The sequence below is a fragment of the Phodopus roborovskii genome, unplaced genomic scaffold, assembly GCF_943737965.1.
Source record: "Phodopus roborovskii unplaced genomic scaffold, PHOROB, whole genome shotgun sequence".
Lineage (NCBI taxonomy): Eukaryota > Metazoa > Chordata > Mammalia > Rodentia > Cricetidae > Phodopus > Phodopus roborovskii.
In genome coordinates, this window is record NW_026126410.1 from 12,943,010 (window position 1) to 13,015,098 (window position 72,089).

Below are 72,089 nucleotides of genomic sequence, written 5' to 3' on the forward strand. Positions count from 1 at the left end.
AGGAGACAAGGAGGAAAGAGGAAGTAGGAGGGAGGAGTCAGATGGAGAGTCTGGAGAGAGCAGGATACCAGTCAGTTCTCTGGTAAGACCATGTGGAAATATTAGATTAACAGAAATGGGCTAATAATTAAGACAGAGATAGCCTATAAGAAACTAGTACCTGGCCAACAGCATTATATCTAATACAGAGTCTCTGTGCGTTAATTGGGGCTGGAGCGGTGGTGGGACAAGACCAGTGGCAGGCAGAAAAACTTTACTCCTTACAATATCTTCTCTCTGCATCAAAATCCCTGAAAGGATATTCTCTAGATGGTAATATAACCAGAATACAGTCTACTTTTGGACCCACATAGTCCACATGTGCTTCTAGTATCCTCTTTTCTACCCATTCTAATTCCTTTTCAGCTTCAGCTGATAGTATTCATGGGCTATTCACGTCCTTGTCCCGTTTTAGGGCCATTTTCAAGTTTTTCAAATCATGCCCTTCTACTCAAATAATGGTTTGCAGTTGAGAAATATCTCCTAGTAATTTTTTAGGATCATTAAGAGCCTGGTAGCGATCTCTCCTAATCTGTACTTTTTGTGGTCTAATTTTCTGTAGACCTATTTTATATCCTAAGTAGTTGATAGAATCTCCTTTTTGTATTTTTTTGGGTGCAATTTGTAGTCCCCAGTGAGGTAAAATTTCCTTTACTTTCTCAAACATTTTTTCTAATATTTCTACTTTAGAATCAGCTAACAATATATCATCCATGTAATGATAGATTATAGATTGTGGAAACTGTTTATGAATTATTTCCAGTGGTTTTTGTACAAAATATTGGCACAGGGTGGGGCTATTTAGCATTCCCTGTGGCAAAACCTTCCATTGATATCTCTTCACCAGCTGAGAATTAGGTACCATGAATGCAAATTTCTCTTTATCTTTTTCTTGTAAAGGTATAGTGAAGAAGCAATCCCTTAAATCAATAACTATAATAGGGCATTCTTTAGGTATCAAAGAAGGCAAGGGCATTTCAGGCTGTAGAGAGCCCATTGGCTGGATAACTTTGTTAATGGCTCTCAGGTAAACATTCTCCATTTACCAGATTTCTTTTTGATAACAAATACAGAATTCCAAGGACTGGTTGATTCCTCAATATGTTCATCATTTAGTTATTCCTGAACCAGGTTTTCTAAAGCTTCTAACTTCTCAGCGGTCATAGGCCATTGTCCTACCCAGACAGGTTCATCTGTTAGCCATTTTAAGGGTAGGGCTTTTGGTTCCTCTGTTTGTTCGGCACTTGTATTCTGCTTTTGTACAGCCTGGATATTTGGTGTCTGTCTTCTGTATAGTACTTTATAGTATTTTTTCCACATTCATGAGGTTGTTTATGGTTCCTATCTAATACTGGAGGAATGTTAATCTGTGTATTCCATTGCTGTAATAGATTACGACCCCATAAATTTATCACTACATCAGCCACATATGGTCTCAACCTTCCTCTCTGTCCTTTTGGTCCTACACATTCAATCCATCTCATGCTCTGTTTTACCTGAGGCAGGGTTCCAATCCCTAAGAATTGAACATTTACCTCTTGCAGAGGCCATCTTCGAGGCCAAGATTTATTAGTTAGGATAGTTATGACAGCCCCTGTGTCAACAATGCCTTCAAACAGCCTGGTATCCATCTTAACTATCAATCTAGGCCTTTAACTGTTTTATATGTTTTTTTATTTCCTTCTGTCATGTTTGATTCAAAATCCGTCACTAGTTTGTCATCCAGAGCGGAATGAGTTTTTACAATAGGCACAGGTTTTCTAATTGTCCTGTGGGAGATTGTTCTCCACTGTGACTGGGAATGTTTGGACCAAGTTTGATGTGGGGGCCTTCAAGAGCCCCCCCCAAGGAGTTTCCCAATTGTAAAGGATTTCCTTGCTTGTCTCTGGTCGATTTACACTCATTTGTCCATTGTTGGCCTTTGCCACACCTTCTACATAACACAGAAGGCTGAGGCCTTCTGATCAATTCATTCCTGAGAGTGTTATTTCTAGAGATGCTTTGCCTACAATTTCTTTTTAGATGTCCTATCTTACTACAGTTAAAACACCTGACATTTTGATATCTTTTCAAACCTTTGGAGATGGCTTCTCCTACCCAAGCTTCTATGTCACCATAGTTAAGACCTCTGTTATCTTGATGTCTTCTCAGACCTTTAGATATGGCTTCTCCTACCCAAGCTTCAGGACCCAAGGGTGCTGATCTGATTTTTAAGGGCCAAAGCACTTGTTTGCATTGTAGATTCACATTCTCATAAGCTAATGATTCTATGAGTATTCGCCTAGAATCTGTGTCTGCTACCTTTACTTGTACTGCCCTAGACAACCTTTCTAGAAACACATTAAAGTGTTCTCTTGGTCCTTGCCTTATCTTGGTATAGTATTCTATCCTCTCCCCTAGTTCATGAACCTTATCCCAAGCATTCAGAGTTGCTGTACTGCATAGAGACAAGATATGTTCATCATAGGCAGCTTGGGGTTCTGGGTCAGCATAAAGACCCTCACCAAGAATTTTATCTTGGGGAGCTTTATAACCTATCTTTAATCCCTGAAGTTCAAGAGCTTTTGCTTCCTCTCTGCATAAAGCCCTCCATTCTAATTGAGAGGAGTTTTCAAGGACACCTGATATTAATTGACCCCGTCCTTAGGGGTTACCTTGTTGTTCCTTGCCCATGATTCTACTAATTGCTTTACATATGGTGAGTGCATGCCATAAGAGACTACTGCTTCCTTTATACTTTTTAATTATTTCATACATATTGTTTCCCACTGATATGCAAAGACGCCTTTTGGGTGTTTTTTTCGTTGCTGGTTTTTCATTAACAGATGCAGGGAAAGCTCCCCTGACCCTAAATAGTGTAGAAAATTTTAAGTCTTTTTCATGCCCTGTTACCTGTAGTTCTTCTGATGTATCAGATTAAAGGTCTTCTAAGGCCTGAAATCTATTCTCCATTGCTTCTTTGAGTGTCTGAATTTCCTGAGTCATGTAACTGTCTAGAGCCTTTATCGAATCAGTCAGTTTCTTACTTTCTCCAACTACGAATGATTCCATGTTTTTAATATTCTCATCCTTAGATATTATCTGAATGGCATGTAAACTACCTTCCAGAAACAATATTCTATCAGCTAGCTTGCTATTATCCTCAGACATGGAAGAGATTCTATCTGCTAGTCTTTCCATCTGATGTTGCAGTTTTTTAACCTTATTAGTAGCTTCATCCGGCCAGGAATGAGCTGTTTCTGCTAGCGTGTTAATGCATTGCATTGTTTCTGTTTTGGTTATTGAGGCATTGGACATGGAACAGATTCTGTTTTCTACTTGGTAATTTTTATGTTCCGTGTTTTGTATTCTACCTGTCAGCTCTCTGTTGCCATCTTCAATATTTTGAATCTTTGTTACCATATCTCTTATGGTTTGTACAAGTTTCTTATTGTTTGCTCTAATCTCAAAACATTTCTTTAAGAATATCATATCAGTGATGAAACCCATTGCTATTATGAAAAAAATGTATATATTGGTCCAGCCATAATTTTCTTCTGCTAAAATTCCCTCTATATATGAAGTAAAAGAATTCCTAAAGTCCTGTATTGTAAAATTATCCACCATAGGGAGGGAACAATTGATCTCCGATATTATGTCAGCTTAAATTGCAAAGGATTTTACAATTACCTTAGGTGTAAATCTTCTGTCCTGGAACTTTGATGCTTTAATTGTAGATGTCAACTTGTGGTAGTTATGCCTGGAGGTGTACCACAAAATAGCGTCTGTCAGCAGATGATCCTTCTATTCCTGGTCCCTGTAGAACAGCCCTTAACAAACTAAGGCAAGTGAAATTTTGTTAAATAAAGGAGTGAAATGAGCCTTGTGCAAATTGCTGGGACTGTGGGGCTAACAGATGTCACCTGCAACTGGCTCTGCCAGGCCACAGGAACACACAAACAGGGCAGGCCCAGAGTCTGGGCCTTGTGCAGGAACACATGAGCCAGGTGGAGCTGCAGGGCTCTGTGCAAATGCAATGTGAGGGAATGGGCAGGAGATTAGCAGGGGTCTCCCGTAAGAAACTAGTAACTGGCTTTATATCAAATACAGAATCTCTGTGTGTTATTTGGGGCTGGGGTGGTGGTGGGATCAGGTCAGCTGAGGGAGGTGGGGGGAACGGACAATGACAACCTACTCTTAACATAATGACATCCAACACAGACTGAAGAAATTCCACTTAAAACTTAACAAAGGCTTAAAAATTGGTTTTAGAAACAAAAGAACAGAGATAAGCAAGGCTTCTGGGTAGCAGCATTTTTCTCAGTTGGGCTCTGCTTTGCTAGAGACAAGCAGAGACTTGTGTGGCTCCTTTAAGGGAAGATTCCTGACTCAGCATAAGAGGCAAAAAAAAAAAAAAAAAACCTGAAAGGTGTTTAAAGAGCTCTGTTAACAACTGAATGGTGTGTATGAGAGCTGGCAATGGCAATGACCACATCTCCAAGCCCGCTACAGGCAACATGCTGCTGCATGGCAGCGTAGACCAAGGCAGTAAGCACAGCTCAGTTCTGGTGGTAAAAGTACATGCTGCCATCTTGGATAGCCCACGGCTAATACATTTGTGACTTTCCCTTTAGCAATGTTATTGTTTACCAGATAAAAGACTCCTGGCCAAAAAAAGATAAAGATTGACAGTAAAGACAGATTCACATTAAGAAAACCCGTTAAAGGTTTACAGTGTGTTTTAAAATATGTGTAGGCTTGGGAGAGAAAAAGAATGAAATGGTTTTAAAAAGACAGAGAGTAGCTGGGTGTGGTGGCACACGCCTTTAATTCCAGCACTCAGGAGACAGAGGCAAGCAGATCTCTGTGATTTCAAAGGAAACCTGGTATACAGAGTTAATTCCAGAACAGATAAAAGTTACACAGAGAAACCCTGTCTCAAAAGTGAAAAAATAGTAGAACAAATAGAGTAATTAAAAAAACCACATAAGGATGAAAAGCACATAGAGATTCTGGATACTGTACAGTATTATATTGTCTTTTTATCGTTTGACTGCTGAGGAAATAACACCTGTTAAAAGGAATGCTGCTGGATTAATTCAATTTATATATTTTAAAAATGCTTTGACTCCAAAATTTAGGTCTAAGGACAGGTTACTGGGGAAAAGGATTTCTAGATTTGTTTCCACAGAAAATGAAAAGCTGTGGATTCCTTCCAGACTAAGGTGGTTTGATCAAACCAGATCCCTTGAAACAGCGTCCCTGTTGATCCAACATTCAAAACAGTGAGACAAGACAGCCTTACAGACTATAGCCTGGATTTCTGTGTCTTCTTAGGATCCCCATGACAGTACCCCCTACCAGTAGAAAATAGTTTGGAAAGAATGACACCCAAATTCCCAAATGTCTCTAAATGTTTGTTTTCATCTATCTGGGGTTGGTTATAAATGGTTAATGATCACAACCAATATCTATAAAGGTAAAAAAAAGGATTGTAGTATAGATATGAATACTTTATTTTAGAATGGATTTCCATTTTTTGATACAAACTTAAGGACATTTTTGTGATATGTATATTTCTCCTCTTGTTTAGCTATTGTGTTTATATAGCTCATTTAAAATGTATAATTTAGTACAGATTTTAGATAATTACCTATAATAGTCAAAACTTTAGTTAGGTTTTACCTATTTTAGTCAAAATTTATAATGTTAGTTAGATTTTCTAGATATATAGAGATGTATTTGAGATGGATAGGAATCCTTCAAACCTTTCAAAGACCTACAGAAAATGGCATTTAAAATGGTTTAACAGTGAGATATAACTCCTCTTGTCAACACCACATGCGTCAGAAAGGAAGAAACTCTTTATGAAGTTTATTTCCAATATGGCAAGACTAGCCATTTGGCAAGATACTGCTCTTGTCTAGACTGTTTGACTTTATGCTGAATAATCTGGACATGCAGGACCCACAGGAAAGTGACTGCTGATACAAGATGGACATTGATACAGGGTTCCTGCTTCATGGAAGAGTCTGCTAGACAGTCTGCAGGGCACAGAAAAACATGACTGACAAACTGCCAATATAGGTGGACAGTTTAAAGTTTCCTGCTTTGCTCAGGAGTCTGCCAGACACACTATGGCCTACGGGCTGAAGATGGAACATTACAGAAGAACTTCGGGCGACTGACCAGGCAGTGAGTTGTCTCTAGAGTTTATATATTTTCCTTCTGTGGTCTTTGATGGAGTTGAAGACATATAGTTATGCTTATAGTTTTCCTTAGTTAGGATTAAAGATAAGTTAAATGTAGGACTTTAGATTCACAAAGATAGGATAGATGATAGAATATTTTCTTTAAATCTTGCTAAGTGTTAATGGACTAAATATTGTTAACTGTGGTTCTTAGTTGATAACTTTTGTTATATATTTTACTATGTTAAGGTTAAAACCCTTCTTTTTATTTAGACAGAAAAGAGGAGATGATGGGAGATGTCATTCTGTAAATATGTTTCTCGTATTGGTTAATGAATAAAGCACTGTTGGCCAATAGGAAAGCAAGATAGGCAGGACTAGGAGACGAGGAGAGAGGAAGTAGTGGGAGGAGTTCCAAGATAGAGGACGGAGAGAGAAGAACACCAGCCCCTCTCTCTGGTAATATAAGGCCACGTGGAAGTACTTAGATTAATAGAAATGAGTTAATATTTAAGGCAGAGCTAGCCAATAAGCAATGATAATAATTTATATCTAATATAGAGTCTCTGTGTGTTATTTGGTGCTAGCTCAACGCTGGAACGCAGTGGGGGAAAATCCAGTCATAACACACTGCAGTGAAGAAAATTAAAGAAAAAAGTTTAAGGTCAGATGCTGTGGTGGTCTGAAAGAAAATGGCCTCCATAGGCTCATAAGGAGTGGCACTATTAAGAGGTATGGCCTTGTTGGAGTAGCTTTATTAGAGGAAGTGTCTCTGGGGTTGGGCTTTGAGGTCTCAGAAGTTAGGTCAAGTGATTCACACTTTCTTCCTGCTGCCTTCAAATCCAAATGTAGAACTCTAAGCTACTTCTCTAGTACCATGCTTTCTGCCATGGCAAACATAGATAATAGACTAAGCCTATGAACCTATAAGCCAGCCCCAATGAAATTATTTCCTTTGTAAGAATAGCAATAGAAATGCTAAACAAAGTGGACATGGAAATGGAGACAAGATACAAGGCACAGATGAAGTATCCAGGAGGAAGCCACTGCAGGAAGGTCAGAGTGTGCCAGTCTGAAACCACACCTGAATGCTTGTATTGGACAGGTAAATTGGGTGACAGAGGAACAAAAGAAGTGACAAGCATGTGAAAGTGTCAATTTGCACAACAGGTGATTTAGATTGGCTATAACGCTGGATTGTTGAGGAGTTTTCTGTCTTGCCAGGTCCTGCTGCCACTTTAGCACCAAATAAACACACAGGCACTTATATTGATTATAATCCCATTGGATTATAGGCTAGGGCTTCTTATTGACTAGCTCTATTTCTATTAATGTATGTATTTCCACACCATCTTATCTTACTGAGAATGCCTGGTGTATCCTTTCTTCCAGGTCCTTACATGGCAACTCTTTTCATGGGCTTTCTCTGCCTCCCTTTCCCAGAATTCTCCTTCTCTCCTTATCCCACCTTTCTTCCTGCCTCATTGGCCAACAGTGTTTTATCCATCAACAAATAAGAGAAACATATACACAGAAGGACATCACCCATCGCTAGATATTAGGAACAGGGTCTGGAAACTCACCTCAGAAGCAAGGCACATATTATAATTTGCTGAAAAAGAAAACTCTAAAGAGGCATGAAAGGTATATTGGAGGACAGAGAGGAAACTTGTTTAAGAGATCATTGTACTATGGTTAGTGGTGACTAGTGATGATGAGGAAGACCGAAGAGGCTGGTGTAGATGAAGACACTGGGTGAGTTATTCGGAGATGCCTACAGGCAGCCAGATAGTGTCTAGGACTAGTAGGATGACAGAAGAAAATCAGGTGACTAGATCTAGAAATTTCTAGATTTGTGATGTATATGACCAAGCAGAATTAATTACCAGTAACCTCACTAGAAAATACTAGAAGAATTGCAAAAGAGCAATCACAGCCCATGAATTCTGTCAGGACATACTGGGTTTGTTTCCTGAGGCATACAAGTTTGATAGATTACATATAAAGGTCTGAACTTAGGGAGATATACAGAAAAATACTGTTAGGGACAAAGATGATATAAAGTATTGACATATATGCACAAACAAAACAGGTGACTGAGGCATCTGAAAAGATTTCAGCAATTGGGTATGGTCAGCTAACCCAGGCTGGCACTGACCATCAACAGAAGGATAGGAGATCCCAGGGCAGCAGGAGAGAAGACAGAGGTCAGAGAACATCTATGATCGCTTGATGCAAAGAGAACATGAAGAAGCTGGGTGTAAAGGAAAGGTCACAGTGATCAGAGAATTAAGCACATGTCACACCAGGTACAGGGACAGCTTCAAACATGAGTTCCAAGACAACTGCTGAAAAGACATCTTGTACACCCTTTACCAGGCTTTACTATCTGAAAAACTGGCATCAATGGAGGTCTGAGCAAGAATCAGGCATTGCTCTAGAACTAACAAGTTCAGATTTAGAAACTCGGGGGGGGGGGTGAATTAAAATGGCCCCAAGTAAGTTAGGATTCTAAGGCAAAGCACATGAGCAATTTTTCTGGGAAGGAAATTCTCACTAGACTTGTTGACCCCAACCACATCCAAGCTCATGAGGCTGGCATGAAGGGTCCCTGCCATCCCTGCCCCCCTTCTCCTCCTCCCTTTCCCCTTTCCCACCACCCCTCCCTTCTCTCTCTCTCTCTCTCCTCTCTCTGTCTCTCTGTCTCTCTGTCTCTCTCTCTCTCTCTCTCTCTCTCTCTTGCTTTCTTCTCCTTCCTCTTTCTACTTTTCCTTGAGTTTATTCATCTCAAATCTATACTCTTTTCCTGTAACCTCTTCCCACTCCAGTGCCCTCCCCCCACCTCCCATGCACACTGCAGCAAGTATTTCCAAGATAGAATCAGACTATCCTGCAGGTTCCGTGACACTGAAAAGGAATGGGGAGGAAAAGGAGTAGAGAAAATACTTTACAAGAATATACTGAGACTTATCTGAACAAAAGGGAGACAGATTCCTTGTAGTTCTCAAGACTGATCATAGGGAATGCTCATTGAATAACTTGAAAAGATTCGGTTTGTTTGTTTGAAAGAGGCAGAATGCTGTTATTCAAGACACTATGGGAACTAATGTTAAAGTATGATGTCTATTTTCAGGCTTTTAGGGAAGGATTGGGTTTTCATGAGCTTAGAAACCAGAGCCCACGCATCCATTGGCCCACAAGACCCTCAGCACCGGCGTTGTGCCCACGTGTCCATGCTATTGCCCTCAGTAAGCCCATCTCCCTCTGGTCTCCTGAACCCTGCTGTCAAGATGCTCCTCAACCTTGGGCAGCCAGATGCCAGAGGCAGCCACGTGTGGCAGTCTGGCACAGTCAGGAGCATGCTCAGTCAGGTCCAGAGCCACTTCTGCAGGTCTGAGCTCAGAGCCTGGGAGTCATAGGCAACACGTTGCCTCTAGGTTTGCCAGTAACAGGACAGGAGGAAGCAGGTGGTCTGCCACTTAAACATCCTCCTGTCTTTTAGAAGCTGTCCCTAACTCCTGGTTAAACACATCGGGTCTGACTGCGGGAGCCACTTAGTGTTAGTTTGCACAATCCACCTTTCCGTGTTTTCTTAGCAGCCTATGACCAAGGGGGGGGGGTGACTAGAGTTCTTTAAAAAAAAATGGTTTGGGGCGTGGCCCGAGGGGGGGGGGACAGCGAACTAGAGAAGCCTGGTCACTGCCCCAGAAACTGACAAGCCTTCTAAAAGAAATGGGGTGGGGGTGGGGGAATCCTCTAATACTGCAGGATTGTGCATAGAAAATAATACTGCAGGATTGTGCATAGAAAATTTATGTATTTTCATGGTACTCATTTTTCCCACCAAAAAACAACTTCACTCCTCGTTAGAGAGAACGTCGAAACTGCAAATAATTTTAAGGGGCAGTTTTATAAGCCCCCCCCCCACACACACCCTGGGTCGGAATCCCACTACTCAGGAGCCAACTGCAAACACCCTGCTGTGTCTTATCCCTGTGGTTTCGAGGTGTCCGTTGTGCTTTAGGAATGACAGAGCAGCCTCCGGGAAGGACCCAGATGCTTCAGAGGTGGTGTGACTAGGTAGGTTAATTGGTGGGTGGGCTGATTACCGATGGCCTCCAGGATGGCGCTCGGAAACGCCTGTTCCTGCGTGTCCTTGAACGCCACTGCGTCGCGATGCTCAGGAAAGTGGCAGTGGCAGCGCCTGCAGCGCCCTGCCCCCGACAATTACCAGTCATGTTGGCCCAGCACCACAATGTCTGGTGGAAGGGCTCCGATAAAATCATCTTGGCTCGCAGGAGCACGCCCAGTGGCCGCCGGGTCCCGCCCAGAGGCGGAGCTGGCTGAGTGTGGCGCTCCCCCGCAGACTGCGGGGACCGCCCCGGGTGGGTGGAGTCCACCGCCCGCAGCGACCCGCCTCCGCCCTCGGCTGCCACGAAAACCCGGTAGTGCAGCTCTCAGGGGGCCTGGGCACCGCCGGGAGCCGCACTGGGCATGCTCGGCTCTTGCCGGCTCCGGCGCCTGTAGGTGGAAAGCTCCGGCTGCTGGCGGCAGGGCTCGCAGCCCGCATCCAGAAGAAGCGCGGGCGTAGGAGGTTGGTACGCGATGGGTGCTGCAGTCCTATCCCGGTGGCCATGGCGAGCGGCGCACGGCGACCACCGGAGTGCCGCAGCGGTGTCAGGTCAGTGAGGGCATCGGGCGGGTGAGCCTGGGTGGAGAGATATGGGAGAACGGAGCCCCGCGCCGGGTTGGTGGTGAGCGGCCACCAGAACTGCGCAACTTTCGGACGCCTGGGTTGACCAAGGGTACACGCCTGGAGGTGCCCTGCGGTCCCAGCTCATGGCTGGTGGCAGGATGCTGGAAATACGTGCAGGGTGGGGACTGGTGGGTTGGGGACAGCCTAGTTCCAGGCTGGTGCCACAACCTCTTGAGGGCCAGGAGCGAGCTGTCTACAGCGCACTGACCCAGAGCCTCTCGGATCTCCCGGGAGGAGGAGGACACCACGCAGAGACGGGGCCCTTCGCCAGGTTGTGGATCGTTCGCGTCACGGTGCCTCAGTTTCCCCAGGCAGGGAAGGGGGTGTATTAGCCTTTGCCCGGAAGGCGGCACGAGGAGCCCTGAGGGCGCCGTTCCTGATGCTGCAGGAGTATGGGAAGCGGCGGGTGCTTAGAGCCGCTGCCTCCTTGTCATTGGAGCACTTGGAGTGTGTCGCATTTGACACCCTAGCAAGTTGACACGCAACTGCCTCGTGGCCTGGAATGGAGAAACGTGCTTCTTTGGCTAAAGGAGTAAATGTAGAGTCTACTATTCATTTTATACCTGAGCGTTGCTTGTCCCCTTCTCTAAAATAGCCCGGTATTGCAAATTCCAAGGTTTATAAAGCAAACTAGAGAAAAGAAAAGAAAATGTTTGCAGGTGCTTTTAGCTGCTCACACTGTAGAAATATTATGGTTCAGAAGTGATTGTTTTGAACGACACTTGTTCTAAGTTTGGTTATTGCAGCAATCGTTATTTTCCTCTGACTTTATATTAAAAACTTGGAAACAGCACTGCAGAAACGCAGTGGTTTTTAAGTTTTCTCACTTTCTTTTCTAGATGAAACACTTTTTTTTAGTTGCTACTATACTCAACATAGTAAAATGTTCAGGATGAAATATGCAAGACAGAAGAAAGAATGATTTTCAAGATAGACAAAATTAGAGCAGGGTAGTTTGCAGACATTGGGCTAATATGCAAAATGCAATCTACCTTCCCAAGGCAACTTTACTGTTTTCCCCTACAGCTACCCATATACGTCTATTAAAATATTTACAAGTTTGAGGAACTCAGCACATGAATGGCTACACTTCCTGGTTCTGTACAATGCATCACTTTTAAAATATGCCATGCTTACTCCATTTAGCTACACCTTGTGCTGTTTAGATAGAAATAGGCAGAATCTCTCCTTAGCCTTGTTTTCCTGGTTGGAAGGAGGAGGCTGAGCCTCTGTTTACCTTATATGACTCCATCTGGTTCTAAAATTACTGAGTATTCCCAGTGCTAGGAATTACAATGAAATGTACCCAAAGGCTCATTACCCAGTGCCCTGAACTTCACAAATTGTTGGCACAACCTTACAATAACAAAACCAAAGGAGTTGGGTTGGAGAGTGTTTTATTATTACGAATGAAAAAAAAAAAAAAAAGGCAACAACAAAGGGGGCTTTGTATTCAAGTGACAAAACAGGTGATCTCTCCTTCCTGCCTCTCTGTTGGGCTATAGAGTCTCAGCTTTAGAGCACATAGATTTAAGGAGTGCTTCTGTGTTTGCATTCCTATGCCCGATTATTTTACTACTGGTACTAGATAAGCATAAGAGACCATTTACTTTAAAATAGATCTCCTCACATTCATGTGACTTTAATTTATTCAACAGCCCCCCCTTTGACTTACAATTAAATTGTTTAAGGCTGTTAAGCAATACAGCTATTGCTTAATTTGTACTTTCAATAGTTTTTTTTTTTTCTTTCAAGAATTTCCAAACACTTAAATGCCAGGTGACTACTATTGTGAGCAAATTGCTTTCAATCTCTAAACCAGCCCAGTTAGCTTTGTTGGGCAAGTGTGTTTGTATGAATTCAGAAAACATGTGGATAGTAGCACTCACCTAACATAGAATCTATCCCAGCATTTAGGGTACAAGTTGTTTCTTTTAGCCAAACCCAGGGGAACTCTTACATTTTTGACAGTTTCCATGACTAATCATATCATGGTTAAAGTCAGCATCAGCATTTAGGTGCAAGTGGTTGGTTTTGAATTTGCTGTGCTATCTACCTAGGATGGTTAAAAGAATAGGGGTTGGTTGGTTATGTGGTCATAACTAATTAAAGGCTACCAGAGTCATTCAGCAGTCATGCTCCAAACAGAGACTCTGTAAATGTATTGGTCTTGCCCTTACCTCTTCACCTGAGGTCTCTTCGTGCATTAAAATATCACATTAAATTTTCTTCCCCACAAAATTTTATGGTTAGGCTTCTGAAGCTGCAAGGATGAGTAAGGCATTATGACTCACTGTCTAGTTGGAGTGATGTGCCTGAAGACAAATCAATTAGAGCATAAAAAAGTGTTTCAGACTGTGTATGTGTGTGGGCCTGAGGAGGCAGAGAAAACTGACCACCTTGATCTGGAAGAGGAGGTGGTCACTTTGCTAGACTCTCGGGAAATACTGAGAATGGGTTCTGCACCTTTTGAAGCAGAGAAGTGGGTCCCCTGTACAGAAGGAACCTGTTATAGTGGGCAGAAAAAAAAAATGCCTCCCATGCCTGACCATCATGTGACTTTATGGATATGATAAAGAATGAGCTTTGAGATGGGGAGATAACTCTACATTGTCCACAGGGGTCCTGTGTGGTTGCACAGCTCTTAGAGGCTAAGTAAGAGTGCACTGGTGTTTGGGAAAGATTTCACTGGCAACTGCTGGCTTTGAAGATGAAAGGGTCTCACAAGACATGTAGGCAGCTGTGGAGGAAGCAAGGTTACAGGTTCTTCCTTTACCAGAGCCCTGAATTTAGCCCATTAAAGTACAAGTGTACTGTATTACCACCTTACACGACCTAAAAATTGCCCAGGTCAGATTGGCTTGTGGGCATGACTATGGGGCTTTGCCTTTTTATTTTTGTGTATTTTGTTATTGAGAAAATCTTGAGAAAAAAATAAAACATCCTACTTAACCATAAGTCCATAAATGTATTCTATACTCAAAGTGTAAAATGTAACAGGAAGTTTCACAGCTTCTGCTCCAAATGCCAATTCTAACTGTATAGAAAGGAGAAATTTTTGTCTGGTTAGTTTGGACATTTTCAACATTACTAATTGATAGGAGGGTCAAATCCACTGTGGGGGGCTCTATTCTTGGTCAGGAGGGCCTGAGCTGTATAAAAAGCTAGCTGAACACTAGTCAGAGAGGAAGCCAGCAATCACAGATTGAGTTCCTGACCTGTTCAATGACAGATTGTGACCTGGAAGTCAGAACCAAATAAACCCTTTCCTTCCCATGGTGCTTTCAGTCAGAATATTTTACAAAAGAAAGGAAACTGGAATAAGCTGTGAGTTTCCGAACCACAGAACAATAAGATAATGAGTGTTGTACAAAGTCACTAATACTGCAGTACTCTCTTATGGAAGACATAGCAAGCTCATGCCTCCATACCCAAAGGAAGACTTGGTGTGATGAGGTAGCAGGCAGAGGCAGGGTAAGGGACATGAAGCAGACCCTTCTTGGTGATGAATTAAACTACCTATCCCATAATAGGTAAACAGTGGGAAATGAACTGAGGGTTTTAAAATAACAGTATGAACGGTTTGTTGACTGGTTTTAACTTCCAGCGTGACACAACTGGAGTAAGCTGGGCAGAGAATCTTAATGAGGAATAATCTGGATCATGTTAGTCTCTGAGCATGTCTGTAAAGAATTGTCTAGATTGTTGATTGATGTAGGAAGACAGCCCAGTGTGGGTGACACCATTCCCTAGGTAGGGGTTCTGAACTGTACAAGAAGGGAGAAAGCTAGCTGAGAGCAAGCACTAATATCCCTTTGCTCTTGACTCTGGATATGATGTGACTAACTGCTTGAGTCCCTGCTTTGACTTCCCTGAAATGATTGATTGAAGTTTGAGATTGTAAGCTGAATAAACCCATTCCTCCTCTGTGCTACTTTTTGTCTGGGTAGCTGTCACAGCAACACAAATGAAACTAAAACAGAAATGTTTCTTCCAGGCTTATCCTTAAAGAAGAAGATGTAACTATATTAGTTACCTTTTCTTGCTGTGATTAAAAACAACAACAACAACAAAACAATAACAAACCAAAAACAAACAAACAAACAAACAAAAAACCCAAACCATGGCCAAAAGTGACTTACAGAAGAAAAAGTTTATTTCAGCTTATAGTTCCAGAGTGGAAGTCTGTAATGACAGAGCAGGCAGCTGGAACAGGAAGCTCTCTCATTACATATTTATCCACTCACAGGAAACAAAGAATGAACTATAAATGGGGCAGGACTACACACTCTCAAAACCTTTCCCACTGGCCAGCAAGGCTCTACCTCCTCAAACAGCACACTGCATTTGAGACCAAGTGTCCAAGAACCTGAGCCCATGGCTAAAACCACCATAGTAACCAAACCAAATTTCACAGGTCAGTTTGATAGAGGGATCTAGGCAGAGGTCGTTGGTGGCTATTTGAGATCTCTGAAAATAACATCAGTCCTATGTATTTGTGCCATCAGTATTTAAGAAAACTTATTCACAATTCATCATAGAAATGATAACAGATAGACCAAGTCAGTCCTGTGTTAATGATAGCTTAGAGATGGCTCCTGTGTAACATCTGACAAAAACAATCCAGTGAAAAAGAATTTTTGTTTGCTCATGGTTTGAGAAGGTATAGCCTTTAGGGCATGGGCAACAATATTGTGAGGCTGTGTGGGCACATCTCAGTTGAGTAGGAAGCAGTGTAGATTGGCTTAGAAGTGAATTTCTAAATAGCTTGGCTATATAGCTCCCAATATCCGTCCTTCCTCCCTATAAGTAAACCGTTTCCTCCAGCCAGACTTCTTAAAGATCGCACAACTGTCCAGAGCAGCATCGCCAGCTGTGGGGGAATGGTTCACATTCAAGCCACCATCCCTGACTCAAGGTAGTCCAATCTAGTAGATTCTTATTTTATGGTGGCTTATGGGATGCAGCCTTCTCATTAAAGTAGGGCCACCTGTACTTTATTTCTGCTCATTACCTTCTTAGCAACAGCCATTATTCTGCTGTCTCCACACCATGCCTGATTGGTAGCTGCTCACAATATCATGGGCCTGTGCTGACTCATCCGGGAGGCTACTAGAGTCTAGTCAGCCATATTTCCCGTGGGCTTCCTATTTGTGGGGAGATACAGACAGCTGCTAATATTAGATCATAGAACACCATGTTTAAATATAAGAAATCCAGCTATTCTTTTCAAATGTATCTAGTCTCTTTTCTGGACAAGGCCTCAATTCTTGTCCTATAAAAACCTACAGTCTGGTTGAGTTGGTAAAATCTGTGCCTAGAAAATCTAAACTGGAGAAACTTTGGTATTGTTAGAAGAATGATTCAGAACTGAAAACAAACTACGTAGGAAAAATTTCAGAAAGACTGTTTCCCAGGGTAGAAAGGATGTCCTAGGCTATAAGATCTGTTATTAAAAACAACAGCAGTAGGACTTTATTAAAAGTTATCTTAATAAAAATAATTGTATGTATATTGTATAGGTTCTACTTACATAACTTCATATAGTTGTTTTGTTGTTGCTACCCAGATGTCCTTTCACAATGATGCAGTAATTCTTCTCTTCCACTGTGGTATACTAGCTCAGAATAAACTTGTCAATCAAAGGGAAAAGCAATCATGGAAGAGATTCTACAAAGATAAAAAAAAGTGGTGCTATTTGGGACTAACCCAGTGTTTCACTGGGAATATGTGAGGCAAAGTGAATGATGGGCATTTTTATAGAGGCTGCTTTGAGGGGGTCTAAAAGCCCAGATGGGGAGGATTACATTAGGTATTTGGCGACCATAACCCTTCATCACAAGAAAGCCTTCAGTCTAAGCCTCCACAGAATTTCATACACGATTTCAGAAGGTCCTGCCATGGTAGTTCTCAGGTAATCCATCATATGATAAGAACCTGTGCTTTAGGGCTTCCTGACTGTGCTCATTTTGTTAGGGTTGATCAAGCAGCTCCACTTTGACTCTGAAGAACTTTACATATCTTTCCCAGACCATGCCCTCCTTTTGGAATCTTTTCAGAAATATTAGTCTTTGGGGTTTCATGTCGTCCTTATTCCTTTCTTCTTTTTAAGATTTATTTTTACTTTTTGCCTCCATGCATGTCCATAATGTGCCAGAAGAGGATATCAGATCTTCTGGAACTGACATTACAGATGGTTGTCAGCATCTATGTGGGTGCTGGGAACCCAACCCAAGTTCTCTATGGCAAGTGGTCTTAACCACTGAGCCTTTTTGCTGGTTTCATCCTTGATCTTCTACTTAGCAAGGTGCTACATTCTTTCTGAGTAAATGGGTTTCCCTGTCACTGTGTCAATCAGTCACTATATTGTAGGTCTTAAGTTTTTATGTTCTTAATTTTCCTTCTCTTAGACCATACTTGATATTTACTATCTTTGTATATAGTTTTGTATCAAGCCTAAATCTTTTCTTTAGACTAAAAGGGGAATTGTAGTGAGATATACACCACCCCCCCACACACACCTGTTGCACTGAACACGCCCACTGTGGGTGAGGACAGATGCAGGCATGACCTGGGGAAACTAGGTCTGGGGTCCAGGACCCCAGCACTCTCTCTTGTTTCCTGGTCAGAGACAGAGCCATCCTTGGGGCAGGAACCTGCTGGCAGTCATCTATTTCTGCTGAATGATTTTCCTCGAATAAACATCCATCAGCCTATTTGTTTTCCCAGATTCTTATTCAAGATACCATACCCCACTGTTTCCATGTCTGCATTTCAAACCATCTGCATTTTAAACTATCCATGCATTAACTCGTGGATTCATTCAACAAAACTTGAAAGCCTGAGATTTCATCAACTCTTGGAGGGAGAGGCATGCACAAAAGTCAATCACATGAAATTATGGAGTTTGGGGTGGCTGGTGAGATTACAGGCTGGTGGGACCTTCTAGCCAACATTTCCTAGTTAAGCAGGGCTTTTCTGGATGGGCGGAGGAAGTCACAGCACCTTTGGAAGTCACAGCAGTTCTGTGAGAACTACAAGAAGTCAGTGAGGACAGAGGGAGGAAGGAAACTCCAGGATGACAGTAAAGTGGGGGCTTCATGAAAAGCCAGCCACGTTTTTCTATTGAAAAGTTCAGATTCACTCTGTACAAAGCGATATGGTATTTGTTTGTTCGCAGTATTAGGGATTGAATCCAGGCCCAAAATGTGCACCAGGCAAACACTCAATGAACTGTGCTGTACCCTCAACCCCTGGAATATGTTTTAAATCAGATTTGGTACAGTCAGCTAATTACAACAGTAAGGCACTCGGGACTGATTACAGCAACAAGTTGAAGGCACGTGGGACTAGAAGCAAATAAATCAAAGAGGAAGGAATCTTGCTAGGGTGGTGCCTGTAGGAGATGATGATCACCAGGGTAGAAACGGGGTGGTAGCCAGGTACCTAGCAGTGAGACTTGCTAGTACTTGGTGATTGAGCTTTACATCTGGGCAGGAAATGAAGGGAGACATTTAAAACAACTCCCATGCAATTAATTGGATTATCTGTGTCAGGCATTGCATATATATATTTGGAGGCACACCTGCTTGGTGCAACTCTCCCAGGCTCTATTCCAGGGCAGGACTTGGCGCTCCAGAGAGACTAATTTCTACTGTGTGTACTTAAAGCAGGAAAAGGAGGTAATGTCTACCCCCAAAACCATGTATATGAACCTTACTTACCATCACAGGGCATAGTCTGTATGAAAATATAAATGAAAGAAGTTCATTCCCTAGTGCCTCATCACCTCTAGATGGAAGTATTTGGATCCTGCTGATGGTACTGAGAGAAACTTGGTGTGAATGGACCGAACTAATCCTTCATTGAGAGGGCATCGTTAGAGAATGGGCTGCTACAGTGAACTCTTTAATCAGTGCAAAGAGGAACATTTCCCGAACAGATTCTTAAGTGTAATCTTGGCCCTTTCCTTCTGTTGAGAACTGAAGGTTGCTGATAGTCAGAGGAAAATCAAAGGGGGAAAGGTTTGTTTCTTGAAGAAATTAATGGGTTGGAGCAATGGGCTCCAGAATTATCCACTGATGGGACCCACCCAGTTCACAGAGTGTGGAGGCTAAGCTACTTCAGATGGTCCTTCTTTTTTAAAGTAGTATCTCTCCAAGACATACAAGAATGAACACACACACACACACACACACACACACACACACTTGTCTGTACCTGTTTGAAACTATCATGGACATTGCTTGTGGCTATAAGTACTGCACTAAGGAGTCCAACTGATGCCCTTTTCACCAAAGGTCTAATTCCTCTGCAAGGAAGAAGGTAGACACCCAGCCATCATGGGGAGAGAGAGTCACACACAGCCACTGTGGGGAGAGATGCACACACAGTCTCCATGAGGAGAGATACAGAGCCCATCTTTTCTTGTCCTTAGCAGAGGCAGATGACTAGCTCTAGGCTTTACACGTGGCATGCTTATAGGATGGTTGTGGACAGTTTAAACTTCTGAACATCATTCAGTGTTCCTGCTTGTTGGCTGTTGTGATATATATATATATATATATATATATATATATATATATATATATTATACACACACACACACACACACACACACACACACACGCACACACACACACAAGCACAGGATTGGCCATTCCTACCACAGGCCAGGGTGGCTCTTGCCCTTATTCTGCCTGTCTTCCTGCCACTTTCGCTAGTAGCATAATTTGGAAAGAAGGCTTTGCTGCTGTTCTTTGCTTTCTGCCTCTCTGTTGCTTTTTGTCTCTGTGTCTCTGAGTCTCTGTATCTCTCTGTCTCTCTCCATCTCTCCCCTCTCCCCTGTGTGTTGTGTTAAGTTCTTTTTTTCCTTTTAAGTTTTAACTTCAAGCTTTGGACAACCCTAGATGACCTCATATCTTGAGTGGGACTGTCCTTGGACTTCTCTTAAGTAATCAGATTTTCTCTAATTGAGTATATGTTCAAGAATCTGAGACTCCTTGCCAGAAATGCTTATACACCAAGATACTTAGGCTTGTGGTTTGCTCTTGCCTTTGGTAGGCATCTCGTTCCTAATCCCAGGCTATGGTCAGTTACCTCCCTTTCTTTCATTCACTCAAGTGTCAGGTTTTGCTTCCTAAATAATGGGCCATCTATCCCAAAGTCTCCCTTATCATTTCTCTCTAGAAGCTCCAGTGACTCTTTTAGTGAATCTTTGGAGTGTGCCTCGACATCCCAGATTTCTCAGGATGGCACTCAAGACCAGTGCAATAGCTTTGTGAAAACATAACCACAACACAGACTCACATTCATTGCCTTCATTGCCGTGACAACTTACTTCTGCCCTCACTTTTCATATTCCTGCTGAGAAAACTGTGCTATCTCCTTTATTCATCCTCTAGTTCTTGGCCAAGGCCAGGGGACATTCGGGGACCTTTCCATTTTGCTCCCCATATATGTTCTATATGCTAAGCACCTGTTAGGTAAAGACCAGGTCTTGAACTGTTTCTGCTTCCTAGAGCAATTAGCATTAAACTTATGCTAATAGCTTTATAAATACTTCAGTTAATATATGGGATCATCTCTTTACTACTTCTAGCTCTTAGCCCTAGACCTGACTGCCCCAGTGAGAAATCACTGCAAACACTGTTCTGGGCCTCTAGGTCCTTTGCTCATCACAGCAGGGAGAAACTCTGTGTGGAAATCAGGGAATTCCTATTTCCAGCTGTTTGTTTTTTGTTTTTTAAACATTGATTTCCTTTTATGTGTATTGGTGTTTTGCCTACATGATAGCCTATGTGTCTGCTTGTATGCCTGGTGTTCACAGAGGCCAGCAGAGGACATTAGATCCTCTGTAAGGAAAGTTATAGATGATTGTGAGCGGCCATGTGGGTGCTGAGAATCAAACTTCTGTCCTTCGGAAGGACAGCCAAGTGTTCTTAACCACTGGGCTGTCTGGACTGTGAATTGACTTCACTTGTTTCTAACAATTTGCTATACGGTCACACTGAAAGGCAGGTAGGGTTGGTGGGGAAATAATCTTAATCTTATATAGTATAGCCAGCTAGAAAACAATTCAGATCTAGCCCAACTTCTGAGAAGTGTCATCCATTTGCCCGACTCTTCGAGATAATGAGTACTTAGACATGTATGCAAATGTATTTGAATAAAATCAAAATGTATTTGGCACTTGGATAGCTTGCCTAAGCTGAGGTGTGTCTTCACTGATCATTGTGTACACGTTGCAAAAGCCATGGACTGGGAATCTGAGAAAAATGAACACAACAAGAGGCTTCCTGCCTGGGCCCAGGCTTATAGCTTGGCATTGCTTCAGGGTCACATGGGAAGAATCACACAGGCTGCCCCCATCCCAGAGCACAGGGGGCTTCTGAAGGGATAACATCTGAGTGTGAATGTCTTGGAAGCCAAAAATGTTAGGTGATTATAAAGGAAGTTATTGTCCCGGTCTTAAGAAGAATTAAGTCACATGGAGTTTGAATTACAGAATCCCTTCTGTTCTGTGTTGTGGAGGTCTAGCTGTTAGAAAGAGTGGCTGAACCACTTCACATGTGGAATGTTGGTTATGCAACTCCACTTTGTGATCATGGGCTGGTAAACCAGGAAAAAGGAAAAGCTGTTTAACCGTTTTCAAATGGATGAACTCTTACTCCAGTGGAAAGCAGAACTTTAGTTGGTCAATGTCCCTGGCTGTGGATTTGAATGGCTTTAATCAAATACTCAGAGGCAGAGAGAGGGAAGGGGGCTTGGATATTTGGGAATACAAATAAAGGATATGTACTTCAGGCACAGAAAGGGGCTCCATAGTTGGTGAGGCACAGTCCTTAATATTTCAGAAGAGAGACTGGAGGCCTGAGCTATTCCTAGCAGGATGGCTCCTGCCAACCTTGTGGCTAGTCCCTGTTAGGATCAGGGTTGTTTCACAAAGAGGGAATGTGTGGACGGTCCTCATGCCTTGAGAATTCAAGTTCACATCTTCTGTTACACAGGAAGTTCTGTTCCCAGAGGAGGAAAGCTATCACATGCCTTAGGGCACACCAGCATTTCCTTTCAGCCACCCATCAAGTCTCAGTGTGTGGTCACAGTGTGACCTGCTGATACTGTGATGAGATCTTTTGTTTTGTTTTGTTTTAACTTTTTAAGGAAGGAAGGAAGGAAGGGTTTATTTGGGCTCATAGGTTAAGGGGACAGCTTGTAGTGCAGCAAAAGTGGTGACAAGAATGTGAGGAAACAGGCAGCAAAGAGATGAATACTGGTATTGAACTACCTTTTCTCGTCTACAGCCCATAGGACTGCACAACCCACAGCTGCAGTAGACCTTCCTTTCTCCAGTAAACCTTTCTAGAAACACCGTGTAAACATCTGGATATGTGTTTCTATGGTGATTCCATACCAAATCAAACTGACACTGAAGATTAAGCATGGGATAGGATTTATTTTTTTTTAATATGTATGTTAACAACTCCCTTCTTCATTCTCTTGTCTCTACACTCTTTACCTTTTCTTCCCTTGGTGAGCCCCAGCCCTGGTTTTTGTGCTTAGAGAATCATAGATTTGGGGAGGATCTAAGAGATAGATCTGCTGCTCCTGAGTGCTGAATGAAAATGATAAACAGAGCCAGGATCGTCATCCCAGCTTGTGGGCCTTAATCCTAAAATTCTAAAGTGGTTTTCCCTTCACATCTCCCTAGGATTTCTGTTATCCACCTAACTTCAGAGCCCATTCTGGTTCTCCTCCCAAAAACTCTGCCCTTTGCCTTTTATAATCTCAGCTTCTTGGCTCCAGGAAGATCCTCCAAGTGCTCTTAATTCTGGCTGTAGCCTGGAATATAGTCCGTGTCCCTGGTGGAAGTTATTCTTTTCTTTATTGGGAGCTACTAATTTCCTGAGACTTGTAATGAGTTTGATAGTTTTATTACAGGCTGTGCCCTCGCAGAATAATCAGCCACCCTTTGTAAGCATGCATGGGAAACTGCTCTCTTAGCTCCAGAGCAGCGAGTTAATTGCATTTGGCCAATTGGGAAGCCATGTATACACAGAGACCCATTCACTGTGCAGGCCATGAGAGTTTACCGAATATCCGGAACCAGCAAGAACTGTGAACTCAAAATTGGTTTCAGCCTGTTTTAGCATTAAGAAAGTATGCTCAGAATATTATTCCCTGTGCTGGAAACATGGCTAACAGGTAAAAGCACTTGCCAAGTATACTAGATGACCTGAGTCCAGTCCCAACCTGGATTTGATATCTGGATCGCAACAATGGAAAGAGAACTAGCTCCCAAAAGTTATATGCAGACCTCTACACCTCTTACCTCCATGTGCATACCATGGTGCTCATGTATACACACACACACACACACACACACACACACACACACACACACACACAAATGATGATGATGATGATAACTTTTTAAAAGATGGGGCTGGAGAGATGGCTCTGTGATTAAGAATCCTCGCTGATCTTGCTCAGGGACCAGGCTAGCCAGGTTTGGTTCCCAGCACCCACATCAGGTGATACACAACTACCTGTTCCCAGGAGATCTGAGGCCCCTTCTGGCCTCTGTGGACGCCAGTACACACATGGTACATTTTACATCCATGCAGGCACTTGTACATGTACATAAAGCATAAAGCAAAAAGAATTAAATTCTTTTTTTTTTAATATATAAAAACACATCACTCCCGTATTGATAAACCTGGTAGGCTTCATGGGGACACAAGCACAGTGCTGGTCACTGAACTTGTAGACAGTTAGCTAGGAGTTAACACTCCCATAGAACTCCTTCCTGTTCTGTGGGATCCTCTGAACATTTTTCCTAGGCCCCAGGAAGAGTTCTGATCCATTGATGGATCCAGAATTGTTGATCCTGGTGGTTCCTGCTGGCTTTACTTTGGCTTCTGGAGGCTCTATATTATATACACCAAGAAATTGCTGGGAAATGGGCTTGAGATAGGTGTCAAGCAAGAATTCAAAGCTGGCAGAAAGAATAGAGTAGATTATCAAGTTAACATAAACATCACTGGCCAAGTGGTGGTGGCACATGCTTTTAATCCCAACACTTGAGAGGCCAGCCTGTTCAACAGAGTTCCAGGACAGCCTCCAAAGCTACAGAGAAACCCTGTCTCAACCACCCTCCCCCCAAAAAGAGAATTGCTTGGAGGAACTAGGGAGATAGTTCAGACATAAAGTGCTCACTGTACACACTGAACACCAGATTTAGAGCTACAGCATGTAAAGTGCTGGGTGTGCTGGTGTAAGCCTGTATGTAATCTCAGCATTGGTGGACAGACACCAGGAAGTGTCAGTCAGCCACTCTAACTGGTGAGCCTCATGTTCACTGAGAGACCCTGTCCCTAAAGTTAAGGCAGAGACACCCAGTGTCACCCGAGGGCCTCCACATGAACAAGATGGGTGTGCACATCCATGTAGGCATATATGCACATAGGTATATATATTACACACATAGAAAAAATATTGGGACTAGAAGGCTTGAATCTTTTATATGTGTACTTCAAATAAGTGTTTTGTTTTTGGTTTTAATGGTAAAATGCTAGGGTCATATATTCTAAAGTTAGAAGCACAACAAAGGGCAGGAAGCAGCTAGGAGCTACTGACCCAATCTTAGATTGACTGTGAACTCTAGCAGGGACAACTTAAAATAAGCATCTTATCCAACCATAACCATCTTTCTTTTCTATTTTATTCTTGCTTTTTTGTTTGTTTGTTTGTTTTGTTTTGTTGTTTTTTGTTTTGTTTTGTTTTTGAGACAGAGCATCTGACTGTGTAGCCCAGGCTAGCCTCAAAGTCATAGCAATCCTTCCACCTAGCCTTCAGAGTGGTGGTTTTGCAAATGTATGCTACCACACTTAGCTATCTCCCTGCAAACTTAAAAATTCTATGGTGTAATGTATTTGGGATGATGGCCTGGGAGAGCAAAGGCATTGCAAACCTTTCCCATTTGTAGTCTGCTCCTAGGTTTTTTTGTTTTTTGGTTTTTTTTTTTTTGTTTTGTTTTGTTTTTGGTTTGTTTTTGGTTTTTCCTCTGTCATCACATATCTAAGGAAGTTTCCCTTTGTGCAGTTAACAGTTTACGTTCTTTGAGACCCAAAACCCAAACTGTTTTGACCCATTGCTTTAGAATGAGAATGAGGGGAAGTTACACCCATGTGTAAGGAGTAAGGTTTTTTTTGTCTGTTGTCTTGTCCAGCCACTGTGCCAGCCCTAAATAACATAGAGACTCTGTATTTGATATAATTTTGTTGGCCAGGTACTAGTTTTTTATCGGCTAGTTTTGTCTTAATTATTAACCCATTATTATGTATTTTTACGTGGTCTTACTAGGGAGAGGCGGCTGGTGGTTTTGTCTTATTTAGACTCTCCATCTTGACTTTTTTTTACTACTTTTTCTTTCCTCCTTGTCTTTTAGTCCCTTTTATCTTTTTTTTTTTTATTGGCCAACAGTGCTTTATTCATTAACCAGTATGAGTAACATATATACATAATGGCATCTCCCATCATCTTTTTTTTCTTTTTTGTCTAAATAAAAAAGAAGGGTTTTAACCTTCATATAGTAAAATATATTATATAATAGTTATTAAATAAAAATTACAGCTAACAATATTTAGTTTATTAATATTTAGTAAGATTAAAAGAAACTATTATTTATTTTATATTTGTGAGTTTAAAGTCCTATATGTAACTTATTTTTAAGTTTAACTAAGGAAAACTATAACTATTTGTTTTTAATTTTTTTAAAGACCACAGAAGGATAGTATATAAACTTTAGAAATGACAGAGACATTTTGTCTGGTCAGTCATTAGAAGTTTTTTTGTAATTTTTTATCTTTAGTCCATAGGCCATAGTGTGTCTAGTAGACTCTTTAGTAAAGTAGGAAACTTTAAACTGTTTTTTTTTTTTTTTTTGTATTGGTAGTTTGTTAGTTATTGTGTGTGTGTGTCTTGGAGACTGTTTGGCAGACTTTTTTATGAAGTAGGAACTCTGTAGTAATGTTTATCTTGAATCAGTAGTTACTTTTTTGTGGGTCCTGTATGTTCAGTTTATACAGTATAACATCAAACAGTCCAGACAAGAGTAGTATCTTGTCCAAATGGCTAGTCTTGTCATATTGAAAGTAAACTCCATAATGTGTATTTTTAAGGTTCATCTTTTTTTTTTTTTTTTTTTTTTTTTTTTTTGACATAGGTGGCGTTGTTAGGAGTAGTTATGTCTTACTGTCAAGAAAAACCCTAAACCATTTTAAATGTCATATTTTGTAGGTCTTTGAAAGGTTTGAAGAATTTCTATCTATCTTAAGTACATCTTTATATATCTAGAAAACCTAACTCATCTAGTTATAAGTTTTTACTATTATAGGTAACTATTTAAAATATGTACTAAATTATACATTACATTTTTAAATGAGCTATATAAACACAATACCTAAACAAAAGGAGAATATACACATTATAAAATTGACTTTAAATTGTATCAATAAATGAAAATCCATTCCAAAAAAAAAGTATTCAAAAGGAGAATATACACATCACAAAATTGGCCTTAAATGATATCAATAAATGAGAATCCATTTCAAAATAAAGTATTCATTTCTATACCATACCCATGGTCACAGTCCTCACTGCATGCCCCAACCACTGGAACAACTTAAACACTGACAAGTGATTCTAACAGTCCCCATCTAGGTAGGAGCAGCCACAGGCTCTTTATATTGGTTCTAAGCCTCTAATCCTGAGCAAGTGCTGCATTCTCTTACTTTTCTTGTATATAAAAAAAAAAAAAAAAAAAAAAACCTTTATGAACAATGTCTAAGATTTTCTAGGACTAATGTTCTAGCTCTGTGAACAAATACATATGATAGACTGGTTTTCAACTCATCTAATACTTATATTTCCAGAGGAAGGAAAAACTTTAATAGTATTTGTCTTCCTCCACACAGTTTTTATTTTTCCCTTTTTAAAGACTGTAGTAACAAATCCCCAGAATCTATCCTTTCCAATGATCAAACATGACAATTATTTGTAATTAATGGGTTGTCAACAGTTTTTACCTGTGCATTAAATGGACTTTTTAAATGATTTCATGTCCCCAGGCAAGGCAATGTAAACATGTTTTTAAGCCCCAATCCTCTCTTGAGACAAAGTCTCATACAGCCAGGCTGGTCTTAAACTCAATATGAGGCCAAGGAGGACCTTTGAACTTCTGATCCTTCTGCTTCAACCATCTGATCTCTGATCCTAAAAGGTATGCTCCACTGAGCTCAGTTCATCTAGTGCTGAGGATCAAATCGAGGACTCCACACATGCTAAGCAGACAGTCTGCCAACTGAACTGTATCTCCAGCTGCTATAACATACTTATTGGTAGTCAGAACAGCAGACTATGTTGGGAAGATGTGATAAAAAAAAATCCACAAATGGTGTCTTAGCATCATGTACCATCAAAAATTACATGGTACTGTAGTTAATTCTTAAGTTGAAAAAGCCATGATTTAAAACAGATTGTTTTTGAAAAATATATAACTTTTATGTCAAAAAATTAGCAAAGCATAAAGTTTTTTGGAGGACTACATATTGGTGTGGTTGATGGAGTGACAAAGGGAATTTACGAAGAGGACTTCAGATTGGTGTGATTGACGGATTGGTGATGGGAATTTACGAAGTGTGTCGGCTCAGTTGTGTATAGTGGTTGTTTTCAGGGTTCTGTAACTTGGGATATGTATTTTGTTCTGTACCATGAGTAGCTAGAAATAGTTCTAACACTACAGAAAGTCAGAGGTGTGTACACAATATCCCAGTCCCCACTTGACTTTCTCTTTGTAGGGGTCAATCACAGCCTCCTTTCCCCCTCCTAAAGATACACTGCCATGCAACTTGGTTTATGACAGTTTGTCCTTCTGTATAGTGTCACTATTGCTTGTCCTTGAAACATCATCAGAGACAGGAGACCAGTGGAGGTAGAAGGAGAAATGAGGGGACCAGGCCAGAGCTACCACAGACCCTCCTGGGCCATTTCTAGCATAGAGTGTTAGTTGAAATCCATAATTTGTGTGTTCTCTCAGTAGCACTGGTTGTTGGCAAATGAGATATTCCTTAAGAGAGTTTACCTGTAGACACTACTGAGGAGATATCACTTTAATCTGTGATCAGCCAATCTTTAACTCCCATGCCCTCTAATCCTTGTCCTTATGCCCTTTTCAATTTGCCTATTCCTTTCTTCCCCTTTCGAATTTTCTTCAGGTTCTCTCTCTTCCTTCTTTCCTTAGACAGTGTTGTTGTCTCCTAGCGACCTCTGCATCAGCAGCCACCAAGTCCTCATCGGTGTGACCTTTGTAAACAAAGAGAGTACCCATGTCTTCAGCATTCCATACCACTGTCCTCACCATCTGGACAAGCCTGCCTTTCCATCCCCCTCCTTTGTGCATTTGTGCAAACTTGTCAGGAATGTGTCTTCACCCAAAAGGCATCTGACTCTTCTGTCCATGGCTTCACCTGTGCACCAGTGAAAACAGTGGTGACTCGGTAGATGTTGTGTAACTAAACAAATTACTTATCCCCATTGATGGGAAGGTGCCAGCAGTAATACTGCCAAGAGACCAAGAGAACAAAAAAAAAAAAAAAAAAAAAAAAAAAAAAAAAAACCAATAATGTATATTCATTTAGTTTAAAACATTCTTAACAAGAGGTCCTCTTTCACCCAACAATAAATAACATTAGCTACAGTCCTGCAGGCTACAGGTGGAAAAGAAAGAATCAGGATTCAACAGAGCATCTTATTAAATACTTGTAGATAAAATACAAGTGTTGGGAAATAGGGAAAGGGCAAGTTAAAGAAAGAACATTTTATGTGTGCCACACATTTTCTCTTTTTCCCTATTTATAGAAAACAAAGCAGTATCCTATGAAAGTTTTCCCAAGGGCCACGAGCAAACATATGAAGCTTAACAATTCACCCATTGTAGCCTTTGTTAAACCCTGTCTTTGAAATTTTGCATTTTGAAGAACTGCATTTTAAGCTGCTGGATTATAGTACTGACATTTACGCTTGGCTTCTGAATTGTCTTTTACAAAGTTGGAGTGCTATTAACTAAACTTTTAATGTTGCTGTCACATCCCAGTCTGGTAGGCTCTTATTTTAAAAATTCATTTGGAAATTATTTTATTTCCCTTCCTTTCAGTCATGGGATATCTTCTATGTTTTGGACTGGGCATTGTAAATTAGTCATTAACAATTGCCACTGGATTCCATAGAAGGGTAGCTTCATAAGGCAAGTATGTGGTACTTTTTCTTAAGGAGATCCTGTAGGTCTGTATGTGACATTCCTCAATATGAAAAAGAAAAGAACAAGATAGGGGATAGAAACAGTGCCTGACATTCCACGGACACGGTGGGTGCCATAGGGATGCTAGAAGCCCTGGGGCATGACAAAAGGGCAAGGTGAAAGATAGCAGAGCTCTGGGTAGCATTCAACAAACAAGACATATATGTATCTCTCTAGCTAACCAGTGCCTCTCCTACCCACTCAGTCATCAGCCCATATCACCTAGGAGCAGCTGTCTCTCTCTCCAGCTAGATTGTGAGCATAAATGGATAGGATTTATTTAGCTTATAGTACTGTTCATCCTCTATGTCCCTGGCAGTACATTCACCACTTAACAAATGCTATGTAAAACAATAGAATAGAAAGAGCATGGCATATAATAGATTGGGTTCCTAAATTAACTCCAAATTAATTATTGTGTGCTTTTTTATTTTTGCCAAACTACATTTTTTTTCATGATTTTTAAAAAAAAATACAAAATCTTTCTTGTGGTCTTTGAATTATATGTCTCTTTGTAACTTCACAATGACATAAGATTCATAATAAGGGAGGTTTGGCAGCTTGCTAAGTAAAACTCCCACATTAAAATGCAAGTCACTGTGTCAGGTCATCTCGGAGACTCTGAGGAGACAGGTGCAGAAGTCACCATGTATTTAGCCCAAGTACCTACTGAGATTATTAAAATAGCACTGCAGTGCCCTAGCACAAACAATGCATTTGAAAGTACAATACCAGCAAGGTCAGCCTTTGTTTGAATGCAGTTCTTGGCTTACACATTAATTTTTTAATGCATATTTGTTGTATTCTCCCTAATTGTGAAAAGGGCTATGGTTTGCTAGTTGTGATGGCGCTATGGTTTATTTACTCCTTGTATTTTTTAAGTCCTTCTCCTTATTATCTTAGTCTAAGGGCATTTGCACTGGCCTAGTCATCAGGGAGTAAAGAATAAAAGAATCTAGCCTTTGCTCTACACATGTTCACTCCAGTGTGATACCCAAAGAGGTAGCCTTTGCATTCTCAGACTAGAGTGCCTACAAAGCACCCAGGACTAGAAGCCAGTGCAATGGCTTCTGGTGACAGGGTGACAATCAATATGGCACTAAGCTACCAAGCTACATTCTCTAAATAGCATCACGTAAAAGGAGACTTAAGAAATCCAGCTGGCTGCAGTAAAGAAAGCTTTGTAGGTGGAGCCAGTCATTCTTGTTTATCAAGCCCGGCAATATGCAAGGGCTCAATTCTCTTGTGTTGAGTAAGTACTTGCCCCAAAACGTACACAGCCAATAACAGTGCTTAGAACAAGGCCCTACCTAGCCTATCTAAAACCTGAAGCCCTGCTCATGGCTGAAGCCCTGCTTCTAGCCACTGTTCTACGTTGAACATGTCATCTTACAACCACCCCAATGAAAGGAAACCACAAGTTCAGCACCGTGAAGAAGGCCGCCTCTAGAGTCACAGCAGGGTCTATCATGACTCATAGCTTGTACTATCTGCCTTGGCCATAAGGTTTGTACTGGTTGGGGGTGTGCTGGCTATGCAGAGACAAGGAAGGTGTTAGACTCTCAAGGAAACTGTGGAGAAAATGCTTTTCATTCTTCTGGGTGTAAAAAGTGGCTTGGTGATATTATCATCAGTAGTTACCTCTTCCAGTTGATTGTGTCTGAAACTAGTGTCATAATCCCTGCCCTCAGAGAGGTTGCCATTCATTGACTAGACAAACGTGCTGAGCATCCTGTGAGTCAGAGGTATAGCAGACACTACGCATGAATGAGGCAGATGGTATTATCAGTACTGTGTAAGTATAAGGATAAGATTTCAACATTGGTAGGACAGGATAAGAAGTTTTCAAACAGACCCACTGATGATGATGGCCTTTGACAGGAAGGCAATAGAGAAAAAAAATATTTTCTATAGATTGTACTAAAATAACTGGATATCTGTATGAGGAGATGACCCTTAACCCATTGTAGCTATGCTCAAAAACACTAGACTGGATCATAGAAGGCTGAAACTGGGAAGGGGCAATAAAGAACCTAAGGTGAGAAAAGCCTTTTATTCTTACTTATTGTGACTGTTGCATAGGCACATAAAGTATGTACCTAAAATGGGTAAGAATTAATGTATGTAAATTGTATTACAGTGAGTTGAAATTTTTCAGTTCCCTTGCATAGTGTTCTCCATGAACATGCAGGCTTTTATTCTGACCTGAAAAGCTCATTGGTAGTCAGAGCCTGTTTTACTCCTTCCCATCCTGCAGTACCCACTCCTATAGCACTTCCTCATCTAGGACCCTGCCTTTGCTGCTCCTTTTTAACCAGAGTTTTCTTCCCTCAGCCTTGCTATTGTTGGTCCTGGCTCAGGGGTCCTCTTCTCAGTGAAGTCCTTCCTAGCTTCCTAACTCAGGACCAAACCCATCACAGTGTGTTTTCCCAAAACATGTGTCATGCATTGGCATTCATATTTTCACATGTTCTTATTTATTTTTTGCTTCCCCCATCAAAGGGGAAGCCCCACTTATCAAAGGTCATCTTTGTTGCCTACTCTTGTATCTCCAAGACTGAGAGAGGACTCTGCCTGTGGCACATGTTCGATAAATATTTATGCATGTGTAAAAGGGTTAAAAATTGAGAGTTTGCTGCAGAGAGAGAAGAGAAACACATGAAGTAGTAGCACTTAATAATTTGAGCTATGGGAGGCAGTTCTATGTGGAAGGCTACCGAAATCGGACAGGGAGCTACAGAAAGAATGAACTCAGGCAGATCATGCAAACGACTATTAAACAACTTCTGACAACATGGTAGTGAGGTTGGAATTGATTCTGACTGCCACTCAGTTTCTCAGAAGAAGCAATGGCGAGGACAAAAATGATACAACCAATATATTTAATTGTATTTTTGTCTTTTAATCAATTTATTTATCCTTAAACTTTGAAATCTTCTTATTATGTATTTTGACCATATTCATCCTCCCTCCAACAACTCCTCCCAGATGCCTGCCTTTCCTGCCCACCCAACTTTATTCTCAGTTGTTTTTCTTAAAACCATCAAGTCTAATTTGTGCTGTTACATATTCATGGCTATGGAACCCTTCTACTTGAGCATGGCCAACCTATGCTCACTCCTATTTATTAATTTTTCAGTTTTTTCCTTAAGAATTTCATATATGAGTATACTGTATTTATATTATTTACATCCCTCTCCTCATCAAATTCCTCCTCATAATGAATTGCTCTAAGATTCACTGCCTCTTCTAAAATTATTGTTACCTACTTGTAAACAATCGACTGAATCCACTGAGTGTTGCTATATGTCCATGTGTTTGGGATCAACCACTAGGGACTAGATAACCTATCAGGAGATTAGTCCCTGGAGAGAACCAGTTCTGCCTCTCTCTCAGCAGCTGTTGATTGATGTAGTTCTTCATTTAGGGGTGAGGCCTCATGAAATTTCCTTCCTTCTTACTGTCATGTCTATTGGTGGGGTTATCTTATACGACTTCTTTAGGCAACCATGTTGTTGAGATTTCATGGGTGCAGCTTCCCTAGAAAATACCGCATCACATCAGGCATCCTGTTTCTCTGGGTCATAAAGTCTTTCTACCCCTGTGTTCCATGAGCCTTTGGTATAGCAGTTGTGGTATAGATAGGCAAATTGAGGGTAGCTCATTTACTCTCTACATTTGACCATAGTGGATCTCTGTAGTTGCCTAGGTCTGCTGCTAAAAGAAGCTTCTTTGATGAGGGATAGGAGTTCCACTTATCTCTGAGTATAAGTCTTTAGAATACAATTAAAAGTTACATTGATTTAGGATAAGGCAGTAGTAGATTGTTCAGTAACATCTGTAACATCTCCACCCATGTGGAGGTGTCAGGTTCACAATACAGGCATAGGTTCCATCATAATGAGTAGGCCTTAATTTAAATTAGACAGCGTTTGGTATCTCTATGATACAAATGCCATTGCACCATTGGGAATATCTTACTGGGGTAGTCACTGCAGTTATTGTTTCTTTTCTTGAGACAGGCTGTAACCTTGGCTGTCCTAGAACTCACTCTGTAGACCAGGCTGGCCTCGTACTCACAGAGATCTGCCTGCCTCTGCATTTTGCATGCTAGGATTAAAGACGTGCACTGCCCAGTGGTTCTTGAAGTAAAATCAACAGTATTTGTCTACTGATGCTCTAGGAAATGAGAACACCATTAAGACCTTCACAGGTGATGGAGCCCTGAACAGAGAAAATGGATCCAAGAAATAAAGCCTATTTGTGTCTAAAAATGTGTTTGCTTCTGCAATGTTAAATTTGAAGTGTCTACAGAATATCTAGCCAAAGATGTCTAGATGATCAGAAAAGGGGACTAAAGAAATAGCCTTGGACACAGTAGGGTTTGGATGGAAATAAAAGGATATGGCATATAAGGAACTGAGCATAAGATACAAGATGCTTTCCAAAAGGCCGAATAGTAAGAAGTGGGGATTTATAACTTGAAGCACTGGTAGAAGAAACATAGACTCTGTTTTAAGAGTATTGTACCACTGTGTCCCCTTGAATCCCAACCTGATGATGTCATAAGCATTATGGAAAGACAATACTGAACCAAATGTGTTCAGGTAAATAGACTGCCAGATGTCACCAAAGCCTGGCAAGAGCTAGAGAACATACCTTCATTATCATAGTAATTATATGGTTGAGCAATTCCTACCAGCAGTCTGCCTCCTGGGTGCAGAAGTAAGGGTGACAAACATTTGGCTTGATCAAAGTCACAGCTGAATAAATGTGTCAGGAAAGAAGACATTGTAGACTGTGGTCTATGTGGTTGGGTCTAAATGAAACATAAATAAAACATAAAAGTCATGGATGGGGATAGACTGAATTTAAAAAAAAAAAAAGAAAGAAAGAAACAAGGCCCAGAAAGCCCATTGAGAAGCAAAAAGGGTCTGCAAGGATGGTAGATTGCAGCTAAATGTGGTTTATTTAGAACCTGAGAATTACTTGGAACTTCAGAATTTAGAATTTGGATGCTGGGTGTGGCTGGAAGAGTAGTGAATGAAATGGAGGCTAAAGGAACAAGTCAAAGTTAGGCCTTAGACACAGAAGAACCCAGCATGTTACCTTCCATATCCTGATAATGTTAGCCAGCCTTGGGAAGGAGATGAAGATCAAAACTAGGGAATTCAGTGAGTGGCTGCTAGCGAGTAGGTAACAGTATCACAGATGAGAGGGCACAGTATGTGCAGTTCATAGAGATGGGGAAGTTGGGTGAGGTATGGGAGCTATATTGAAGAGTTATGGGAAAACCAGACTGATTCTGGGGAGTACTTCCTAAGGCTGGCAGTCTGAGCTGGGACCAGTGAAATGCCCTGGGAAACATGGACTTTGAAAAGGAAGAAGGAACCCTCAGGTTACCCTGAAGACAGTGGGCAGGGTAGAAGGAATCTTGTAATACTAAGTGAAAAAAAAGTATAAATTGATAAGTAATGTAAATTAAGAAGTCTAGAACTATTCAGGAGGGGTGATGCATGCCTATAATCCCAACACTTAGGAGGCAGACATCAACTTGGCATAAGAAATATATTTGTTCTTACTATTTGATCTCAGAAACTTAAATGTGTACTATTAAAATTTCTGTCATTATAATTTAATTTTGGAGCAACAGAATGTGTTTTATTTAAGAGTGATATAGGCTTATTCCTTATACCTTAGTGGATTACTATTACTTTACGCTTTATTTAAGGTATCAATGTTAATATTTGTGTATATGTGGTTTTTCTTTTTAAACAGATTCTTGATCAAGTACTTACTCCATGGATCCAGGACAGGTTCATCCCATGGCCTACTCTGAACTGGGTACAGTAGTCTGATAGAAGATTCCATCGGCAAACCATCTCTTGCCTTACGGAATAAGCAAAGAAGATGGGCCTACTGAAGAACCATCTGACTGTGTGCTTACCACCTTCTGTGCCCTTTTTAATTCTAGTATCCACTCTAGCAACTGCTAAGAGTGTGACCAACAGCACTTTAAATGGCACTGATGAGGTCTTGGGCTCTGTGCCTATAATCATTGCCAAAACTGACCATATCATAGTCAAGGAGGGGAACAGTGCCTTGATTAACTGCAGTGTTCATGGCATCCCTGACCTAGCATTTAAGTGGTTTAATTCTGTTGGCAAACTGCTGAAAGAAGATGACGATGGCAAGGAGAGAGGAGGAGGTAGGTGTTGTAATTTAAGAAAAGCGACTCGTGCAAGAGAAAGACGCCACACAACAGGGTTCATGCAGAGGGTATTTTTAATTAGGGAAAGGGATCATAAAGGGGAGAAAGGAAAGGCGAAACTAGCCTCTCGATACAGGAGCAACAGGAGAGAGAGGAAAAAGGAAAGAGGGAAAGGGGGGGGGGAGAGGGAGAGAGAGAACAACAGACCAAGGGAGAGAGAGAGGAGGTTTGGGAGGTGGGCAGGGCCCCTTTAAAAAGGAGAGTAGTGAATGTGCACAGGTTGTGCTCATAGTGGCTACAGTTGAGGGTGTACCCTGTCAGAACCCCAAGGACAGGCCAGTGCAGATGCCTGAATATTAACAGTAGGTTTCAAAGTCCTGTCGTCGTAAATTATAAACAGGGAATCTAATGTTAGTTGTCCTCATCCAGGTCACTCAAAAGTTTCTTTCTGTCTTGTTGTGCAAAGGCATAAGAGAAACCATATCCTCTTAAGGACACAAGGAGTAATTAATTAATTTTTTTTCCACTCATTGACTTGGAAGACAAATGGTAAAACATTGATGTGTTTGGAAATACCTCTTAATATAATGCACTCAAGACATTATAGAACTTATGATATATTCCCTAAGTATATGCTCCATTTATAAGACGTGTGTTTCCTGTCCTGGGATTGTTTCCAAAAAGCAGTGGAGCAATTGTTTATCATTAAATGTCAGTTTAACATATCTACTGTGGATTTAAAAGAAGTATCTACACAAACTCTCGGCCACCTGCAGAGTCTATTCCATGCTCCTGATGACCTGGCTAGGGTCAGTGGTAAGTAGGAGCCTGGAAACCTGGGGCAGTGAGTGAGACACTGGCATTTAGTGAAGGAGTTTTTTGGTTTTTTTTTTTTTTTTTTCTAAAAGGCATGAACACTCTTCCGAAGCCCTGTGCTTCCTTTGCCAGAAACTGCATTCAGAGACAGGCTTTGAGAATCTACTCTTCTTGCTGAAGAGGTGTGAGGTAACTGTGTGACAATCCAGGCATGCTTTGAGGGATGTGAAGGAGTTAATCTGCTTTGTTCGGCTCTTGACCGTGATGAAGTAGGGCGCAGGAGGTGGGAGAATACAAGGACCATTGCTCAGAAGCAGCCCGTCTTCCCTCCTTCCTTTGCATTGCCCTCCCCACTCCTTAACCCTCTAACCAATGAACAATCCCCCAAGGAGTTTCTGCTCCAGAAAAAAAAAAAAGAAGAAGAAACTACATATTTAATCTCTTCCCCTCATATTATTTTAATTGCTTTGCAGACAGAGAAAGTCAAATGCTTTGCATCTCGTTAGGAGGTTCTTGCAGTTGTACACTTCTCTCTCACAGTTATGTTCCCAGTGGGGAAGGCTGCTAGAAATCTTAACTGCCCAGGGTGTGCCCCCTGCTGTCCTGCTACTGCTGACATGGGTGCTTAGCCACCCACAACTACACTGTATAGTATAGCTGCTTCCCTTCGATCAAAATATTACATATTATAAATCAACTCAAATTGTGCTGTCATAGGAATTCTAAGGTAGAGTGGACTTTCCACATATAACAACTCCCTTTACAGAAATCTACAGAAACCTGCTAGGTCCTGCTGTCAATTAAGTGACTGTCACTAGAACCTTCATTACTGACAGTGGAGAAATGAGAAACACCACTCCTTCTTCCACAACCATCACTCAAAAGGACAGTAGCATGGTAACACACATTCAGACCTTAGCAGGTCTTCCTGCAGGGCTGGGTATCAGGATGACTGAATGAAAGGATGAAGAGCTCCAGACATGCATCCACCTCTCACACGGACCTGGAAGCAAAGGTTGCTCCTGAGTGTTTAAAGAGGAGTCTGTGCACTCAGCTTCTGGGTCCTCAAGAGGAAGAAAACTATGGTAATGATGTGAAGCTGGCCTAAACTTCAGTGTTCTAAAGTTGTACCCTACCGCTTCAGAGAAATACACAATGCCTTCATTGAGAAGGTTTTTAGAACTGTGGAGTCAGTCCCTGCAAGCAGACACACTGGCTTGTCTTCTTCATCAGTATGTAAAGGTGATTGAGCTATACTAAATGGTGCTTATATTTAGTTTAATTTTATTTTGCTTGTGGAAACTCGAGTGGCCTATTAGAATACTCTGTCTGTAGACTATACCAGCAGCCTGAGAATTGCAGCATCAGAATTCAACACTCACATCCTCTCTGTAGACTTGCCGATAAATCAGTTAACTATTTTAAATCTCATCAAAGAAGATGCATTTTCAATGTTTAAAAAGAACTCATGATACCCGTACTTGATGTCCCAGCTCAGCTTTTGTAATTACAGTGTGTGACAATAGTCATCTCAGAGTATAAGCCACATGGGGAAATGCAGCAAGTGTTAACACCTGACAAGCAGGCAGAACATGGGAAGTAGCAAAAAAGGAGAGGATGCCTCTGGAAATATGAGCATTGCTCATGGGGTTAGCCTGTGAGAGCACAGTCTTTAATTTCTCATTGCTGATGGAGCAAATACCATTTTATAACATAGACATAGGTCCCTTTTTCCAGGCCAGTTTAAACGGAGTAGTATTTCATTTGCAGCTGAAAAAAAGGTGAGTGAATCACATAGATATGTGGGGACTGCTTAAGGCAAATGAATGGAGTTCAGATGATCTTCATTAATAAGTATTGCACATAAGCCTGTGCACAAGTCATATGTATAACCTCTAATCCTTGTGGTAAACATGTGAGGTGCTATCAATCCTCGTGGATGCAGATCAGAAGTCATGGGGCTGGAGAAGACATTGTACAAATGTTGTATCATGCAAATCCAGTTGGGATTACTTTGTCTGTGTCAGACCAAAGTCTCCTTAACCTCAGGGTCTCAATGGAGAGAAACACTGTGGAGCATCAAACACAGCCAGAGTGAGTGTAGGAAGAATTCCTTCATGGAAGAGGCCTTTTAACCACTATCATCCTAGTGAGAGTCAGGATTTTTGTGGTAGGGTGCGTGTGTCATGCGTGAGTCATGCGTGTGTCACGCATGTGTTTAAAGTCGTAGGTCAGTTTGCTCACAGGAGCTGATTACCATTGACTTTGGGGTTAGCCTGGAAAGAAACAATTTCATATGTTGTTTATGCTGGAAAAAAAATGAAATAGTTGTTATACATGGTGGTCCCACCTGTGCTAGGGAGAATGGGGACATTACAGGTCCTGATAGTCACAGCTGCTGGTTTGTTTGGCCTTCCTGATTCTCCTCAGTTCATTCCCACTGGATCAGGAAAGCATCAAGTGTAATCTGTGTGGTTTTGAAGTCACTAAAAGAGTGCTTCAGATGGTCCACCAACCATGTTCCAGACCTCACTCAGAATTCAGGCATGTGTGAGCACAAACAGATAGAAATGTACTGTTTTCCATTTTCCTTTTGTCTACTTGTCTGGGAAGTGTTACGAAAAGTCCCCAGTTATTGCAGATGCATGAATTATCTCATTATTTCATGGGACTTTCTTACTGCAATGTTAAAATGTTTAAATTTACCTTAGCACCTCCATCAGAGAAGTAATAAGCATTTCAAGAAAGTTGACTAGGGCAGACCCTGGAAATAGGCCTGGCTGTTAGAGATGATGAATTCTCCCTTTAAAACCTCTTCCTTAAAAATCTACTTTTTGTGTGGATGTGTTTTATACATTGTCTTGGCTCCAAAAGCAATTAAGAATTTTCTTGACTTAACCATGCAGGAGAAAACTGGCCAGAGCTGCCTTTACGTTGCTTCTACTGTTCCACAGATTCTTTTAATAGACTGGAAATGCCAGTTCTGCCAAGTGAAGTCAGCCAGGTTTCCAAAGTGTCATTTCTTTTTTCTTTGCTTTATCAAACACACATGAATACATGCATGCATATGCACACAAACTCACAGGCACAGGCATGAACACACACACACACACACACACACACACACATGTACACACATACACATGTATGTACATATGTGTGTACATATGCCTCCATACTACATATAATGTATAGTGTATATAACATTAGGGAGCCAGTTCTCACAGTATTAAATACAAGTTGCTCTTTACTGTCAGTGTAAAGTAGGAAATCTATAAAAAACCTCCACAGATTCTTCATTTAGTACATTAAATGCTTGAGAATTTAAGAACACTCCCAAAGGCATCAAATCAAGTTTATGCAGTTGCAGTAATGAGCTCTTCTAAACCCATTTTCTCTTCTCTAAACCAGAGAGAATCTTTTCTTCACTACCAAGCCAACTTGCAAGTCTTAAAGAAACATTTGTCTGTTAAATTCTTGGCATGGTACCTAGAACTTACCAAGCTCACAGTAAATGACAGCTGCTATTTTTGTTGTTAATATTCTGTTCTGTCCTCACTAATACTAAATATCCCCATTTCTTAATATAGAGGCTTTTGTAACACAAAGAATTTTGGGATAATTTCTCTCTCTCTCTCTCTCTCTCTCTCTCTCTCTCTCTCTCTCTCTCTCTCTCTGTCTTAGTTTTCAACCTCAAAAAATTGCCCTTTGGGAGTTTGGAGAAATGGTTCAGCAGTTAAGTGCATGGGCAGTTTTTATAAGAGACTAACTAGATTTGATTCCCAGCACCGACATGGTGACTCACAAATATCCATAACTCCATTTGCAGAGGATCCAATGCCATCTGCTGGTTTCTGCACTTACCAGGCATTCACAAGGTACACATACATACACGCAGGCAAAACACTCCTATATAAAGCAAAATAAATAACACCTTTTTAAAATGTATCTTTGACTAGCAAGGCAGTACAGTCGATAAAAGCACTTGGCTTGAAAGCCTGACAGCTTGAGTTTGAGCCTCTGAAACCTACAGTGGAAGGAGAGAGCCAGCTCCAGGATGTGCCCTCTGACCTCTACACATGCACTGTGACACACTCACTGATAATAACTATATTTTTCAGTAAGTGTAAAACATTAACATTCCCTTAAATGCTATTTGAAATTTCAAATTATTTCAAAATAACCTTCAGACAGTTTAGCAGCCATTGACGTCTGTGTACATGGGAAGTTTGATGACTGATATATGGAAATTACAGCATATATTCTGTTCAGAATAAACTTTACATTTTGATGTATGTATATGGATGTTCAGCTCCTACCACTGCCAAGAGTCCTTGTGGCCAATTCTGAGACAAGTTTGCTTCTCATAATTGGGATCTCTAAGGGAGCCCCACTGTCACTGTGTAATGAACAAGAGCCAACGACACTGCTTAAAAGCCTACAATGAACAGAATAGGTCTCACAACAGCACAGAATCACCCAGATCCACAGGCCGCTGTACCTTTATTGAGAAGCCTTGGTCTTACCCAAAGAGATACCCCCCCAACACACACACACACACACACACACACACACACACACTCAGTCACTAAAGAAACCTGAAGTCAGGTCTTCAAACCCCTAAATGTATTTTCCCCCCAAAAGGGGGATCGGTTAATGGTATTTGGGTTCATTTTCAAGATTGGTCCATGTTAAAGTTAACCATCACCATTTGCATGTCTCTTTAGTAAATTGTGCTTCATTTGGGATATAAGCCTGCACAGCTACAGTCTTAGCCATAAAAAGACTCTTTCAGATCCATCTAACATAAGAATGACAGGTGAGATTCCCCAAGTGGAAGTCAGTTTTATGAAGCAAATGCATTGTGTTCCTGTATTGGAAGGCTAGGTATAGCTACTCTCAGAAAAGCCTATAGGTAGCATTCATAGAATGACATGCATGGCACTTTTGTTAAAATAAAGATTACCATATCAAATTAGCAAGAGAATCGGGTTTTTTCCCCTTGGCTGGGATATAAAGGCAGCAGACATTTTTTCAGATATTAACTCCTTTCAGCAGAATGGAAGTGCAGATTTGAACAGCAAAATCCTTCCACCCAACCTTCCTGCACCGAAAACTAGCTGTTACTCCAAGCTACCTTTGTTCCATATGACACAGCTAATGAGCTGGTCAGAACTGTCTCAGTGCTCTCTCTGAAGAGGACACTTAAGGAAGATTGAGGAGTGGGGATAAGAACACCAGAGGGCTTATAGCTTATAGGGTTTGTAACCCAACTCGCTTAGTGGCTTCAAGGGTCTGTCATCTGTCACACTGCCTTGGAACAGGTGCAGCCATGTAGTGCAAAATTTGTCTTCAATTATATTTTGTAGAGAGAATTGGGATCCTTTCTCCTCAGCAGTCTGGATTTCACACAGTAGAAAATATGTGTTACATTTAGAGGCACAAGCACAGGCATTGTGTGCTTATTTGCAGTGCCCGTGTAATGTGATGCTCATTCAAGAGGCTGTCTTTTTATATCTGCATAAATGTGCATTAGAATGTTCCCCACCTGATCATTTTTTTTATGTAAATTGGTTTAAAAATAGCATACTAACTTTGTCAGATTGAACCGTCCTCCTTGCAAGGCAGGGTGTGTGTGAAGCTTAAGAGACCAGGTACCCAAGGAGATTGGGAGCAGAGTTTTAATCGGTTTGCCCAACTCCCTGGGGATAGAGAGGAGCCACTTATCAGCTTGTCCATGCATACATTTAGAGTGAGGCTGCTAAGGGAGAAATCCTTCCTTCAGATACATAACCTGTGGACAGTCTGAGAGTGTGCAGTGTCTCTTAATGCTCAGCCTTGGGGAAAAGCAGGAAAGCTTGTGTTTGGAGACACTAGCTGTGGCCACCCACTGCATCTATATAGGTGATGTCCTCGCTTCCCCTGTGGCTTTTCAACTCCTAAACCTGTTGATGGTGTTAACTTCCGTGCAGCAGGAATTTGACCAGAAGTTGACTGCAGAAGTGCCAGATAGTTGTGATGGTGCCGTGTGTTGGTCTCAGGTTGAATCATGACATGTAGTGCCTGTATTGGAGGGTTCCTTGTTGCTTACAGTTTAACCCCAGTCACATAGTTCTATTGATCTCATTGCCTACTGTCCTATTGGTGTAACATTGTGATGTAACTCATGCACAAGCCTACGTGCCAGGATCATGGTCCTAGGTCTATCACCTTTTTGCCTTGGAACCAAGTGGTAGCTTCTCCTAGGGACAGCTGGCAGGGAAGCAAAATTTTAGAACTATGCCCTTCCCCATAGGAGGAGAATTCTATGAGGAGATGTAATCTGTGCAAGACACATAATTATTACTATGAAAATGAAATTTTTTCATTACCTTGATTTTTTTTTGTCACATTTGTTAATGTTTGCCCACTGATCAAGGGGCTTGCCTTATCTGATAAATGTTTAAAAGTCTAGAGGAAGATTATAGGTGCCTCCAATCATGCTTTCAAAAGCTTATTGAACCAGTTCAACCTCCCTGCAATGTGGGGAATGTCCTTCCCCATATTCTGAGCAATACAATTTGCAGTCATTGCTTTCCTCTCTATTTTGGCAACAGGAAGAGTGAAAGTTAATGTTTTAAAGCAAGGCTTTGATCCCTTTATTTAGTCAGTTCTGGCCATAAAACTTGGATATTGTTTCTGGGCCTTGTTTCTTATAAATTGCCTGTTTATATATACTTCCCATCTCCTTTTGGATTTTGTCTTAACTCATAGTGGTTTTTTGTTGTTGTTTTTTTGGGGGTTTTATTGTGTCTTTTTGTTCCATAGTCATTAAGCATTTGCCTGTCACATATTCTAGAATTTCCTCCAAGTCTGTAACTTCCTCGTAACTTTTCAGTTAAGTTTTTATGACTCAAAATATGTTCATTTGTTGGAAAATGTGATCCATCAACATTTACCTTTATAGTTTCTGAAATTCTTTAAAACGCCCAGAAAAGGCCTCTATTCTCCCTTGTTACAAACGTTTTATGTCATCAATTAATTTCATATTTTAAATTTTATACCTTAAGAGTGCTTGGATGGACTTACATGTCCTCTTTCCCATGTCCAGTGAGCCCAAAGTTCTTTCTTCATTGACCTGAAATGCCTGCCTACTCACTCTTAAATCTCTTAATTGTTTCTAATCTGGACTTTGAGATTTTCGTCTCTGACTTAATCAGGGTTAGAGACGGCCATTCAAAGTATGAGATGGGCTATGAGGGTGAAGTCAGGCAGAGGACTCAAGAGTGAAGCAAGACGTGGTCCCAGTAGAGAGGAAGTAGAAGGAAGATCCTGTGGCCCTCTCTGTTAGAGGAAATGTGTGTGTTGTGTCTGGAAAAGTCAGTTAATATGAGACGCAAATGTTGTAGGGACTGGTGCACTTGTTCTGTGTGTTATGAGGCCCCCTGCACACTGGCCTGGATTCCTTTCCAGCCTGCCTCCATCCAAGCCCTGCTATTTTATACATGGTTTGTCAGCTCAGCAGCTCACATTGTGTTGTCTCTTGCTTCCTCCATTCCCCCCCCCCCCACACACACACTGGCCCTAAGAGTCTCTCTGTTCTTTCATTCCTCTTCCCACCGGCTTCCCTCCCATCTTCTTCATGCCATTGCACTTGGCACACAGAACTAGAGATGTCTGTTGCATTCTGTCCCCATGGGGGAATGGACACTCTTTGTAGTCAGGAGTTGTGTCTTACTCATCTTCGTATTCTCATCATCTAGTGCAGTGCCCGGTACACAGACATTTTATTCAATAACATCTGTTGACTGAATGAGTACGCAAGATAAAAGAGATGGCTGCCCTTCTGAAATGTCAGCCTTGTTGTGTGCAGAACAGCTCAACACCCACATCTGTCAGCCCTTCTCTTTACAAAGGAGAGGTTGTTACAACATGTACATTCACATGTGAGAGATGTTCGCATGCCTCGAGTTCCTAGGGGAAGACAATGACAGATTTCTAGATGACCACTACTCTACGATAATGAATGTGTTTGTGTCTTAGCCTGAGACAAAGCAGCACAGAAAAGAAAGGATGGAGAGAAAGAATTTGGAATTTGAAGGTAGAGGCTACATCCTGAGCAAGATGCAGAAAGGGGGTAAGAGTAGGAATGTAAATGACTGCTGGGGAAAGCCTGCCATTCAGTCTTGTGTTATTTTCAGAAGGTAAAGTAATCATTAACAGTTTGTCCCTTTTATTGCCTCCCAAAGCATTGCTTGTGGAGCTGTCTTGGCTTCAGTCGCTGACACTTCAGGTTTTTATCTGCACTGAAGTGGTTCAGCTTCATGAAAATTCAGTGTATAGCTCTGACATTCCCACCAGCTACAGTTGAAGCCACTCAGCAGCAGCATGGTGCTGCCTGCTTCTTATTCATGGCACAGATGATTGCCTGTGACCATCACTGTGGGTGTCTTTCACGTTCTGGCAGCTGAAAGCTGGGACTCTTCTGGGATAGATCTCAGGAAAGGGCATTCTCACAGATAGAGGTGGATGGACACTTTAGCACAGACAGGATATACCCCATGTTTCCACCAGGGGATCTACCTTGAGCCTGGTCCAACTTGATGGCAGAAAACCACCAAGCATAATTCATGGCATCTTCCTGGTTTTCAGGTCTCTCTGTGTTAATGGATCATGTACAGATCTATTTTTCACTAATGAGAGGGGAAGCTGAAGTTAAACAGAATTTGGAGTCTTAGTGTCCAGAAAAGTGTGAACTTAGCAGCCAGGAAAAAGAAACATACAGGTAAACCTAGCCTTTGAGATCAGAGAATCAGAGTTCATCTGACATGAGCATTGGAAGGGGTGTATGTGCACACATGCATGCGTGCATATGTATAGGCTTCCACTATTTTGACTTGCTTTGTGGTCTGGTGACAGAATGTTAATCTAGAGCATATGTTCATTGACACACAGGCAGAAACCCTGTGTGTCATTTATATTAGGTGAATCCATAAAACAAACATGCTAGTGGTTTCAAGAACTAAATTAATGAGTCATTGTCCTCCTAGGCTGGAACAGAAAATTGCTGGCAGAGGGTGGTACTCTGTTATTTAACTAAAATTAAAAAAAAAAACTGTTTGAGGATCACAATGTATATATTTTTATTTGTTTTGCCTTATAGTTAAGTCACAATACTCACTTCACACATAGGTGTTTGGACGTCAAACTTTAAGAGAAAAACAAGGGTCCAGAGAGATGGCTCAGCAGTTAAGGGGATTCACTGCTCTTGTAACCCAGATTTGGTTCTCAGCACCTACACTATGGCTCACAACCATCTGTAACTCCAGTTCCATGATCCTCACCCCCTTTTTCTGGTTCCCTTGGGCTCAGGCATGCACATTGAACATATAAACTTATACAGGTTCATACATCTACATATGAATAAAAAGCTTTTTGTAAGTCAGGCAGTTGTGGCTTATGCCTTTAATCCCAGCAGTTGGAAGGTAGAGGCAGGCGGATATCTGTGAGTTTGAGGCCAGCCTGGTCTACAGACCAAATTCCAGGACCACCAAAGCTACACAGAAAAACAAAAATCTTTTTGTAAAAAAGCAAATGAGACTTTAAAGGACCTTAGTTGAAGGAATCATAGTTCTGAGCTACAAACCATAATGTATTTGTAAGTAATCACTTATCTGCTAAAAGGCCAGTCTCCCAGAATTAACAGCAGATATCAATAAACTGGCTTGTGTTCTATACCAAGCCATGCTCCTTTTAACAACACAGTAAGACACTTTCGAAGTGTCTGCATGTCTGAATATAACTGCTTGGCCTCAAGTTAGATAAATGGGAGTCGACAGAAAATTAAAGTATGTCTGGAATAAGTGTAAAGGTCAAATTCAGAACATTTAAAAATACCCATTGGAGGAAAACGCCCATTTCTTATAGCTGATATGTGTGTTTGCATTTTCTTTTTCTGTGAAAGTGGGTAGAATTCCACAAATCCTGCTTGCTATTCGAGCATGGGGAGAAAGCTTCTGTCCCTATTTAATGTTCTCCTGCTCTCTCCTTTCCCAAGTGCATACTGTTTCAGCTTTGTACTTACAATAGTTTCTCAGGTAATGCTGGGTGGAGAAAAGCAGTGGAATGCAGATGACCAAACTGACCCTTCTCATTTCTCACTCTCTTCCATTCTATCCTATTTCTAACAGAAGAAAGGCAGATATGAGAACATTTTTCAAGGCTAGTCTCTAAAACCCACCCCTTCCATGCAGAATAAACTGTCCATCAATGGGGGTATCCCCCACCATGCCAGCTGTAGTCTACATGAAACGCACATTATAAGAAAATAAATTGGTAATGCAGTTTCCCTGGCCTCTGGTCATTGTAAATGCAGCTAACTCTGCAGCAAAAGGATTAAAATTCGTGCTCGGGGAATGAATGCTTGCCTGAGCTGCATCCAGCTGCATCCACATGGAAATTATCACAGACCTCATGCTGGGTTTGTCTGTTCCCACGGATAGAAACTGAAATGGCTAGACTCTAGGCCAGAGCTTTCTACTTTCAGGGGAAGTACACTGGCTGGGTTGTCAGAGAAAGTTAGTCTAGGAACCGCTCTTCACAAATGTTCTTTCAGAAGACAAAGAAGTATGACCACATCTAAGTGGAGGCCTCCTACCAGAGTCACAGCAGTGGGCAACAGGAAAGAACACTGGTGCATCTAGCCTCTTTAATCACCATTGGCTTAGAAGACATCAGGTCTTCTGACAGCTCATACAGCAGCCTGTTGAGACCCCAACTGTTTATGAGCTCTGAAACTTAGCAGTTCTGGGGCTTGAACTCGAGCCTTGTGAATGTGAGGCAAGTGCTCTGCCATTTGGAATAGTTGAGATCCTCTCAGCCTGACCACACGTTTAATTGCAAATAAGTCTCTACCCTGTTGGGGAAAGGTGAGTCAGGGGCACATGGATGCAATAGACACTAAAACCTAAATGATCCCACCTCTCAGGGGGCTCCTCTGGTTGGTTTATAGGACAAGATGCCTTTTATGAAACACTATCTACCCATTCCTTAAAACGTCCAAGACACTTAGCTTGGAGCCTCGTTGCTCTCTGGAAGACAATATAGATGGGTATTAAGATTTAATTTCTGACTCTGATGCAATACTTGTAAACCAAACCTGGTAGCCTATTTCACATAAATCTTGAGCGCTGCAAGAATACAGGCCCAGAATTCATCCTATCCCACTGGATTTAGAACATCATTCCCAGGCTAGCATAAGATCATATTTCTCAAAGTGTCTTCTCCTTCTTGCCAGGCTTAATATCATCATCCTGGTAGGCTTCATCTATTTTCAAGGCTAAAGCTAATTGATATTAATTCATATTTGACCTCTGAATTATCATTGCCAGCTTATAACTCTAACCAGTATAGATAATTCACTGTGAATTCTCAAAATGAATGACATAAATTATGTTTAATTAATTGAAGTCATAGGAGGATAATATCAGTCCTAAATGTGGGTCACCCAAGCAAGTAGTTATGATTTTAATTGATTTTCTCCAGGTTTTATGTTGAACCTAAAATGCTTTTCCTTCCAAGAGGTCTTAGACTCCCTGTGAGGTATTTTCAGTGGAGTTCTATACACAGGCAAGCTAGAAAAGCATATGGTTCCTTAGGGAACTCTTCCTTAAAAACATTACATTTTCCAGATTACTTATCTTATTTTCCACCAGGAATTGGAATTCCACACTATCGTGTGTAGTTGACAACATAACCATGCCTACTGAAGAAGTCACACTCTTCCGGGGGCATTGCTTCTAGCAGGCCCAAACCCCAGTGAATGTCTCCACACCCATATGGACACAGACACCACTGACTAGATGGAGGAGATTATTAACAACAAAAAAGAAGGCATGAAGTTGGGGGGGGGGGGATATGGGGCAGTGAGGCACTGGAGACTTGGGGTGCAACTCACTGGTAAAAGCACTTGTCTAGCATGTGTTTGAGGCCCTAGGTTTGAGCTCTGTGACCATGAAAAGAGGAAGGGGGAAATGAAAAGGATGAACTTTTTCCAAAACAAATCTGTGCTTTAGTTATATACCATTTTTTAAATAGGTAACCTTGGTAAAAGTGCTCAAGGGTGCATCTGTTTTCTTGCACATAATATAGGGCCAATATTAGTGCTTCTGTACAGTGGTCCAGAGGGGATGAATGGATGGGTGTTACAAGTACACAGCAAGCACATATGTCTCATACTCAATGCCATCATTAGTCACTGTACATGTTTTCACATGGGCATAAGAGTGTGTGCCGATGGAAATCATATACTATTTTTTTTTTTTCTAAGCTTTGTCAGCTTTGCACATTTATTTAAGTATTTGTGTTTCTTATGTCAGAACATTTTAGTTCGAAGGAGAACCGAACAAGGAAATCATGATTTGGGTAGATTAATCTTTTTTTTTTTTTATGCATATAGAGTATTTTTTATTTAATTTTATATAACAAAGTCCAATTAAATGAAAACAAACATTTATACACAATATTTGGGAATTTGGGCGTCGTTCTTTCCAAACTACTTCCTGCTGGTAAGGGGCGCTGTCTTGGGGGATTCGAAGAAGATTCAGATATCCTAGCTGTAGTCTGTAGGGCTGTTTTGTCCAGCTGTTTGGAATGTAGGATCAGCTTGTACTCTGTTTCAGGCGGTCTGGTGTGATCAAACCACATTAGTCTGGAAGGAATCCACATCTTTTCATTTTCTGTGGAAACAAAAATAGAAATACTTTTCCCCAGTAACTTGTTCTTCAACTTAAATTTTGGAGTCAAAGCGTTTTTTTTTTTTTTTTTTTTTTTTTTTTTTTTTTATTTTACATGTCGATCCCAGTTCCCTCTCCCTCCCTCCCTCCCTCCCCCCAAGCCCTCCCTCCCTCCTTCCCTCCCTTTTGCCCTCTCTACCCTCTCCCATGCACTCTAAACACCCTCCCCTCCCAACCCCCCACCACAATACAATATGTAGGGGAATGCCATCCAGTTGGGGTCATGTAGATCTGACAGGTCCTGTGAAGTAGGGACTAGGGCTTCTCTCCTATCTCTAGAATAAGGCAGTTATCCCTCCATGGGAAATCATATACTCTTGATTGAATTGTCTTCCATCCTTTCTGACAGGAAAATGGCAAATGCTGGACGGTGGCCTTCTGAACATCACCAAGGTGTCTTTCTCAGACAGAGGGAAATACACATGTGTGGCATCTAACATCTATGGCACTGTAAACAACACGGTGACCCTGAGAGTCATCTTTACCTCTGGAGACATGGGTGTGTACTATATGGTTGTGTGCCTCGTGGCCTTCACCATCGTCATGGTCCTCAACATTACCCGCCTGTGTATGATGAGCAGCCACTTGAAGAAGACTGAGAAAGCCATCAATGAGTTCTTTAGGACAGAAGGTGCTGAGAAGCTACAGAAGGCATTTGAGATTGCTAAGCGTATCCCCATTATCACCTCAGCCAAAACTCTAGAGCTTGCCAAAGTGACCCAGTTCAAAACCATGGAATTTGCCCGGTACATCGAAGAGCTTGCCAGAAGTGTGCCCCTGCCTCCCCTCATTATGAACTGCAGGACGATCATGGAGGAGATCATGGAAGTGGTCGGGCTGGAGGAGCAGGGGCAGAATTTTGTGAGGCACACCCCAGAAGGCCAGGAGGCCACAGACAGGGATGAGGTATTCACTATCCCCAACTCTCTAAAGCGAAGTGAGTCCCCCACAGCTGACTCAGATGCTTCATCATTGCATGAACAGCCTCAGCAGATTGCCATCAAGGTTTCAGTTCACCCCCAGTCCAGAAAGGATCATGTAGATGACCAAGAGGGTGGTCAGTTTGAGATCAGAGATGAAGAGGAGACAGAACCATCAGAGGAACATTCCCCAGAGACTGCAGAGCCTTCTACAGATATAACAACCACAGAGCTGACTTCTGAAGAGGCATCACCAGTAGAGGTACCAGAGCGAGGACTGCCACCAGCACATCTGGAAACAACGGAGCCAGCAGTGACATGTGACAAAAACACCTGCATTATTTATGAAAGCCATGTCTAATCTTAACTCCGAAAAGCTATGCATATCAAGAAAATCAGGGGCTGCTCCTTGTAATACAAACGTAGTATGCACTTACCGCTAAGCCTTACCAGGAGACTCTCATCCCTTAGGTAGGAGTGATGCCCTGTGAAAGGGAAGATACCTGCATGGAGTTTGTGTGACTAGACTAGCCCAGTAGGAAAAGACGTGAGAGGTGCTGGGATACAGAACTGATAAGATGGGGCAGAGATCGGTCCATGTGATCTGAATTGTAGAGGCCATTCTCTGCCAAATCCCTTAATTGGTGATGCCCTTTTGGCCAAGAGTACACTACTGTAAGCTATTCTGAGTTCAGGAGCCCTGTCTAATGCATACTGCATTGCTTTTCTTTTGAAAATTATAAGTCTGCTACAGTAGCAATTGCTCATACATGGGTTTGTTGCACTTTCTTCTCAGTTTTAATTATCTTCACAATTCTTTTATAATGGAGTAGTTGCTATTATATTAATATTAATTGCTCTTTTTGCTGGAGCCTTCTGTGTCACCTCTGTCCTTATTTTTTCTTAGTGTGTTTACCTCAGAGTCTTGGGTGTCGGTCACTGGCATCACTGATATCTATGTCATTTGGAATGCCCCAAAGTAGTTACTACATTCTTTTTTTCCCTAATTTTCTCTTAAAAAAAAAAATACCCTCACACCTATATTCATACACTTTTTGTTTCCAATGAAGCTGCTATTGTGAAACTGAGAAAATATTTGCCTCCTAGCACTTTAACAGTCAAATAAAAGCATTTACCTGTCCAGTTAGGTGAGCTCCACTTGAGGTGAGGAGCAAGATTATAAATGCTTAGATAGACACACACCACTCAAGAAAACGGTTTACATGAAACCCTCCAAACGAAGACAGGTTCTTCAGCTGGAAGACTTACCACCTGTCCAAAGACAGGCATTGGGTGAATTCCCATAGGTACAGCATACCTGCTTCCCAGAAGGCCTTGCGGGGGTCATAGAGTGGTGCTGAGCTCAGCACTAATCTTAGGGCAGCAGTGACAGGGAGCTTGCAAAATTAGGATAATAACATAGAGGATTTTATCCCAAAATGACTGAATTCTTTGTCTGACCAAAATGCAGTTTGTAAGGCAGCTTGATATTAGAGAACAAAGACAATCCAGCCATCCATAGGCTTAATTCTTGACTGTGCCAATAACCAGCTGCCAGGCTTTTTGCATGGTTTTCCTCTCTGTAAGAGAGGGCCAACTGGCATGAACTACGAGTGTTGTTCTTTTTCAATGGCATTACATTCAATATCAAACTTTTTTTTTTTTTTTTTTTTTTTTTTTGCTTTTGTCTCTGAGTTCCCTTGCCATTTTGATGCCCTTAAATGAAAGGGATCACAGCATTTTCAATAAATTCTGGGATTTTTCTCCTCCAAAAATATAATGTGGTCCACTACTACAATTTAGATTTAACCTTGGTTAAGAATGGAGTGCTATTATTTTATTTTCAAATACAAACAAGAGAGGCTTAAACCTTAAAGGATGTATCAGAGTCGAGGCTATCTCAAGTGTGATGGGTGTGACAGGCTTAGCACATCAGAAGTTGCATGGGTTATCAGAACAGCCCCATCTGAGGAAATGATTTTGGATGACCCCCCCCTTTTTTTTTTTTTTTTTTTTTTTTTTTTTTTTTGCTGATATTTTGATCTTTTCCATTTGAGTTTGAACACATTGAACACAATGTACAGGTAATGGTCAGCAGTCTAGATGACCCCTTGAGGCTCACTTAGAATATTGTGGCAAGTCTTCAAACTTCAATAACCCTTAAGCCAATGGGAACAGCTAGTGTGGTACATACTTTATAGCAGGTGCATCTGTACCTGAGGGTAGCAAGGTTGGTTGTACAAGTGACTGTGACAGGGTTATAGACAATTCTTTTACAAAGCAAAACTGACAGGATTTGGAGTTTGATCAGATTTTCCTTTAAGAGAAATTCCTCATTGGACCCTAGTTGAAAATTTTTGTGGGTCACCTAAAGAAATGTATAGCCTATAGCCATAAGGAGCCAGGACTTCTTTGTGACTCTCTGGATGAGGACTTTATACAATTATATTGAATAAAAGTTTTATTCCCAGCTCTTAGAATACATACATTCCACGATTGTCGTGGAGATTGGCAAATGCTTACTATACCCAGAGGAACAACAGGGACTGACTAGTGGATGTTCTATGATGCTGTGTGAACTATATTCTACTCAGTTCTCATTCCATCCAAGCCCATGTGCTGACTTCCCTATGAAAACCGGAGGGCAAAGTATCCATGCCCTATAGAAACTGATTAAGGATAATAAGCTAAAGTAGGCAGAATTTTCTTTGATGCAAGAGCTTAGATATATGACCAAAGAATGTGTCGACATTGATTTTGATTCTTTAGACTGAAGTGGGATAGAGAATAAGTGGATGATTTTCAAACTTCCTTCTTTAAAATATCAAATGTTCTCAGTGTAACAATATCCAACCTTAAAGGGAACTTGGCTTGATATAGAATTCGTCCATCCAGAAATTCTATGCTCTTGCTGCCCCTCTAGAGAACCTACCAAAATGAGAACAGCCTCTTACTAGAAAATGAAATATGGAAGGCCTCATAAACACTCAGCTGATAGTTTTCCCAAAAAGTGAAACTTTCAGGTTCTTAGAATTATTCATGAAGTCCCATTGAACACAAATGCCTACACGCTCATGCACAATGGATTCATTTTGGCAAATTTAAAAACTCAACAGTAAATCCCAACATATGTATGTTCTTTGGGTCTTCTATAGTTATTCTTTTAAAAAGAAAATCAAACAATTTTCTGTTTTCTGAGTCATCCTGGTCATACCTCTAGCAATTTTTTTTTTTTTGAAATTCTGAAAATGATTCACAAAAATATGCATATTTAATTCTCTTAAATGATCTATAAACTTGGGTGGTATTTATTCTAAATGGGAAATATACCCAAAATTTTATATGGGGGAAAAAAATCTATGTAATTTATAATGTTTTGTTTTATATATTTATATTTTCGTATCTTTAGGGCACATCTGTTGTTCTCATCTTTTTGTACATCACAGTTGGCAAAAAGAAGTGCTAATACTTGACTAAAATCTCTAGGAACCAAATGTGATATATGTGATACATAATGTATATAACTTGCTCTAGAAATATCTGAATGTTCTCACCCATGCCAAGCCTTGCTGTGTCATGTCATTATGGCCCGAATGTCTGGGGTGTTCACGAACATTACTGTTTCACAAGGAAGACTGAAAGGGCTGATATCCCACAGGATGGATTTTGGAATCTCTTTCCCTTCTTTGTCTTGTTTGTTTCTTCCTTAACTGGACATGCCCTTCTGAAGGGCAAATGGGCGATGGTGAGAAAGCAACATGAATGAATCTCATTATGGCTGTGTAGACCACTTTAACAGACTGAGGACATGCGTTAAATCCCATGCCTGGGTTGTCATTCATAGGTGAGGTAGCATCAGCTTAGCTCTCTTACACATGAAGTATAGGGCATGAAGAGTGCTTGCATGTTTTGAATAGGTACAGTGGATACTTAGTGTGGCTACTGTTGGTGACTATGGAGACACCCATCTGGCACTGGAAGAAAAGTTTTAGAAAACCAAGTCAGTTATCTTTTCTTACATGGTTTGAAGGAGAATGTTTATTCTGTGTTAGAACCCTTAAATGGCAGTCCCCGTGGTTAGCTTACCTGGGGAGTTTCCATGTTTTCCTTTGGTAAGAAATGGAACATTAAAGTCTATTTCAAACACTGTTTGCTCAGCACATTCAACTGCTACCCTTAACATATCTTCACTCTTGGCAACCCCCCTAAGTTATCCCAGTTTCTATTGTTGCACCTTAAACACTTCCTGAAACTCTTTAAATACCAATCACACTTCACTGTGTAGTCACACACTCAACTTTGAACTTCTGTTAACATTAAGGTATCCATTTTACATTTCAACAATAAAGCCTTCAAACCAATAACAAAGTTCTTTTTCTTAATGGCCTTTTTATGATTTCTTCAGAAATTAACAGGTTTTGATGAAACAAATCATTTGGGGGTAAAATAATCAAATAGAACAATTAGTTGTACTTCCCAAAAGACAGTGTTTGATGATTATACAAGAAAATCTCATGTGAGAATGTTGCTCTTTAAATGACTTTTTTTTTCTTAGAAATGCAAATATAAAGGGGCTAACACTGGGAATACTACAATCATTAAAGATAGATAGAATAAAACTAGAAAGGAAGTCATTCTAAGAACATTATGGAATAAATTAATTTTATTATTTAACCAATTGTAAAAGCCTCAAAATGTATCTTTCTAATATTACATAATATTCTAATATGACCTGTGAGTTGTTTCAAAGAATATGTTTGCATCTAATTTTGGTTTCTTGTGCATCACTAGTTCTGAACATCCTTTGTTGACTGGAAATGAGATGAAAAAAGATGTATCAGGAAGAAATATGAAATACTTTAAAGATATAAACAAATGACTAAGGTATATGTTGATATCACTGTAGTAAAAAGAAAACATGATGTGTGATCCATCCTGTAGTCTGATTGTTGCTTTAATAAAGGGTTTACACAGGTGTGTGGATTGGGTCGTGTGTCATGTCTCGGAATTGCAAGGACAGAACTCTTTACCCCAAGAAGTAAATTCTGTCCAACAGCTGTGGGGCAGCTGGTCTATAGGGTTATTACCAAGTAGAGCACTATGTTTTCAAGTAATTTCTAGAATCAACTTTAAAAAATATGCATTATACATAATATCAAGATACTTCTTAAATAGCCAGCACTAATTGCCTTTAAAATGTTAGGGGAAATCACCAAAGTTAAAATAATGTTCTTTAACTAATGACTAATAGGATTTAATATGGTAATATGACTTTCTCAAAAACAGTCTCACTAAATTGATCATTATCTGTTAATTACAAAGGTGAATTACTTTGCTGAGTCCCTGAAACTGTTAGGTCCCCAGGAAACCTGGGACCAATGGCTAACTCAGGTGCCTATTAACATATCAAAGCAGATGCTGGTCATCAGGTCCTCCCCAGCTTTTCAAATACCTATTACAGTGGCTCCTTTCAGCACTTCTCACCCACCCCCAACCCCTATCCTAAACCTCTCCAGCCCCTGCAGTCCACTACTCTTCCTCTAGCTTCTCTATCCTACATAACTCAGCCATTTTTATCCTCAGCTCCTCTCCGTCCATTTGCCCTCTCTCTTCTTCCCTCTCCCTTCTCTTCCTCTCTTGCCTTCCCCTTTCTCTCCTCTCATGGCCCAATCTATTCTGCTGACCATGTTCATTCTAGACTCTTCCAGATGCCTCTGGCTGTTCTTACTCTCACATCTACAATAAAAACCTCCTCCCCAATGATATCTAGGAGTGTCCTCATTTCATTCACTAAATATTTAGAACAATTCTCCTTGTAGTTGACTAGGGTTTTTAAATTCACAATAAAATAGGAAACATAGTGAACCAAGTCACATGAATATAGACCTGTAGTGAAATTAGGAGCTTTTTTCTTGTTCCTTGTAAATCCTGTGTAAGAGCCAGCGTCAACCTGTAAGCCCTACTTCCCCAAGGACAAAGCAACTTCCTGGAATGCTGGGAGCTGTAGTTCTTGGGAAATAAAAATTTATTTTCCAGATGTTTTCACTCCCCTAAACATTAAATGTGCATGTCCACATGTAGGCAGGAGATATGTAGGCAAGAAATACATCAAGATGTGTATTTGCCCCTGATTGGACATGATAGACAATGCAATGAATTGTAAGTTTTGCCTTTTTAAGCCCCTACAAAATGTGTATGGGGCCACTCCCAAGGATCTCATAGAGTGGACCAGACCAGAGTCCATCCTGGTCAGTATTTAATTAAAGTTTGCTTCAAATTTGTCTCAAAATTGTGGAACTGGTTTTTCCCTCTCAAATTCCAGGATTAACATCTGTACAGCATGCCTTTGGAATTAAAGTGGTCAGTATCACTATATTTAAACCTGACTGGACTGCCTGTTGATGCCAGTTACTTCTAACTTGGACAAGTGAAGGAACAAAGCCCTGAAGCTTCAAAGGCTTAAGAAATCATAACCACCAAGGTTCTCAAATGATACAATGTCTTAGTTAATGTTTTATGTCTGTGAAAAAAACATCATGACCATGGCAACTCTTATAAAGAAAACATTTAATTGTGCTGGCAGCCTACAGTTTCTGAGGTTCAGTCCATTATCATCATGACAGGGAGCGTGGCAGTATGCAGGCAGATGTGGTACTGAATCTGAGAATCCTACAACTTGCAGACAACAGAAAGTCAACTGTCACAATGGGCATGGTTTGAGCATATATAAAAACCTCAAAGCCCACCTCCACAGTGACATACTTCTTCCATCAAGACTACACCTACTCCAACAAAGCCATGCATCTCAATAGTGCCACTCCCTTTGAGGGGCATTTTCTTTCAAACCACCACACACAGAAACGGGAAATCTATCTGAAGCAGTGTGTCACAGCTCTACACATTGCCCTTCTGGTTTAGAATCGCATTGGCACAAATATGGTCATCTGATACAAATAATTGAATGTGTTGAGGCCTTAGACAATATAATTTCATGCTCTATATTATTTTGCAGGGAAAACAGGGAAGTTTTGTGATCACTGGATTTTTACAATGTGACAAGTGTGGCTTTCCATATCATCAGCTCATCCCAATGTCTGCCTTCACAATAATTGAGATTCATTAGTGATGTCTGTGGATGCTGCTAGATCCTGAAAAGAATATAAATGTGAAATTATGTATATTTCTGTAATCTGAGTATTTTATGATACCTTTTCTTATTACCTACAGAATTTAAAGTAAATGAGTGTGTTTTACTTCTAGGAATCCTTTGAAATTGCTAATTGATGTGTTTCAGACAAGCACACAAGCCCTCAATAACTAGACTATATTAATCAAACATCCCACACCCAGACATGCTGAATCAATGAGGGATTTACAGCTTAACTATAAAAGAAGAACAGCTGCACCTAATAGGGGAAGGCATCCTGAGACAACACAGGATAACACATCTTCATGAGATAACACGGAAAACACAGACATTTTCCTTTACATCCTTATGTATGGAGTAGATTTTCCTTACTAATTTTTTAAAAAGACTTCTATAACACTTAAAAGACTAAAAGGCAGGAAGATCACAGAAGGCAGTTTAAAATGACAAACTTCCTGTGTCTTCTCCATCCCACCCCCAAGACATAAACTTGGTGCCCCCTCCCCTGGGACTATCAAATCTCCCACAGTGGGGGGCTCCAATATGCTTCTTTTTCTTTGTCTGGGTTATCTAATTCCCCATAATAACCCAAATCAACTCTTGGGAGAAAGGGAACTCACCCCACACCCAAACATACATGATTGAGCTCTGTGAGACAAGCTAAAGTACCATCCTTGGGTGCCCTCCCCACTCTGGGGAATCCATCTCTTTGCTACTAAAGGAAGTGGAGGTGAAATCCATCACCCAAAAGAAGCTCTTCCCTCACTGCTGGCAGAAGCCAGAGCTATCTGAGGGAGTGCCTCCATCAGATTGTCAATGTGCAAGTCTGTTCGCTATCTGAGGGAGTGCCTCCATCAGATTTTCAATGTGCAAGTCTGTTCGCCTTTGTTAGTGAATGATGTGGGAGGTACCATCCCTGGGCAGGTGGTATTCAGCTGCAGAGGAAAACAAGCCATGAAAGAAAGCAACAAGCAGTGTTCCTCTGTGGTCTCTGCTGAAGATCCTGCCTCCAGGTTCTTGGCTTCCTTGAGTTTCCTGCCTTAGCTTCCCTCAGTGATTGAGACACACAGGCTACATAAACCTTTCTTCTGCAGTTGCTTTGGGCCATGGTCTTTATCACAGTAGTAGAAAGCAGACTTATGGAAGTAGCTTATGGAAGCAGAAACAGACACCCACAGCTAAACAGTGAGCTGAACTCCTGGAATCCAGTTGCAGAAAGTGAGGCGTGATAAGCAAATGGGTGAAGACCAGGCTGGAGAATCAGCTGACTTGAACAAGGGGGAGCTCATGGACCCCAGTCTGATAGTTGGGAAAACAGCATAGGACTGACCCAGACCCCCTAAATATGGGTGTTAGTTAAGAGGACTGGGCAGTCTATGGGGCCTCAGGTAGTGGATTAATGTTTATCCCTAGTATATGAATGGACTTTGAGAGTCCATCCCACATAGAGGGATACTCCCTCAGACTAGACACATGGGGGATGGCCTGGAACCTGCTCTAAATGATATGGCAGACTTTGAAGACTCCCCATGGAAGGCCTCACCTTCCCTGAGGAGCAGAAGGGGGATGGGATGGGGGTTGTTGAGAAAAGGGAAGGAGAGGAGGGTGTGGGAACTGAGATTGATATGTAAAACAAACTTGTTTCAAATTTTAAAAAAAGCAAACTAGGACACTCCCTCTAAAAAGACATAGGAGTGAGAGTCCTGAGTGCCACTGAAGCAGGTCCTGAGACAGGTGATGCAGATTCCACTCTAAATCCCCAGGTCACCGAGGAGCCACTCCTAGTCATCACCCAAATAGCCTTCTGAGGCTAAGAGGAGTGTTTAAGTGGGAGGATCAAGACCTCCTTGGGCAGCTATGTGAATATTTGAAGTTTTTTGTTTTGTTTTTTAATTCTTTGTTTTTTGTTTAGTTTTATTTTTGTTTCTAATTTAAAAAGTGCCGAGTTTGTTGCTTTTTTGGAATTATAATCAATATCTTTAAGCCATGTTTCCTAAGGTCAGTTTTTGGCCGAACTAGTTACAACTGTTAAAACTTGACAACAGTAGAGTGGACCGAGGACTGAAGAGTTGGAGAGTCAGGGAGACTAATGAGAAGGAAAGGGTGAAGCCACTGGGTGGCTATTGTTTGTTATTAAACATGGCACATTTACCATTTTCTTGTAGTTACTAGTTGGCTCGCTGAGTAGAACAGCTTTGGGAATCCTGTGATTTACCCTACTGCTATTCAAATCCCCTGTAAGTAAATTCCAGTGCTTTTTCATTGCTTTCTAACTACAGAAGATACACTAAACATGCAAAATAGCTAGTTAGCAATTTTACAAGAGCAGAATGCATCCAAACACAATCCTGCATTATTTCATAATATTTTATTGAACAGTTCAACATAGCTACATTTCACATCATTATACAAGACAGATGTTGGTGGTTCACACCTGTAATCCCAACACTTGGGAGGAATGCTATTCTTGATTTTTACTTGAGTTGGTTACTAGACAATGGTGTCATTCACGGAGCAGAAAGAGGTTTCTTTTAGAGGGTCTCAAAGTAAGGACTAGGTGATAATGAAAATGATATATTGTTTAGCAGGACATTATGGAATATCTACATGATTGAAAGTAGAGACTGGAGCTCAGCAAGAGACCAGAACTAACAATTAATATGGAAGACGTAGACAAGGTTGTCCAGGGTATGTGCATAGATGTAATATATAGGTAACAACAACAACATTGGTGACTAGACATGCAAGCCACTGGTTTATATTGGGATGAACCACTGACAAAGATAGAGACATCAAGGCAAAGACACCAAGAGTCTGAGAAAATAGAAGCAAAATAAAGGTCCCCATAGGCATTGATACTTGGGAGTGCTGGGTCTTCAATAGAAGGGTTCCTGTTGCCTTTCAACCTTGAAGTAGAGAGAAATTATTGGACAAGTTCCCACAACTCTAGTCCTAGGAGGAACTGTGAGGACCGACTGCCTTACAGAACCCAGCTTCTCAAGAAGTCATATTTGGTCACAGGATAAACATCTCTGTCCTTTCCTGTTGACTTGAGAACTCTTGCAGCAATACTAAAACATTTTTAAAAAATCAAGAAGATAGCTGTGCTTTGTGACACCTACTTTAGAGTCACTCTGTTACCTGAATATGAATTTAGTAGCAAAATGTATACATGCCTATCATGGTCATTTAATTCTTGACTACTGTTGTGAGCCTAGCTGTTCTCTTATATGTCATATAAGTGAACATTATCTCTGAATACTCCAAAGCTGGGACACAGAGTGTGTATTTCATCCAGACTTTTTAGTCTTTTAGTATAACTCTAGATTCACATTGACTCTTTCTTGAGTCTAGTGCATCCTTCACCCAATTTCTGTAATGTTGAAATCTTGTTATATTGTATCACCGCCAGTCCATTGACCTTAGTACAGTTATGCTATCTATTACTTTTCTTATTGCTATGACCAAAGCTCTTGACACAAGCAACTTGAAGCAGGAAGGGTTGACTTGGCTCATGGTTTGGAAGCATAGTCCATCGCAGCAAGAAAGGCATGGCAATGGGAGTGGCCTGTGGCTGTGGCAGCAGGAGCAGAGAAGATGTTGGGCATGTCATTTTACCTAAAGTTAAGAAGCAAGGATTTGGGCCAGAAAGCATGGTTAGCCTATAAAAACACTTAAGCCCTGCCTCCATGGCTGCCCACTAGGCCCATGTCTGGAAGGCCTCAAAACTGCCCAAATAGCATCTGGGGACCAAGTGCTAAAACACAAATGATGGTGAGAGATATTTCACACTCAAACCATGATACCAGTCTTACTCAGTTTCCCAGTTCACAGGTGCTCCTGTGTGGGGAGAGGGACCATTTTATTTATCTACCTAGCCCACTAAAACATGAGTATCTAGTGAGGTTAGAATGTTGGAGGAGATAAATGGGTTGGTGGAGATGGAGATGCTCTCAGCATAGGGGAGTATTCTGAATCCAGCCGCTTGGAAAGTGACGACAGGAGCTGCTTAAGAATACTGAGAATATTAACAAGCAGCTCCTTTGTACTGTCAGCTGTGGGTACCTGTGCCTAGATACCAATCAATTTGTAACATATGGCACATCATATCTGTATTAGCATATTTAAATTAACCGGTTAAAAAATCATGAGAAAATTACATTCACTACCTAATTTTCAGCCAAGAAATTTCTTTAATTTCAGCTATTGTTATTTCTTCAACAGAAGCTCAGTGCTTAAAGCACTTAGTTCAAAGTTAATTGGGGCACTGTGTTAAAAATCAAATTGTCAGCCCTTTTTTCAAGAAATTATCCCCGCCAATAGTGGAAGATAGACTTTCAGTCCAAGTAGTAATATTAAGGCATCTTTCAAATGCTCATTTATTCAGAGTGTGATGAATTAATTGGAATGTTTCAGTCTAGTCCATCAGCCTCAAAACTCTTCCCTGAAATTGTCCCATCAGCATTACTGCTATTCAATGGTGTTTGTTCAAAACTTAGGCAATGAATGAAAATCTGTATACCATACTCCAGCTATGAGGTTCAGGCTTGTTCTAAGCTGTACGTTTTTGTGTGTACACATGATGTATTTCCCAGTTTTAAAATTTTGTTTATACCCACTTATCAATGGCAGGGTTTGATGTTTCCCATCACTTTCTTGGTATCAGAATATTTAGCTACAGTGAGGTAAGACTGTAAGTCTTTAGTTTGTTTCCACGATAATATTCGTCCTTCCTTCTTTCTCTTGTAGACAGCAAGAAAGAAAGAACTAGAGCTTGGGTGATAGCTCAACCACAAAGTGTTGGCAGAGGCCCTAAGCTTGAGCTACAGCACCAATGTAAAAAGCCACAGATGTAAAAAGGGACACAGAGCAGAAAGATCCCCCAAGGCTCTCCCTGGCCACTTAACCTAAGCAGTGAACCCCATATCCCAGTGAGAAGGCTTGTCCCTAAAAAACAAGATGGCCAATCATCCTGAGAAATAATAGCTGACCTCAGGCCCCCATATGATCATGTAAACACACACGCAAACATACAGACACAGACACACATTTCTCTAAGATTGCAATAGCAAGTCCGTACAGATTCTGTGGTAACTGGTATGAGGGCTCTGCAACGACCAGAACCACATTCACATCTGCACGTGCCCCCACCTCAGAAACCCTGGAGACTACTAGCTTTGCAAAATGTTGACTAAATAAAAATAGTATCTCTTCCAATTAATTCCAATTAGGATTTATTGGAATGCTATTAAACAAGTAACTCCAATAAAGGACAGTGCTGGGTATCGAACTCAGAGCCTCATACATCAATGTCCCTATAAGCCCTCTGCAACTGAGGTATGCCCCTAAGCCTCAAAAGCACATTCTGGACTCTCTTTAAATCTTTGCTTATATATACCTCCATGTCCAACGTGGCTTCTACAATCTAGATGTCTCCATACTTCTAAAGTTTGTAGGTTCAAATCTAACCCAGAGATGATGTCTTCATGAAGTAATTAGTACATGAAGGTGAAGCCCTTAAGAAATGGATAAAGGCCTTACAAAAGGGACCTAAGGGAGATTGTTTGTCCTTTCTACCAAGAGAGGTCCCAAGGAAAAGGTACCATCTATGAGAGAAAGCTGACCCTCACTGAATACCTACTCTGCTGTCACCTTACTCCAGGCTTCCTTGTCTCCAGAACTGTGAGAGATAACTTTCTGTTGTTTATATCCTACCTAGTCTGTGGTATTGTTAAAGCAGCCAAATAGACTAAGACAATGCTTTTTCTCGGTGTATTTCTTCTTTGCAAGAATAATAGCCATGATGGCTCATGTTTGTGATGCAAGCACTCAGAAGGCATGATGGGAGGATTGCTGTGAGCTTAAGGTCAGCCAAGTCTACATAGTGAAGTTCTATCTTGACCTGGGTTATAGTATGAAAAGCCATGTATCAAATCTCAAGCAAGCAAACAAGATAGCTTAATTTTCCCCAATTTCTTTTTTCAACTGTAGCCTATTTTTTTGAAAAGATTTAAGCCCACTCATTTTTGTCAAAATAATACAATGTTTTATAATTATAAACCTGTGCTGATTTCAAGGCAGGTAAATTGTGACACTGAAATTGTTTCTATGACATTGGTGCCATAACCTGTGGCAACACTTTATAGTCACTCCAAAGGATTAGCAAAACAAAACCATCCCCTTTCCACAGTGAAGATATTTTGGGGGACAGGATGGGCACCCAGCTATAGGTCAAAACACTTTACTCTTCAGAAAGACCTAGCTTAATCCTGGGTTTCTTTTCTAGCAAAGGAAACAACAGCAACAACATTCTAGTGAGAAACAAAATTGAAAACTCCACTCCCTAAAGCCTGTTCTACCTTCTGTAGTGAGGTAGTCCTTCTGTAGCACTGACCATGCCCATTGGGGGGTGGAGCGATGGGCGGAGGTGACCTGAGGAAGGAGGTCGGAGGGGGCCAGGAAGGCGCTCTCTTTCTGGCGTGACTCAGACAGGAGAGGATCGGGTTGAATTTCCTGGTGTTCATCGGTCTAGGTTGTAAGTTATTTCTCCCTGATTAAACATCTATTCGGCCTATTTGTTTATCCTGATCCTTATTTACCGCAATAACCTTCTCCATCATCTTCACCAAGGTAGACTTCCTCACAAATTAAATAAATAAATACATAAATAAATAAAATAAACTAACTGGGCAACAGTGAGGGGTTTAAATGTTCCTTTCCTCATTGAGAAGCAGATTTATCTGCTCTGACGTGCTTCTATGTCCCTGCCATAAGCATCTTTGCTGCAAGAGAAGAAAAAGAAAACGAATTTTACGATGAGGGAATTGGTTCAAGACAGGAGGGAAAAGACACAGATACAATGAACAGACTAAAAAGCATACGGAACCTAAAGTCGGGAGCCTGCATACTGATGTCACTCACTTGCATTCACTTCTACTCAGTCCGTGTCTGTGACTGAGGAAGACCACCAATTGTGGCATCCATGGAGGGCCAGCTTCTGCAGCTTGTGGCCACTTCCTTTTCCCAGTAAGTCAACATTCCCTCTCCTTAGAGAAGTCAGGTCTCCCCTTGACTTCCTGTGCCCCTCCATCTGGGTGGATTATGGGACATACTGAACAGCTATCAGGCTTCCTGAAATAAACACCTCCCCTTTTCCTCTCTGAAAGCTAGCCCAGTGCTTGTAGATAGGCTAGTATTTAGTATTTGCATTTACACATGCAACTTCTTACCTAGGAGGATGGTCGCTCTTCCTGATTCTCATTTTTTTTTTTTTTTTTTTTTTTTTTTTTTTTGCCATTTTATTAGTCAGGTTTCTCTAGAGCAACTAAGGGAGCCAATAGAACATGAATATAATTATTAGAGGGGGTTTATAATACTGGCTTACACAATTGGAGACTGAATAGTCTCACTGCAGCTGTCCGCAAGCTAGGAAACCAGGATAAGCCACTAGCTGCTCAGGCTAGGAATCTGGATGCCTCAGAACAGAAACCAGTGATATAAACAGTGTTGAGACTAAGACCTAGAAGCATCCTGGAGAATCTGGTGCAAGCCTGAGTTCAAAGGCTGAAGAATCTGAAGTGTGATATCTGTGGCTGATGACAGCTGAAACAAAGAAAAGGAAAGGCTCATCTACTGAAAGGCAGAAGAAAAGTAGAGTCGAGGTGTCCAAGAGCATCCCTCCTGCTTTCACTCTTTGTTCTATTCAGACCTATTGTCAGTAGGTTGGTCCATGATGCCTACATTCAGGGTGGGTTGTTCCCACTCAATTACTGTTCTAGAAACACACAGACAGACATGCCTAGACTTGTGCTTTGCAAAGTTTTTAGGCATCTCTCCATCAAGTCAAGTTGATGTTTCAAATTGGCCATGGCCCTCAAAAATAATCTCTTGTCAACCCTGGACATTCTTAGTCACCACGTGCACCCACTAACATTCACAAAATGTCCAGATACTATTTTTAAAAATCTCTCTCCCCTCTATATTTCAAGAGCCTTTGCAAATTGAAGTTGGGTCTTCCGTAGGCTGGGAAGAATGCTCAGTAAATAAAGTGCTTGCCATGCAAACATGAAGACCAATGTTTAACTAACATAAAAGAGAGGCAGGCCTGATGGTCATCAGTGTCCCCAGTACTACAGAGGCTGAGAAGGGCTCCCTGTGGCAAGCTGGCCAGCTAGACTAGCTAGAATTGGTGAGCTCAAGGTTCAAGAGACACCCTAACTCAGTAAACAAAGTGGAAAAGGATTGAAGAACATCAACTTCAGGCCCCCTGATGCATGTTGCACACACATGTGCATCCACACATTTAAGAACACATGTATAAACAAATACCAAACATATATATACACAGGCAAAATTTTTTAGGGCTGGATACCTCCTTAGTTCCTCCATAGTTTCCAAACTTAAAAGTGGTAGGACCTGACTTATTTCTACCAACATCCTTACTGGGCTGTCCCCAGATCTCACAAGTACAACTCATTCACTGCTTTCTGGGGCTCCCTCCTGTGGGCATGCACTTTGCCACTGTTATCATTATCAAAATATGGAGAGAACTCATCCTAGAGACCTCAAGCTATTTGACCCTGAACTGTCTCCTTATGTGGCAAGCTGCTTACACAACAACATGATCTATATCCTATATGTCCTACATCCATTACACACAGCACAGAACATCACTGACAACCAGAGACAGGCAAGAAGAAACATGTCCTGAGTTTACATTAGCCTAATAATACCAGCATATGGCACATAGAGATCTTATAAAGCCAAGGAGTCTACCCACCTTGTCCCGGACATTGTACAAACACGATTGCATTCAAAGCATTTATTCTTTGTCTGGCCCTAATGCTACCATCTTAAAGGTTCAAACCATTCTGCAGGCAGTGATAAGGATAGAATTTAGAGTCAGATTCTAAATTTTTTCCTAAGGTCATGTGTTCTATCCCACTATTCTCAATGTCTGAATTCTACCAGCATTGTGTCCTTAACCTGAGAAGGGTCTTGGGTCTCAGAGCTCTCCACAATCTTGTATCTGAGGGTGGAGGTCAGCAGCAAGACCTCTTTTTCAGCATTTGCAGAATGGTGAGCAGCTGGATTCTTGGTATTGTTTAACTAAATGATAGAAAACTTCACTGGCCACATCTCTGAGAACCTCATGGCTTCTGAGGTCAACACTTGATAAAGGAGCTGTTGATAAACATGTGGGCAAAATGTTTACTTTTATGAATAGATTAGACAAATAAAACCTTACTTATTCTTGCCAAACACTCAGGAACTTAATTTTGCCAATTATAAAAGTTCTTATCTTGTAATCTGTCCTTGCACTAACTGGATCAGAGAAAATCTTCCTGAGCTACAGAGTTGATCTTCTTATTCCGTGAGGAAAAATGAATGGAGTGTATTTACCATTCAGCCTTTTTGATCTAATAGCCCGTGGGTTTGCTTCTGTTTTATACTCTGAATTAATTTTAATATAAACAGTTTTAAAACACAAAGATAAAATGTGGAACATATTTGTAGGTATTTGTCAGAATCCCTACACAAGTGGGTGTTTGTTCTACTGGTTTTCAGCTGATTTCTGAGATTAAACAGGGTTCCCTTGATCTGACTGGTAACAAGATGATTAGGTATCCACACCAGAACACCTGCAATGAATAGCCATGCATTACCCTGATGAGTAATGACTGCCAGAGCGGAAACAAGCATTCTTATAAATATCTATCATCTTCGTGCTGATGTGTTCTTGGCTCAAAAGGAAGTGGTGATCTCTATGCATTTATTTGGTAAAGCTCAAGTAATAGTGTTTAAAAGGAGCATCAGAAAGTACATGTAAATGTAGAAAATATTCCTGAAGCATTTGTTTGTTTTCCAAACTCTTTCATATTAATAATGTCCTTAGGACAGAAAATTAACGCATGGATATGCTGTTAAAATTGATATGATTCTGAGTTCATCACCTTCTAATAAGCAAATAATTTTCCTTGTAAGAAATATTTGAGCCAGATGTGGTGATACATGTTTTTAATCCCTGCACTCAGAAAGCAGAGGCAGGCAGATCTCTGAATTTGAGGCCACCCTGGTCTACAGAATGAGTTCCAGGACAGCAAGGACTACACAGAGAAACCCTGTCTTATAAAATTTTAAAAGAAAAGACAGGAAATATTTGAATGTATTTAACTACAATCAGCTGGTGATAGGGTTTGGATATATGGAAGACATGGCAGAATTTTTTTTTTTCTTCAGTAACTCAGCTTTGCTTACTGAGAAGACCAGAAAAACCAACAAACATGGCTGCTCTTCTGAGACTCTACTTCCCTCTAGAGTTTGTAAGAAGGGTAGCTGATGATGATGATGATAAAAATGACCATTAGTAATATTAAATGTCTTTATTGGTATAAGGATAAACTCCTCAGGAAATTCCTGGAGGGGGGGCAGCTCTATAATTGGGAAAAACTTGGAAAACTTTGAGAAGAAAAGGATAAGCTAAAGATAGAGGCTCAAAAATATCTAAACAAAGGGAGGAAAGGGAGACGGATACTGGAAGGCTAGAGTATATCAGAAGGTCAGATGTCAGGCCAGAAACCCAAGTCCCACTGGAGCCAGCTCAGGAGACCTGGAATTCAGTGACAGCTTTACTTTCACCTCGGGGCAACATGGCCTCCCCTACAGGAGGGCAAACACACCAAATACCTGGTAGAGAAAAGTAAATACAAGAAGTAGAGGACAGAGAACAGTTCAGGGGCAAGTTTTTCGACAATGACCAGACTACAAGAGTGACAGTTTATTCATAAGGTTCTGAACAAGGTCAGTCTCCCCGAGAGTAGAGCATAAATAAGGGATGTAGAAGATATTTCTCAGGTGTCATCAGGGGCCTGACAACAGATAGCATCTAGAACAAAATGGGGAAGGATCAAGATGAAAATGGAAATTGGAAGCCTCTATGGCTAGTAGAATATTGGTTCTGTTAGCAAAATTAGCACAAAAATAGAACTAACATTTGTAATAAATTTAAGTTCTTAATGTGGTCCTGAGAAATTCATTCTCGATCCTAACCACTGCTATTTATGTGTATATGGACATGTATGTGACAGAAATGCCTTTTCTCCCTTGATACATTTGAAATTATGAAGTACTTTTTCCTCAGGACACCTTCTTATGGAGGACGTTAAGAGCCCACTGAGACAGGAAAACATTCAATAACATTTTGTACATTAAAATTAAAATACAAAAACAGAATCAACAATTGGTCTTTTGTTGAAAACACCATCTTTTATCATGACATAATTATTACCAGAAAGTCAGGTCATTCAGAAATCCCTAGCCAATAGAGAGGGGAATTCCAGAGTCATACCAAGCAAGCAAGTAGGAAAGAAATGGCTTGTTAAGGAATTCCAGGGTCAATAGGGACTCTATAACTTCAGTGTCTCTGAATGCGTGTAAGAATGTTGGAGATGTAAAAGTTCCCAGGCTGGTTAAATTGCCAATATAATTAAGTGGCAAGGTTTTCTGCAGTCTCAAAGGGTTCTGGGAGCACCCTGGTTCTTCAAGAGGTTCCTCATATCCTCCAGATGGTAGAAGCAACTGTATGGATTATCCCTCAACACTGCCATTTAGAAATACAAAGGAGCCATTTGCCATTTCCTCTTATTCTTGCTTGATTATGTGTCTTGTTTTGTTTTAAAGAAGGTGGGCCTTTTTTTTTTCTTTTTTTCTTTTGTAAACACAGCCAGCAGACTTCATAGCTCATCTCTAAACTACATGTAAAGCCCAACCCTGGGTAAGTCATTGTCTTCCAACAATCCTTAAGGTGACTGTCTCCAACTGGCTCAAAACTTTCCATCTCAGATTCATGAAGTATTTACCCATGGTTAGCTCCCAAGCCTAATAAGAGTCTTGGCTTAATTCAAGCTGGCCTATAGAATTTCTGGCAGGAAGATAAAAGCCATTGTCTCTAGCAGGAGAGACAATGGCATACACCCATGATTGCATATCAAAGCCTGTGTTGTCCTCCAGACTCTCCAGGCTCTCTCAGTCCCTAGTCATGTGGGGACATTTTGAAGCTCCCACAGTAGCCTCTTGGCTTCCCTCATTCCTCCTACACCATGCTAATACCGAGGCTATTCCAGATTCCACCCTGGCCCCCACCACACACAAGGTTTTTCCTGCCTGTCCTCTTTTCCATCTTCATTATTCTTTCCCACTATCCTCTTTTCTCTCACAGATAGCCCTGATTACATCCAGGCTGCTCTTTTTCTCTGCTCTGGACTCTTCTAGATGCCTCTGGATGTTTTTTGTTTGTTTTGTTTTCTCTTATCAATAATAAAATCCTCACCACTACCCATGGAGCAGCCATTTCCTTATTTTCTTTACTGTTCCCTTCCCATACACCTATAGATTCAATTTTCACTTTCCATTTGTCTTACCTCCAAAACTTACCTTTCCAGACTAAGACTGGTTATACTTGTCTAAGTATAACCTGAACACACACCTGAACTCTTGGTATCTTCAAGTCAAGGCATGTGCTAGTACCACTAGGCCATATAAGCATCTTGACAAAAGCATACTTAAATACTTAAACCAAATTGGTTGTCCACCTGCCCTTACCTGGCAAGCTATCAGGGCATTCTATTCTGGAGTCTTAATTCACTAAGACAAAAAAATAAAAAAATTGCCTATTTGTTGCTATGTGTGTTCTTGCAAATCAATATAAAGTATATGTTCATGTATATCTATAAAAATCAAAATATGCTATCATAGCAAAAGATAATAATAATGATTAACATCTGAATTCATTCAAAGCACATGGTTGGTTGCTTACAAATGCGTATGGTGGGTGCTATTATTAGAAATATGGTAGTTATTAAGTCAAAGCTCCTGCTTTTCTGGATCATATGATTTAGTTGGCACAGACAGTAAGTACCCAGTCAATTAAATAATGTAATTTCAGAAAGTGGTAAGTGCTATGAAAAAAATAAGTCAGTGTAATTGTGCAGTAAGTATTGCAATGACAACCCATCATATATGTGCATTTCTTCTACACACACACACACACACACACACACACACACACACACACACCATGCTGCATGTAATATAAACTTGTTCAGAATTGTTTACTAAAAGCATTGCATAGATGAGCATGCATTCACACAGAAATCCCCTCTGGACCAGAGTGTTATGAGTAAGGTTTTCCTGCTGGTCTGGACCCACTGTGGCGTCAGCCCAATAACACACTGAGACATCGTATTCGATATAATGTTGTTGATCAGGTACTTGTTTCTTATCGGCTAGCTTTCCTATTGGCCAACAGTGCTTTATTCATTAACCAGTATGAGAAACATATTTACAGAATGACATCTCCCATCACCAGAGACTTTGTTTTATACTGATAACAAGTCGCACCAAAACAAAGGAATCAAATCTAATAAGTCTTCAGTATGTTCAACAAGTGTTTACTGAATGCCAGCTGTCCTAATCAGGCTTGGTTTCAGGCACTAGAAATATAGTGTCTGACAAAACAAATCCCTTCCCTCAAGTAGATGACATTTTAGGGGACAGTCAGACAATGGACAAGAAGATAAATATTTACTTTGGATGTGGTAAGAGCTAAGGCAGATAATGATGCTGGGTAAAGAGAGAAAGTAGGTAGGCGGGCCAGTCTTATTTGTGGCCTCAGTAATAGAAACACACAAAACAATGGAAAGGAAGATGGATGGATTTTCTGGGAACACCAGGGAATCTAGCATAAGCTAGACGAAAGGAGAACATCTGGTGATAAGGTGGGGTGATGTGGGGCAGATATTGTAAGAACTATTACATTGATTTAAGATAAGACACCTGGGAGAGGGGGTGCCATCTGTGAGTCATGATCTAAGATATCTGTAAGTATGGAATTCTCTAAGGAATAAAGTCCAAAGATGAACGTAAAATGATGTGGGTAATGATTCTGGCCTTCATTCAACTGGCCTAGGTTATCACTTTTGAAACCCATGCTTCTGCCTTTGTCTGTACTGGAAGCAGAGTCTTGGTGGGGGTCACCCACTCTGGGTGTTTCTACACTGGCTTTGGTGACATCTGCATTTAGGCAGCTCAGAATCCAAATCTTTTCTAGCAAGAAGTGTAGTGCAGCCCTGTCATCTCAGCTACCCGTGAGATTGCGGTAGGACGGTCACAAGTTCATGTGCTACCTAAGCAAATTAGCAAGACCCTGTCTCAAACATAAAAAAGAGAACTAGAGATACGGACCAGTGGACTTACCTAGCTTGTCAGGCCCTGGGTTCAATTCCTATGCAGCACACAGATATAACAAATGAGGCCTCTTTTCTGTGTTTAACAAATCCACTGACCCATGAGCCAGAACCCACCTGCCACTCAAGAAGGTGAGAATGGCTAGTACTCAATTAGTTTCTCTTTGACCTCAGACTGGCTTCACAAACAAGACAAACCTTCTACCCACAGAGGCTAAGAAGGAAGACAGTGACCTGAGAAGCAGCTGTCATGCTTTGTCCATCCTTCTAAACACTGGAGTGACAAGCATTGGGACAGCAATGGTAGGGGTTCTGTCCCACACTACCATGTCACGTGTAGTGTGGTGTGAGCATATGTCCCAGGGCTTACACCCGCCTTGTTCACACCAGTCTTGTTTAGTTCAGTGTCCTGATTTCCTGCTCCCTTCCTTCCTTCCTCCCTTCCTTCTTTCCTTCCTTCCTAAAGACAAAGTCTCATAAATCCCATATTGACCTTGAACTTGCTGTGTAGTAGAGGATAACTTTGAACTTGGGATCCTGCTGCTTCTACCTCCCATATGATGGGATTACAAGCATACAACCCCATGCCTGGTTTATGTGGTAGAGGACCAACCTTAGGAATTAATGCATGTTAGTAAGCAATCTACCAGGGGAAC

General features: G+C 41.0%; 1 protein-coding gene across 3 annotated transcripts; it reads left to right on the plus strand.

Annotated features, from left to right (window-relative positions):
- The first annotated feature begins 10,646 nt into the window (after positions 1 to 10,646).
- Positions 10,647 to 50,810, plus strand: Mfap3l (microfibril associated protein 3 like). 3 transcript variants are annotated; one of them, XM_051182458.1, is made up of 3 exons: positions 10,647 to 10,890; positions 35,102 to 35,531; positions 49,473 to 50,810. In XM_051182458.1, exons 2-3 carry the CDS (start codon positions 35,234 to 35,236, stop codon positions 50,402 to 50,404), a joined length of 1,230 nt encoding a protein of 409 aa, XP_051038415.1. In that variant the 5' UTR covers positions 10,647 to 10,890; positions 35,102 to 35,233; the 3' UTR covers positions 50,405 to 50,810. The 3 variants fall into 3 exon arrangements, with proteins under 3 accessions (XP_051038415.1, XP_051038417.1, XP_051038416.1); XM_051182460.1 differs by lacking the exon at positions 10,647 to 10,890 and adding an exon at positions 34,346 to 34,497; XM_051182459.1 differs by lacking the exon at positions 10,647 to 10,890 and adding an exon at positions 34,348 to 34,515.
- Positions 50,811 to 72,089: the final 21,279 nt, after the last annotated feature.

What these genes read in the sequence shown, in the direction of transcription:
- Mfap3l (XM_051182458.1), top strand. Translation starts at nt 35,234, where the DNA reads ATGGGCCTACTGAAGAACCATCTGACTGTGTGCTTACCACCTTCTGTG. An exon ending in TGGCAAGGAGAGAGGAGGAG is followed by an intron (nt 35,532 to 49,472) that starts GTAGGTGTTGTA and finishes CCTTTCTGACAG; the next exon opens with GAAAATGGCAAATGCTGGAC.